At 44.8% G+C, this 71,760-nt stretch overlaps 1 protein-coding gene across 2 annotated transcripts; it reads left to right on the top strand.

Moving 5' to 3' along the window:
* The first annotated feature begins 40,104 nt into the window (after positions 1-40,104).
* Positions 40,105-71,482, top strand: NR4A3 (nuclear receptor subfamily 4 group A member 3). 2 transcript variants are annotated; one of them, XM_080579813.1, is made up of 8 exons: positions 40,105-40,575; positions 42,411-42,581; positions 45,070-45,953; positions 47,948-48,077; positions 49,043-49,215; positions 54,456-54,655; positions 55,874-56,052; positions 65,747-71,482. In XM_080579813.1, the coding sequence occupies exons 3-8, from the start codon at positions 45,072-45,074 to the stop codon at positions 66,007-66,009; spliced, it is 1,827 nt and encodes a 608-aa protein (XP_080435939.1). In that variant the 5' UTR covers positions 40,105-40,575; positions 42,411-42,581; positions 45,070-45,071; the 3' UTR covers positions 66,010-71,482. The 2 variants fall into 2 exon arrangements, with proteins under 2 accessions (XP_080435939.1, XP_080435940.1); XM_080579814.1 differs by lacking the exon at positions 40,105-40,575 and having other exon boundaries at positions 42,441-45,953.
* The last annotated feature ends 278 nt before the right edge of the window (positions 71,483-71,760 follow it).

Here is a 71,760-nt window from a genome sequence, read left to right as displayed (position 1 = left end):
GCACTGCTCACGGCCAGCTCTGCGAACGGGGCCAGTGCTGGGAGTCTGCCGACAGACATTGTCCTGTTTGTTATGTCATCTAACAACAACAACAAGAAAAAGTTTGTTATGTCATCTCACAAAACACTCTTATTCGCTTACATTCCTGCAAAATAAGAGTGCTACAGCTATAGGATAAGGACGAGATGCAGACAATTTTTGCCACTCAGTGTTACCCACCCGTGCATTTAGTGAGATAAAATCCTATGGGGGGGGAAGAGTATAACATAAATTAAAGATATATCGTACAAGTGAGGAAGGTGTCAAAGTTAATATTGTCCAGGTAACTGTTGTTTTTCTGTTGTTTTTCTGTTGAGATCTTTATTTTGCCACTCTAATATTATTGTAGCAGATTAGCTGTGTGCATACTCATAGATGAGCAGCAAGCATTATAAACTGCTGAAGTTATCAGACAGAGAATTTATAACTAAATATATAGAAGTTTAGAGAAAAAAAAATGGAAAGAGTTCTGCTGTGGATTAAAAGAAATCAGACTGCCCCTGCATCCACTGGCAGAACAAATCTGACCTCTTTCCCATACAAAAATAACAGGGGAAATAATTATGGAAATGAAGAGAAATGAACCATGAAAGGGTTACAGAATACAAAATGATCACGCTTCATGTGGCATACGGAAGGCGGCTAGAAATCGAGTGCTTGCTGTTTCTTCAAACACAACAAGTGGAGTTCATTGATGAAAGCCAATAGGAGACACATTTGAAGAAAGAAAAGAAGATGGTTCTTCATATAACAGGTGGAATTTGTTCAAAAGTAAACACTATCAGTACCTAAATAATTACCAGTAAAAAATGTAGACATATTGGATTAAGTTCAGATAAAAGCTACAAAAATAATTAAGGGAAACTAAACTAACAGAAAAGAAGGAAAGAGAAATGAATATATAGTGCCGGCTAAATGACAGCTAAGTTATGATTACATCTACAAGAAATATTTAAAATGTGTAAACTCTACATTGGTTCATTAGCAGAATCATTTAGAAAGATACAGATACATTTAGAAAGATATTGCACAGATATCAAGGAAAAAAACATTAAGTTCCAAACACTGAAGTTCAATGTTAGGGAAAACTTTCATTGGTCTGTGAAATTGAATTAATTGGCATAATAATAGAATAAACACTAGAATCTATATTAACTTGTAAGTGCAGTAGGCAAAACTAGAGAATATTATAACAGGAGGTTTCCAAAGGATTTTCTAATCAGCAATTTGGGGGAAAAAAAATACTTTCTAACCAAGTTGATATTTTTTTCAGGAAATCATAATTTTATTTAAAAATGCCATTCTATTGTTGACATTTCAAACTGCATTTTTTAAGTTGTTTTTTTTTTTTTTTTAATTTTTGGTGAAGCGTACCAAGGGATGTATATATAAGGAATATAGAAAAGTGTATATAGAAAACTAATAACTAAGTCCTCCCAAAAGTTATCTCAAAAAAAAAAAATAGCATCCAGGGTAATCTCCTGAATCTGAAGAGTATACAAATGCAAAGAACTCGAACATCACAAGCATTGCTATTCAGTGTCACTACAGGTTTTGGCAATCTAATGAACTAGAAGGGATGCCTAAGCATTATCTGAGAGGAAAAATGACTTAATAGACTGCAGTCAAGACAAAGAATGAATGAGAAATCCCCGGCCAAGAAATCCAGCAGTCTCCTTCCGTTACAGCAGATAGGAACAGCAGGATCTGGGCCAGAAGTTCGGATCTGTCACTGCATAGCAGCACAAGCTGGACTTAGCACAGCCAGGGCAGCAGCAAAGAGAAATAAACTGGAGCAGAACACGGGTAAAAGTGGAAGCACTCGCTGTAATCCATGAGCTAAATGCAGACAAACTAAGTAGGGAATTATGTGACTTTTTTCCTCAGATTTTTAAATCTGAGGAATTTCCACAGGAAATCATATCTTAGGTGTACCAAGATTATTTCTCCAGCCATATATCGCAAGAATCATTAGTTATGTATTTCTGAAATACGATAAGGAACCTTTGCAGACCATACAGTCATTTAATTAATACGTGAAGTACCAGCTTTTTCCAGTTCAAGAACCAAAATTGTGTGATAAGTTCCTGATGGCCATAGTTCATCCACAGGTCTGTATTTATACCAGTCTCATCTGCATAGACTGTCTAATGTGTTTAGCCTCTATGAAGAATTTGTTAACAGTAAATCAACATTGTCATTATTTAATAATCTGACTGTGTTCTATCCTGCTGAGTGGAAATAGTCAATTCTGGCTTTCAAACATCTTAATTTCAGGTCATTTTATTCGATGGGCAGCATTAGATAAAAAGCATCCAAATTAGAGCAAACATAAAAGTCTAACATGATTTCATTTGGCAAGAGAAATACACACTGACATTTCTTTTGTCATGCAAACACACGCCGAAAACGCGGGGTGAGAGAGAGTTGTATAGTACCGTATTTGTCATACGCACACTAAAAGCCTCAGAGGCAGAGCCACATCGCGAATAACTGGGCTCCTGCACGGTGGGTGAGGGCTTCCCTGAGGAGGCACCCCAGTGGTGCAGGGGTGAAAGGGTACCAGGGATCGGTAAGTGCTGCAGGACAGAAGAAAGGCAGGAGCTGGGCTGAGGCATGCCCCTTCCCATACATACAACAACCTCTGTCACCGCTGGCTGGCTGGGCCCAGACCTCAGTGAAGGAACTTCTGAAATACCAAGTGTTTAAACTGCTGTAATTTGTTCTGTTAGCACAACAAAGAAAGTGTTACAACTACTCTTCACTGCCTCACAAGCAGAATGAGAGGCTGAGAAAATGCAGATCTTCTCTAGACATCTATGGTGAGCAGCAGGACCCTCAAAAGACCAGAGCTTCAAGGTAGATCTTGCTAGAGATTTTCTTCAGAGAGCTCCCCAAGGAGGACCAAAAGGCTCTTAAGTTAATAAATAAATACATACATACATACATACATACATACATCAGGTTGATGAGACTCGAACTTCTTCAAGCCTGGAGCATGAGCAGGTGCATCAGGACCTCCCCCTCCCTCCACAGTCAGCGGAGTTCCTTGACCAGCTTCTGCCAAGGAGCATGGAGGCACACTGGGAAAAGGAAATAACCCAGGAAGACTGCTTGTGAGTTTAACAGTGCTATTTCCACGTGCAGCCATGAAGACATCCGCACTGGTGAAATGCTAGCCTGGTTCCTGGAGCACTGCTGTCCTAGGCCAGCTAGCATTGCACCAGCCAGTGCCCAACGCAGTTTGTTGGCGTGCAGGATCAGAGGGTGCACCAGCACACTGCTGGCTAAACTGTGCTGTCATAACCAAACCTCAGTGCCAAATCCTAAAACTACTTGTGGGAGAACAAATAGTGCATGCTAATTACAGATTATCCATAAGGCCATCATGAGATTTCAACGCAGACTACATTTTCCCTCTGTAAACTCTACTTTAAAAGTCTCTTCACTCAATAACATGACTGCCCACGACAGAGTAAATTAATAAAACGGTACATGTGATCATTTCAACATAAAGTTTGAATGGACATCTTGTTGGCATGAAGGAAGATTTTGGAGAGCAAAATTGGGTCTACTGGGCCTCAGTGGGCTGATAATGCTTCAGTACCCGGGGACAGTCCCAGACACATTGAAGGCTGCAGCCTCGCTGCCCAATGCACAGGGTTAGGAAGGGATTTACAGTGCCATGGGCCAGCAGGCACAAAATAGGAAAGAGTGAAACAGAAGGTTAAATTGACTTCAGCATTTGACTTAATACTGGATTTCTTCCTTCCCTCAGAAAAGCAGAATTCCCTACTCTTTAATCCCTTGCAACATGGTCTTGCAGAATCGCACATTCTTCATTCTTCCTCACAGAGCTTAAGCTAACATGGGTTCATTTCACAGACAGGCAGAAGTCAGCACTGAGTTCCCATCCTGCTGTCAGTAAAAAGGGCAAACGGCTATATTATAGCTATGACCACTAACTACCCACTTCTCTCAGAAAACACGCATTACATTATTTACTCTATGTAGTACATATTACATTTCTATAATGCATTGTTTGTTTGCTTATGTTTTAGGATCTGTCTTCTGAGCCTTCACAAAAATATTTTGCAATAATCTGATACAGATTTGGGGATCAAACATTTCCATTCCACCAGTTAAGCCCAGCTGTGGCTTCTGGAAAGGCAGAACATATTTTGTGAAAAGGCAAGTAGGAAGGTGACACTTTTTCCACTAAAACATTGAAAAATAAAAAATGACCCTACCTTTGGAATCAATGATTATCCTGGAAATCAAAAAGACTGCAAATGTTAAGCACCAATAAAAATTTAATTATTTTGTATATACGTCAAAGCTTATGCAAAGCACGTGCTATTATGTCTAGGCCTTAGAGTCCCACCTGCTTGAATTATGAGGCGGTCAGACACAAAGCTTTTTAAAAAGACGTGTAAAGGTAAATATAAAAATAAGTACAAATTTGTAGTCCTTTAAGTCCCATAAGACATGAAAATGTGACCAGGTATGAAATGATGAGGTGACGTCCCTAAACAATCAGAGAACTGGAAACAATGGCTCAATAAAAGGCAAAACATCCCATTCCTCAGCTGGGGTATTTACAGACTGCTGTAGGAGAAGAGAGTAGAGAGGACGTGCTTCGGTCTCCTACTGCTTCCCAGTCAGGCACATCTTGGATGCTGGGATGGACGTGAGGAGGGACTGCCTGTTCTCTCCCATCACCTACTGCCCTTAGGCTTCTGGTTTCTGAAACCTAGGCCTTTTGGGGGGTTATTTCTTTTAACCGCTTCTAGCCACAGGAATGAAAAAAGTGGCATGTCTCTACCAGAACCTCTCCGGGGGTGGCCTAGATCTAGCTATTGCTTCACTCGCCACTTCTAAGGAAGGGACCGTGTCGTCTCCTCTGGTGGCCAAGAGAAGGTAGAAGGGGCTACTGCTTCAGAGGGCGGCTGTAGTTTCGTGGGAGGTGCATAGGTAGCTTCAGCATCACGGACAAGAGCTCGGCACCCAGTTCTGACCTCAGCCAGTCAGGGGCCACTTCTCCATTTCAGCCTCACCGCGCCCCCAGGCTTAGTGCTATTATGCGGCTTTGCTGGGCAGCGCCGAGATGCTCAGCCCTTTGCAGAACGAAATCCACAGTGACTTAAAATTGAAATCAGGGTTACCAATAACTAAATGGAAATAGTGTTGTTTCCCAGAACACAGCAAATCTTTCACAATGTACTGGGGTGCATGTTTTTCGTCTCCACTGAGCTATGAACAATAGGGAACTCTCCGCTTTTATTAAAAACTTTGAGGGATTATTATTTTAGTTAAGCCTTTAAGAATTCATACCTATCTGGAAAGGGCAGCTTGTGTAATGAACTTCCTGTTTTCATCATAGCTGGATACTGCTTTTTGCTGTTGCCTGTTATTACCCAGTTAATATGAACTGCCTGGAGTTTATTTTTAGCTCACTTGAGCCTATTGTAAGGTCTGTTCAAGAACTTAACTTTCAAACAAGACGATGTAATTACTGCATCTAACACTCACTTTAGGAATACACTCTTAGGTCTTTTCAAACAGCCAAGGTATGAAGTGAAAATAGGTAATGAATAGTGATTGAATACCAGAAACCTGTACAATTCAAAAATTATCTTTTATTTTCAAATTAAAGAAGTCATACTCCATTCCCTTGATCTCCAGTAAACACAGCAGAGAGGAATAAATATTTGCCAAAATGAGCAGGGTATATTTTTATTTGAGAAAAAAATGTACAGTTATCAAAATGTCTTGAGATCTTAAAATCAAGAACTTTGAATTCTTCTGCATCAAACGTTTTTTATGTATATAAAATCACATGTAGCACAAGTGAAAAATCTTTAAGATTGAAATGAGACTGAATGTAAACTCTGCAAATGACACTTTTTTAACAGTCTTTCAACTTCCTACAGAAAAGAAAATAGCAATAATAAAATCACATAGAATCACAGGGCAATTCAGGTTAGAGGGTATCGGAAGGGGTCACCTAGTCCAATGTCCTGCTCAAAGCAGGATGAGCCATGAGGTTACTCAGGGCTTTATCCAGTCTAGTCTCAAAATCCCCCAAGGATGGAGGGTGCACGACCTCCTCCGGACAGCCTGTTCCAACATCTGAGTGACCTCATAGCAGAAAGGTTTCTCCTTGCCCCCACTGCAAAACTCTCTTTTATCAACATCTGCTTGTTGCCTCTTGTTCGACTGAGAAGTGCCAGGCTCCGTCTTCTTGATGAGCTTGTCCCAGCTCAGGGAACGTCACTGTTATGCCCCCCCAGGGCTGTCTCTTCCCCAGGCTGAACAAGCCCTGCTCCGTCAGCCTCCCTCCCCAGGGCAAGTGCTGCAGCCCCCTGGCGATGGCCCAGCACTGAACTCAAGTCTTTCTTGCTTTCGGTCACCCAGAACTGAACACGGTACCCAAACGTGGCCTAACAAGTGCTGAGAAAATGGGAATAATCACTTCCCTTCAGCTGTTGACTGTACTCCTGTCACCACAGTCCAGGACACTGCTGGATCCTGTCCAGCCTGCTGTCCACCAGGTCCTCTGGGTCCTTTCCTCAGAGCTGCCCCCCACCACTCTGTCCCCAGCCTGGGCTCTTTGCACAGGGTCTTTCCTTCCCAGGTGCAGGACTTGGCATTAGTCCTAGGGATAATTCCGTAGATGGTTCTTAAACATGAGCTTAACATTTTCCTCTTCTCTGTTTTGTTCTGCTATTGCAGACTCATCTTACTACAATTTAGCTTAAAGGGGTGGATTACATAAATCAGGATACATTTAAAATCTGATTAGATGAGAAAGAGAGATAAAGAAGTCTGTCTTGTTTGTCACGATGAATGATTTTTTTCACTGTCTTCCATTCCTTATATACTTTTACACTTAATGCTGTAGCTACTTTGGCTTCAGCAGACTCACGAGAATTTACAGAGGCTGTACACCAAAATAAATCAACTATTTGTCTCTTGAGCTAGTCGAATAAACTAACGGTCACAGCACTTGCTATATGTATACATTTTGAATAATTTCAGTATTAAAACTTAACTCTAATAATCCTTATATTGTTTGCTTAAAGCCAACTTGATATTAGTAGTAATAAGTACTCTCCAGGAAAAGTGAACATTACTAGGAAACAGGTATATTAAAAAGGATTTACAGATAAAAGAGGAATTTAAGTTTGACAAGCCTATTAATGGTAGGCTCACTAAGTTTCAATTCATTACAAATATCAGTGAATACAAAGGAATTTTTTGTTTTGTTGCAAACAAAATTTATTTCTGGCCACCTGATGCCTGGGAAATTTCACAAACAATATAATAGTTTTCAAAAAAAAAAGATGTTATAGGTTACAAAAAAGGACACATAGCATAAGATATAAAGATATATAAAGATATAGTTCTCTGTACTTTCAAGGAGGCTTTTGTGCAATTTCAAATGGCCAAGCAGTATTTGCTTGAAATGTTTAAAAACGAAATGCAAAAGATTCAGGACTGAAATTTCAAAGCTAACTATTGCAGGCTGTTGAACAAAGGAAACTTATTTTCTTTTTTGAAGCTTTGATTTTTTTTGCTACGTCACTGACATTGTGATTTTTAAACTGTTTATTGCCTTTTACTTAAAATTCACCCTGGAGATAAAAATAAAAAATAAAAAAAAATCAAGAAACATTGTCATTACAATCCTTTCAAGACAATTTTCAGTGAAAGCTACTTGTGTTTGGTTTGCCATTTGAGTATCTATTCAACATTATGTCTGCTTCCCTTCTCTGCTTCTTTTTACATTTCCCTCGAAACTAATCTGACATCAAAGACCTCATCATCAAAATTACACAGCAGGTATTTGGATGAATTAAAATTTTCACAGTTAGCATATATAATAAATGACAGTTGTGGTGGGCTGACCTTGGGCAGCTGCCAGATGCCCACCCAGCCGCTCTCTCACTCCCCCTCCTCAACAGGACAGGGGAAGAAAATAGGTCAAGATAAAGACAGGGAGATCATTTACAAATTACTGTCATGGGCAAAACAGACTCAGCTTGGGGAAAATTAATTTAATTTGTTACTAATTAAAAATAGAGTAGGATGGTGAGAAACAAGACAAAAAAATAAAAGCACCTCCCCACCACCACCCCCTTACTCCTAGGCTCAACTTCACTCTCATCTCCTCTACCTCCCTGAGCAGCGCAGTGGGATGGGAAATGGGGGCTGTGGTCAGTCCGTAACAGATCCTGTGCCACTCCTTCCTCCTCACACTTTTTCCCTGCCTCAGTGTGGGTCCTTCCCATGAGCCGCTGTCCTTCACAAACTGCTCCTGCGTGGGCTCCTTTCCACGGGCTGCAGCTCCGGCCCGGGGCCTGCTCCTGCGGGGGCTCTCCATGGGCCGCAGCCTCCTCCAGGCCACATCCACCTGCTCCACCGGGGGCTCCTCCACGGGCTGCAGCGTGGAGATCTGCTCCGTGTGGGACCCATGGGCTGCAGGGGGACAGCCTGCTCCACCAGGGGCCTCTGCACAGGCCGCAGGGGAACTGCTGCTGCCTGCCTGGAGCACCTCCTGCCCTCCTGCACTCACCTTGGGGGCTGCAGGGCTGCTCCTCTCATGTTTCTTTTCCTCCCTCCTCACTGTACTGTAGCATTTTTATCCTGTCTTAAATACATGTTTGGCACCGGCACTGGATGGCAACGGTCCACCTCTGGGTGGAAATCTAGAACCACAAAAACACTACTGGTTTTGACATCCCTGTCCTCACCTGTTGCAGCTAGAAATACTACACATCCTGATGTTTTTCCACTGTCTTGGGTTCGAATACTGATGCTCACACACCATCATTAAAGTAGAAAATGAAAAGATAGATGAACTCTGGCATAAACAAGAAATAGGTGAGTGTTTCTGATGTCCCCAGGAAAAGTGGGGAAAAATTGTTATTAATTGTGTTTTAACCTGGACAACACCGGTGCCATGTATTTAGTCTCTGTTGTCCTCAAAATAAATAAAAAATGGCTCTTTTTAAAAGCTTGACCCTGGCAACAAAACATAGCAGACTGGGGTGGATGGTCTTACTACCTTTCTGCAATGAAAGGGAGGGAACAGGAGATTTTTCATCCATGCCCATACCCTAGATTCAGCTTTGTCTAGACCCATCACATTAACCAGACACTTACTCACCTGCAGAAATTCACCTGCACTTACTCACCTGTCTCCTGGGATTATTTTTCTGTAAAGAGAAATTAGGCACATGAAAATTACATGGATGACACTGAAATTGTTTTGGTGTGCTGGTGTTAGCAGATCTTTTTTTAATGCTATCAGATATTTAATGACAACAAGTAATAACTCTAAGTTCCTGTCTCACTGCTTATATTTTAATCATGGATATTAATATTTAGGCCTGGATTGTTCTCAGTTAAATCAGAATAAATTCAGAGAACTTACACTGGCTTTGTAAACTGCTGCTTCAGATTCACAAAAATGTACTAGGAGCAATGGTTTTGTACAGTAACTGTATTATAGATTTCATGTTCTTTAAGTCACAGCATACTACAGGTACATTCAACTTCTTATGAAGTAAAGCATTTAAGAAAATGCTACCGATATATAATATTTGAAAAATACTAGAAACACTTTAAGTGCAAGAAACTGACATCAGAAAAAGTTATTTTTGAGTACTCAGCACCCATCTGTTGCAATTAATGACTTTAAAATGAAAGAGGAAACATTTTAACACAACCTTCGAAACCCGTTTACCTCATTGAGGTCGTTTAGAGCCAAGGATAACCTGCCGTGACAGGTCAAATCACTGAAGCACTGTATTTACAGGATGACTAGACAAGAAGCTCAGGAGAACCGTGCAGAGGTCTATATGAATACTCCTGCAGCAGTGCAGAGGGAATCCCAAGTCATTAAAAAATAAATTTCCTTGGATTTTCTGATGTGTAATATGTTGTACCCAAATATGACACCATATTTCATTAGCCAAAGAAAATACATCCCACACTGGAACTGGATACAATTGAACAGCTTTAGATGTTCAGTAAATTCACAACTATGCATCACAATTCTGGTGCGTCAGACCCCAAACTCCATAAAATTGCAGTATTTATCTCCAAAACCATAACTGTCTAAACATTTACATCAAGTTTCTTCCATAAAACACACATTGAAAGTTTAGAAATGTTGACTGAATCATTTCCTGTGACTCAGTGATCTGCTATTGCATCTGTGCAGAACACCAGGAGAGCTGTTTTTAGCGTGACAATTTTACAATTCAATGGAATGTTAATGGCCTCTTAAATTTCATATAAGACAGCTTCTTATCATGTCCTTAATCTCTTATCAGATGTTATCTCGAGTAAAAAAAATCTCAAGGCCAGATTATAACCATGGAGAGAAGAAGTAAGAAAATTCTCCCATGCAACCGATCTCAGATTGAAGATTAGCAGCAACTGTGTGCCAGCTATTTCCTGTGATTGATCAGATATCTAGAGAATCATTACTCTGTTCCCCTGGTTGTATGCTACCCAGGATACACAGAAGGGGGTGTGTGCTGCTGGAGTTAGAAGCTGTAAACCTATTCCTATTATGAGCCAAAAGGAGTTTATCATGCTCTGAAGCCACCCTTAGAGCAGATCATCGATGTACAGGCTGTTGCAGCTATATCTTCAAAGGGACTGTGCAACACTCAAATCTAACCAGTCTTTAGAGATGAAATGGAGAGAATACCACATCCATCCCTAAATCCCATTGGATATTTTCTGTGGGTCAGAATGGATCCTCAGCTTCTTAAACAGGTAAACAGGTTTCACCTCCCCTCCTACCATACACAGTAATCACAGAAACAATATTGGTGCGTGTCTGTATAAACTCTTATGAAAAGGGAGAAACTGAATACCCACACTGTGCTGGCACATGGACAGAGTAAACGAGAGAGAGAGAGAGATAAAGAAGGACAGAAAGAAGGAAAGAAAGAAAGAAGGAAAGAGAGAAAGAGAGAGAGAAAGAAGGAAGAAAGAGAGAGAAAAAGAAAAAGAAAAAGAAAAAGAAAAAGAAAAAGAAAGAAAAAGAAAGAGAAAGAAAGAAAGAAAGAAAAAGAAAGAAAGAAAGAAAGAAAGAAAGAAAGAAAGAAAGAAAGAAAGAAAGAAAGAAAGAAAGAAAGAAAGAAAGAAAGAAAGAAAAAGAAAAAGAAAAAGAAAAAGAAAAAGAAAAAGAAAAAGAAAAAGAAAAAGAAGAAAAAGAAAAAGAAAAAGAAAAAGAAAAAGAAAAAGAAAAAGAAAAAGAAAAAGAAAAAGAAAAAGAAAAAGAAAAAGAAAAAGAAAAAGAAAAAGAAAAAGAAAAAGAAAAAGAAAAAGAAAGAAAGAAAAGGAAGGAAGGAAGGAAGGAAGGAAGGAAGGAAGGAAGGAAGGAAGGAAGGAAGGAAGGAAGGAAGGAAGGAAGGAAGGAAGGAAGGAAGGAAGGAAGGAAGGAAGGAAGGAAGGAAGGAAGGAAGGAAGGAAGATCCTTTTCCTCGCCCTCCCTTTCTAACACTTCTACTTACTTGAAGTGTAAATTGAAGGTGGCTAAGAAGTAGGTTAATATCTCTAACATGATTTCTTTCACTATACACTCTTCCACTAACACCTTGATAAAGATACTCAGCTTTTAGAATGCACTGTTTGTTTGTTTTAGGAGAAGCTCTTACTATGCGATTGCTTAAAGCAGATAGGAGAGAGCGAACTGTGTGGCTTTTGTTGAGCCTGCATTTTAGAGCAAATATCTTTGAAGCACAGCCTACTGAGAAGAACAGCTTTTCACAGGAAACAGAAGAAAATACTGTGCTTGAGACAAATGGGATTTTCCTCGGGCAAGAAAGATGTAATAAACATCTCAATACAAAATTAGTTAGGAAATATGAAAGGTTGGGGGTTGATCTTTGCTTTTACAAAGACAAAGGGAGAAAATGCCTATACCAAAGGACCAGCAAATTCCTCTACAGCAGATTTCAGATATAACTAAAACATGAAAATGAGCGCTCTGATATATGCCTGCAAACAAACCAACATGACAACAGCGTTTAAGAAATGGCAGAAACGTGGAACCTTTCCATCCTATCGCAGCACACCGACAGACTAAAGCAGTGTAAGTGCTGTAACACACCACGTTCCACATCACCCCTTGTTCTCATGCTCGTCATTTCCATGTGCACCTAATAATAGCATTTCCCATTCTTTCCCCTCCAGCTACTGTTCTGCATGACTCCACCTTCCTCCCCCTGCTCCCTGGTGCCTGGGTCCCAGACTCTGCCGTCCACACCTTCACTGCCACCACCTCATGGAGCTCCCAGTCCTTTCCCAGCCCATGGGTCTGCCTGCCCCAAGTCCTCCTCGCTGCCAGCTGCTGCGATGTCTGCTGAACATTTTCCGGTACCACTGTTTGTAAATAATGACGCTTTAAAGACAAAACCCCAGAGTCTATTCCCGTGCAAAGAGCTACAGCAGGTATGAGTTGGCACGTAGGGGGAAACAAAACCCTGAAATAGCTGCATCGCAGTTGCATGCAAAAGGCAACTGAGAGCCGGCAGTGAGGACATGCGTAGCTGAAGGGCTAACCTTGATGCACGGTATTTGACCCTTAAAGATTCTTTTTTTTTCAATCTTTGTCTTCTTATTCATTACCGGAATAGAAAAAGGCACTTCCTGACAGATGTTCTGAAGCCTAAGTGTAGGTTCCCTTTATTGCTAACACCTGTACCACTAAAACAGGTCTAGCTGTTGGTGGATCTTTTTATTATTTGAGGAAGACAATTTTTAAAAGAACGGAGTACAGAGAAAGTTTAATGCTCCAGATTTTTAAACCTGTTTTCCCAACGTTCCTTTACAGAGATGAGGATATTGAGCAGCAAAGAAAAGTCTACAGCCTTGGGTGAAAGGGGTGGGGTTTTGTTCTGGTCAAATGAATGTTGAAGTTATCAGTCACTCAAGTCAATTTGTCCACTGAGAACAAGAAATCAGACTTACAAAATAATATGATTTGGCCTCTCTTAGCCAAAAAAATACAATTCTCTCTGTCCTTAATTAATTTGTTTGGATTTAGAAGAATGCTCCTATGTTTAACTATTTGTGTATAATCATCATGGGACTGAGGCTAATGTTGTTAGCTGATATTTGACCTGCCTTTTCCTATTTAGTCATTGCTTCTAAGGACCTTCATATTTATGGCCCATGTCTTCTTGCTCTAATCTGAATGCCCAGAGGAACAACTGCATGTACTAAAGCAGTGAAGTTTACTCCCAAGTAAGAAATCTGAGTCCCACATGGCTCATACTCAGTATTTTGTTGCTGTTGGACTCTTAATTATCTATTTTTTGTTAGATTTTGTTACAGAGGAAATCATTCATGTGGGAAAAAAAAAAAAAAAAGAATTAGAAGGCATGAAAGATACCTCATAAAAAGAGAAGACCAAAATCTAAGCCACAAAATTCAGCAAAGTTCAGGGAAATTCAAGCATGTCCAGAGCTAAATATACAGTTTACCTATCAGTTCCTAAAGCAAGGAAAAAAAAAAAAAAAGCATTTACAAAAAATGGATAAGGAAAAATCTTCAATTTAACAGGAAAAAAGTGCTTTAAGTCACATACAGCGACAACTGTAAGTTTGGTAAGTAGATAAGCCAAACTAGTGGTTCCCTGCAGTTGAAAGTATGAGATCTGTCTGCCCCTTTTTTCTTCTGCTTCTCTCTTTCTGTGCCCCAGCTCTCTTCCTCTTCCCTGCTCACAGCCACACCATCTACTGTTACATTTCATGGCTGTAGCATCAGCCTCTTCCATAGCCTGATTCAATCCCATGAAATGTCAGAAAACTATCCAAGACATAAATGGCTTAAATGGTCTGCGATTTCGATGAATTAAATCAGTTCCTGGAGAGATACAAGTGTTAGAGAAAGCACAAAGTACATGATGAGAAGAGAAAGGGAGGGAAGGGTAGAGGACCTCGTCTTTTTGGTAGTAGTGGGCTGGTATGTCTGCTCACTATGTCCCATTTCACCACCCCCTAAAAAGACACTGCATGAGATGTGTTTTTTTCCTACATATTCCACAGCTGGTATGGACCCATAACTGATCTCACATATTTGGTAGCTATCCTGGAATTCCATCAAAATTAGCATATTTACTCAGGAATCAGACTTCCTTCTATGGCCGCAGAGCTCTCCATTATGCTTTTCTTAGTACTTTGGCTTTCACATCTCTTTTCCCCATTATTCAGTGGAGGTGTTTTTAATGACAGGGATGCAAAACCTTCTGTCTAGGGTTCAGCAGCTCTTTTTCTGGTTTTAGAGCAAGAAGAACTATCTGCACTCAGATGGTCCCAAACCATCAACCTACAAAGAAGCCTCTGCCCAATATTCATCCTGGCTTGAAGGTAGAGCAGACACGCAAAATTCTGCAGCTTCCTCCTGGCTCAGAAAGGGTTCTATGCTCAGCTCCATGTTTGCAAAAGAGATCTGGAAAAAATGTTCTTTGTCTGAACGTTATTGTTCCTTGGGGGTGGCAGAGCATGTCCCTTCTGCAAGAGAGAATAGGCTGCAAGGCCCCCCATGGCACACAGCAGCTCCCAGGGAATCTGTGATAGGCCAATACCCCCCCTATGCCTCTAAACCATCCACAGTCCCCGACAGCCACCATGTCAAATGACAATAGTGCAGAATCCCCAAAAGAGTTTCAGCCTTCTGACAATGAATTGAGAACTTTATTAGAATAAGTAGACCAGAATTCCCCTTAAGAAGGCACTCCCAAAGTATGGTCCACAAGGCCAGCCTAAACGCTCTAAGGCTGGCCTGCAAAACTCTATTAAAAACACTGTTTTCAACAGTGTCTCTTTTAAAGGTTTGACAAGGCAGCTCAGTAGCAGTACCAGAGAAAGAATAAAGCTAACATTTCCTCCACCGGTCAGAAACTTTGGAAACTACTACCTCAAACCACATTTTCCCCCGTCCCCCTATTCCTGTCAGGGTTTTTCAGCCCCCTTGTGCCAGGTGTCCTCTCACAGATTTGAAGTTGCAGCAGATCCATCACTGCTTCCCCTTTTCCAGCGAGGTCCCGAATCTTCTGAAGGATCTAGAGCCACCCCCTGGTCAGCTTGGTGACCACCCTACCAAACTGGTCATCTTCACCCTGAGGAAACATCTGCCCTTTCAGTTCTTTGGGGCCTTCACAGAGGTGGACTCCCCCCAAGAGGCCTTTTGCTTGGGTTCCAGCATGACTAACCTTAACCTTCACCGCACACCACAGTCCAGCAAAGTTTACATACTTCAGTCGATGGCAGACACATATGGTCTAGCTCCAGTGACAGTGATGTCAGCAGGTATTGCCCAATGTTTTCCATATTTAGATCTATTGCATCTGGATTGCCTGATTTCGTCTTGCGTAAGATTTCCGTGTTTGCGGAAGGAGACCTGAAAACGCTGGGTTTTGACACCTACGAGCCTCCTATCATTTACACGAGGCCACTTGAAATGAAAGTGGACCTCTCACTTCGGCGGTGGTGTTCCCAGCTGCTGACTGGGCAGCGTGCCGGACTAGAAGATTGCCCTGTAGCCCAGAGGAGCTCACAGTGACTAATTTTGCTTTCAGACTTCTGTCCCGATCTCTCTCACCAGCCTGTCCCCTTGTGACCTGAACGTCGTGTGCTTGAAACCACACTGTATTTTACAATGCCTAGAACGCTGCTACCCAAGAAACTGCACTTTGTCATGGCTATTCCTTCCAGGAAATGAAAGGGAGAAGATGCCTTTCTGAGATCTATTCATCATGGTTTTAGGTGGAAGAAGTATTTCTACAAATTTAGATCAGCCAGTAGCTACAACACGGGTAAGTCACAGAAACTTAGTGCCTTTCAGCAGCTAGTGCTCAAACTGGACTCTACATCTCAGTCTTATTCTAGGCTCTGCTCTCAACCTACCCTTTGCTTATGGATGTCCCCAAAACATATTCCCACACAGGTCATTTATCTTCCTACCACTTCCTACTGTATATTCTACACGCCTCTTATCCTGCAACCAATATGGGGAATTTTCATGTATTTGGTTCATTCACTAAATGAAAAAAATGTGACTGTGGAATTACAAGTGCTGTGTGAGGTAACCAACAGGAAGCGTAGTATCTACAACTCCCGTGGTGTTTATTTTGCCTTTTTTTTTTTTTTGAGGTGGAGATGATGCAATAGACTGCACTTTTTGTGCAATAGCTATGATCAGATTTGGATGCATGTTTGATGCCTGTCTCACAGTTTTACCAATTCTACAATACATGTGATTAAACTCTTTGGAAAACACTAGCTCTGTAAAACTCTCCTGGATGCGCAGTGGGAGAACATACCACCTTCTAAAGTCTCCTCAGTCAATACAGCACTTAAACACTTAAATCTGACCTTAACTAGTCTCCAGGTATCTCTTTTTCAGGAACATAATAAAGTAAAGCTGCTCCTGGAGTTAGTAGTAAGAATTAGCTTTGCTGCTTCTCTGACAATTTAGCCCAGATTAAAGACTTGCTGCCTATGACACTTCCTCACTCATTAGAAACTTGGCCCTAGTGTTCATATAGTATGGTGAGGAATGCACTGGAAGCTTACCAATTTGACTAAAAAAAGGTGGGGACAAATAATGGATTTAGAAGCTAAATAGTTGACTGTGTTTTGAAGTTTCAAAATGTCTTAACAGAGTTTCAGTTTCCTATCCTTTTTCTGTCCTTGGCACTACTATTTTCACTTTTCGTCCTGTCCTTGCACCTCCCCAGGATGAATGACGTCCCTTTGTGGGCATACAGAAAAAAATTGTTGGCAAGAAGCAAAACCAACGTCAAATACTGGACCTATATTATGTGAATTGTCAATACTTTCAAAAAATGTCGTGTTGAAAATTGCTCCATCAGAGACCCCAGACACCCTCAGAACAGCCTCTTTCTGTAGTCCAGAGCAAAAGTCCCGTAAATACTGCTTTGGGGAATATTAGTCACGTTAGTAATGCTCACCAGTGTAGACAACAGCAGATAAGCATAAGCAGTTGTAACTTGTGCTCTAAAGACTGTAGAGAAACATGTACATAATTTGTTTCATCCAGCAGACACTATCACTGTAACCAAAAGTGCAGAAGGATAGGCAGGTGCAAGTCAGGACCCAACTTCTAATATCGTAGAAACTATGCCATGCGTGTGTTTTTCTTCACCTACCAGACCCACAATCACAAATAATAACAATAACAATAACAATAACAATAATAATAATAATAAACACAAACTGCACCTGCTGGCAGCTGCTTATTCCCTCAAAATCCCCTCACCTTGCACAGAGTAGGATACCATAAACCCCATCCACACCTAGCCATATTAATCTCATCATCATAGTATTTCTATTTTTTATCTCACCCGACAAACATGTAAAATTCAGCTTCTTCTTCATTTTATTGTTACCTTTATAACCTTTGATTCATTGCTGAGGAATTAATTCAAATTTGTGACACAAAGACAGCAAAAGTCTTCATGAGGGAATTTCCTTTGAAATGAGATGTTGTGATTCTGAACTAGTCTCTTTATACTGAAATGCTTCTGAAGCCCCCTTCTAGCCCTAACAGATATATTCTTTTCAGCAACAGCTATGCAATATATCTATGTTGTGCCAGTTTTACAAAGTACTCTGAACAGCAAATATGCATATATGTGTTAATGAATCAAATAGTATACAGAAATGCTGTAAATTACACTCATTCTGAAGGGCAGCATGCTCTTAGTCATGAGCCTTGGGATGCCATTTGCTGATGTTAAACAAGTAAACCTACAACAGCATTTAAGCAGACATGAAACTTTCCTTTTCAGAATACTTATGTTCTCTGCAGGCTCCTGTACAGATACTGCAACAAGTCTGCAAGAAACTAAAACTAGCTCAAGTTGTAAAATATTTTCACTTCCTTTTCTGAGTCTCTCTTCGCAAGTTGGAGGCCAGAAATAAAACCAATGCAACATTGACAAAAGATTGACAGCTTTTAAATATTTGTAGCCAAGGTAAAAACAATAATAATAACAATAATAATATTCTATTTATTCTACTACATTTATTATGAGCAGTCTACACTATTCAAAAGATATTCTTATTTAACATTTTAAATTATTTACCTATCAAGAGCAACACTGTTGGGAAATCACATTAATACTTGCCTATATACCTTTTTAAGTCTTGTTTTTTTCTAGCCACAAAACAAATTCAGTAAAGGGTGTGATGTGTTGAGCAAAACTGTTAGATGAACACAGACCTCCTAGCACAGAGATTAAAATTCCTTATTCTAGTAAAACTTACAGCTGAGACACAAAATTGTACTGGTATTAGTTGTGTTCAGGGAAGGGGAAGTTGTATTCTTTTAGTTATACCAATATAAATTGAAGCAGGATGAGTAAGAACAAACTTTTCTGCATATGCATATCCTCTTTCAGATCTAGGTGTGTAGGATGAAATTGCCACCACTTCTGGTGTCTCCTCATAACCCATCCGTTGCAGGTTATCACTTGCAGAGCCCTGCTAGCAAAAGAGCTTGCATGAACACTCCCGTGAGTCCCGCTGGCAAGGTCATCAGCTGTTTTAATCAAACCTTTTAGCTGTGACTGTAGAGGATGAGGTAAGCACACTTACTTCCATTGTAAGATTTATCAGGGCGATACTCTTCAGCAGCAAGGCCGACAATGAAGAGATGATATTCTGACATCCCCAACCAGCCCCGCTATTTGCAAAGTCAGCAGCTGTCACCACAGCCCCAAGCAACTGACTCAGAACAAAACAATGCCTGTCAGAAGCCAGCGTTTAGCCCTGCTCAGCCTGCAACTTATCCACTCTAGGGTGAACTATTAAGGTCTGAAGATACTGATTTATAACTTCGTACGTATACATTGCCTCACGGATGGGGACTCCCCTGCCATTAACATACAGATAACTCACTATTTGCATCACTGATGGAAATCTGACTACCTACTCCAACAGTCATTAGAGTTGAGCTGGTATTCTGCTTTCTTATAAGCACTAAAATGCACACTCACCATCTGTGGAAATGTTCTGAAAAATCAAAGGGCTTCATTGAAAGCTTGAATATTTTGGACCATTATTCTGCAATGGCATTATAGTACCCCAGAATGAAAGTGACATCATATGCAAACAGTTAAGAAATCATTCAGTTGCTTCAACTAGAAGGCAAAACTACCATCACCTTTGGTTTACAAGATTCCCATAACATTATTTAGTCAAAAATTTCTTCTCCAGTCACATGTATAGCTCCATTGCTTGGTGTGAAACATGACTAGCTGATATGGTGTCACTTAAATCCTCTGCTGTGTGACTACATAAATACAAAATCTCTAGCTAACATTAAAGTGTTGGCTTCAGAATTAAAGAAGCTCATTACATGAGTTGCTTAAGTGAGTTGCTCTGATATATTGACTTTACATCTTTGCCTTTGTGTTTTTAACCCAGTGATCCTCCCCCTATTCACGTACTGTCCCAGCATTCATTACTACTGTTGGCAAATCTTAAGTACAACTTTTTAAAATATTCTGGAGTATAATGAGGTGCTACGTTGCAAGGCGCCATACTTGAGTTGAAAGTAGAGCACTTGTATTGGCATATTCTAGTGAGTATGTCTAGAACAAGGAGGTCTTTTGCATAGTTCTGCTGAGGAGAGGAAGAAGCCTGTTTGGCCTGGTTTGGTTTTAAAATGATAACAGTAATGAGGAGCACAACATTGTAAACAAAGCTTTTTCTGGCATATGTACCAAGTCACTGATGCAGGTCAGTTTTCAGATATTTGCTGCAGCCCAACAGCCAATGGTACTCAATTGTAAGTTACTCAAGTAGTTACTCTAAAGTAACTTCTTAGCTCAAAATCATCAGCTAGAAAGGTGCATTTGGGACTGCAGAGAGGACAGAATCTGTTACTTGACACAGAGGCCAAAAACCCGCATCTTCCACCAAAATTTAGATGTGGTCATAAGAAACTGGAAACAGTCCTCATAGCACAGCTTATGTCTACAGTGTCACGGCAATGCACAGAATACTTAATATAACCACCCTGTACACTAAGCTAAAAAATCTTCAATTAATAAATGAATGGAATTTAAAATGTTACATAAGCTGCCAAGCTTTAACAATATATAGGTTTTAGGGTCAACAATTTTATGATTAGAATATCAATATATATGTATAAAAATACATTTCGTTTCATGATAAAACAATTCTATATTTATAAAACTAAATTACCATTCCACTGAAATATTCTTCCTTGCACAGCATCATAAATGTAGTTACCACTCCAGTCAGGCAGGTAAGAATGACTTTCTGAGACTTCTGACAAATTCTTCCCTTCTCTTTCTGGTGCTTCTTCCTCCATGTTCTACATAAGCTGTGATAAAAAGGTGCATATGTGGCACCATTAGTTATTAAAACATGAGACGTTAACTGATGGGAGATACTCCCCAGTGCTTTGCTTTTCAGAATTCAGTCAGGGAGCAGGAATCTCAGACATTGCCTATATTCAATATCCAAACTAAAAGAATTTTTAAACCCTTTACAATTTTCCCAGGGTGGAATTAAAGAACTGAAAGACATTTTCCCATTATACTAATGTATGCATATCCTCAGAGAAAATAAAAGAAGGACTTGACTCAACCTGAAAGTCTTCTATTGCCATTATTAATGCTACAGCATGGTTCTGATTTTCTCCTTTTAATTGGCTATTTGGTGAATCAAAACATTGATTGCTAATGGTTGAATATATTCCATGCATGATCATACAGAAGTCCACACTCTAGTGTTGTATTACAACAGAAACACATATATGTGAAATTTCCTTTGGAGAGATTTGGTTTCAAACAAACAAATTATTGGCAGAGAAAGTTATTTGTTCACTATTTATTTCGTTTTTTTCTTTTTTTTTTTAATCCTTACTTAATTATACTTCAGTATAGCCCTTTAAAAGTTCACTTTTACTTTGAAAACTAGCTCCATGGAAAAAGAAATTAGCTTCTTAATAGCTCCATTTTATTACATTTCAAACCCCGCACCATAACTTGCTACTCCAGCATATGGGTACCCCAGCAAAAAATAAACAAATTACTGCAGCATAATGAATTACTGTTCAGCAGCTGAGCAACGGTAACTGACCGCTTGCGTGCTTTTGGCAAAATCCAACGCATTATTTTAAACACCAGTGAGGATATACATTAGGCTCTCCTCACAACCACAACAAAGCAGCTGTGTTTTTCCAAGACATGAATTTCCCTGTCAGACAGCAATCTAGGCTCTGTATTTCCTCCTGAACTACCAACACAGCCATGTACTAAGCTTCACGTCCCATATTTACTGGAAACTACTGAAGGCCCAGTGGCTTCAGCACCGCCGAAGGCCTAACAGGAACATGATGGGGTACATCGAGGCCTAAAATGTCCTGGAGACTCTTTACTGTGGAGACGGCATAAAAATGGATAACAAATCTCACCTGGTCCTTGCATCTCAGGCTGCAGGGAGAAAGCTCATCCTTTCCCCTCACACAGAGAGAAACCAGTCGATGCAGCACTCTCTGGAGACCTGGTTAAGTACGGAAACAAGGAAACAAGGACACCAGGCTTCGAGAATGACTTTTGGGGGGGGAAGAACAAGTTTTGCTATGAACAGGTGTTTGTTACAGTTAAATACAAGTTTATCTTACAGCAACCTGTGGGCTATGTTGGAGTCACCGCAAAGAACTTTTAAAATTGTATTATCCAGGAAGAAATAGGAGCAGCCAGCACCCCTGGGTTTGCACTGAATGAAACCGACATGGAGAGACACGGCCTCGGCAAGGCCATGGTCCGTGCATGCTGGCTCGCCGTGCACTCGCCTCCTCCTGAGGCAACGTCTGTGGAGGAGAGAGGTTTTCCTACATTTTTTAGTTTTCTTTGTAAATTGACCATCTACCAAGCGAATTTACAGATTCAGTGATAGTGATGAAGGCTGTACAAAACCAAGAAGAGAATAAACTTAGTGGGGGAGCTCCACCTAGCTGGCAAAATTTCTCCTTTTTGGCCCAGTTTATTATATTCGCAGAGAAAGATATTACTTCTCTGTGCACGTTGCTTCCACGCAAAAGCTCGCTGTAGAAACCGCAAAGCCAAGCGGGCATCCTCCAAATGCACAGGGAGGACATCACACTATTGACTCTGCTGCATTGGAGTCCTGAAGCACGAGGTCCCTCCTCCGAGGAGACAGGGATATTTCGGAGGTCCTGTCAAGGAGAGAACTGGGGAGAAACAGTTCTGCTGAGTACATTCCCCCGGCTCATTCCTGCCTTCCTGTGTCCCACTCAGAATGAGATAAAGACACAAAGGAGCAAGCAGACTGAAGAGAGAAGCATTAGAAACATGGATGCCAAGTGCATGTGTCGCATCTCAGAACCTTTGTCCCTGTAGCAAAGGAGTAAGTAAATTCATAGTCCTCTGTGCTTCACAATTTACAAAGAAAGAGTGGCTGAGTTACATGTAAAGGATCAGCAAAGGCAATTTTTACTAAAGAAAATGATTTTACAGTTAAGTTCAGAATGCCGTAAGATTAATAATTATTCCTTGGCAGGCTGATTACCAGGATGAGATCTATGAGAAGGGACTAGGGTCTTTTCTCACAAGCTCTCTAACTTTTGCATTCGTTTGTTGCTTTGGGTGGTGTTTTTTTTACACTATTTTAATGACACTGTAATACACCCATGGTCAGAAGTCATTTTTAGTAAGGATAAAGCAACCTCTAAATTTTTAAGGCCAGTGGAATTTGAATGGCAGGGCAGAAACCTTGAGTTAGCTGAATTCAGTGTTATAACAGGTCAGGACAAAACCCAAAAATGTAAAGGAACTTTTCACCAAATTGAAAAACTAATCATGTCTGTCATTTAACCTTTCACTTTAATCATTTTTTTTTCCTGGAAATGTGAGATCCTACACATGAAAGCAACTTTTTAAAATGGCATGAAGAGGGATCTTAGAAGCCAAAGACTACTAACTCTGACCTCCATACTGACCTAGCCAGTAAAAGATATTACTAAGAGAATTGACTAAATTAAAAAAAAAAAAAAAAAAGCATTTCATCAGTTTTCATAATGACAAAGAATTGATGATTCACAGAGTAATATTTGAACAGAACACCACTTTCTTAACTAGCTCATAACTTCCTTTGCATTGCAGGAAGGAAGACTTAAAACGGATCCGATCAATCCAGCGTAATTAAATTTGATCAAGCAGTTGCTAGCCAGTTTCTAGAAAGAAATCTCTAGCTTATGCTTGATAAATGTGCAGAATGAGCTCCTGGCAAACCCAGCAACATACCTGGGATAAATTGTTAGCTTCCATGCAAAGAACATGTTTGGGATTTTTATTTATTTTACTTGTGTCATTTAAGGAGTCTAAGTAAGTTGTTCCAAGTTCTGGAGACCTCCAAAGCATTGGTGGACTCAGAGATCACAAACCTACAAAGACAGCTCTCACAGGCTTAAATTTGCTCTAGAGGCACTCCTGCAAGCACTGCACGTTCTTCTGGGCCTGCAAACTGAAAGGCTGGAAATTCCTGCTCTAACTGTAAAATGAATGCTTCAAGCCCTCAGCAAAGAAGCAGTTACAGGAAACGTGAGTAACACTGCATTTATGGCAAAAATAATTTCAGTCTAGCAACTTGAAGAAAGAAATTACTCAAAATGGAATAGATATATCTGATTTTTGTATTTTTAGAAGTTAATCACTTGGCATTGTTTATTAATTTTAAAAAGGGATATACTTGCCTGGAACATCTTTGTTCCTTGAATGGATTATTCCCCAAGTTACCCAATTACTGTCCCTTTTTTTATTTTTTTTTGCTGGGATATCAAACGCTGATACTCAGAACTTTGTCGTCGGCAGAAGTTTTAACCACAGAATCTCTATCAACACCTTCAATTTATTCAGGAGATACTTTCCCTGGGGCCACCTTCTTGATATTTTCTAAGAGATGCTGAGCAGACCAACACTAGAAAACATGTATTTCAGCATCATCTCACTCGCTTTTTATTGTGTTGTTTTTTGTTTTTAAATAAGTGGAAAGCAGAGAGTTTGAAGACTTAATAAACAACAACATTCTATGTTTCTTTTTTATTATCAGACTGAGGTCCAACAAATGGACCTGCCCCTCTGTAAGTACATGTATTCACAACATTGTCCTATTTGTTATGTTTTTCCCTGAGTCCCTAGGTTCACAAATATGGAAATTTCAGTAAAAACATCTAAAATTTCTCTTTCCTGTCTTGCTTTTAAAAGGCTTCAGGGATGAAAATAAGTACTCTCCAGCCTAAGATTCACTTTCCTGGTGGTTATGACCTGCTGCTCTTCCACAGACTGGCCAAGGAGCCACACAGGTGTAGTTTGTAGGCAACTTCTGTGAAGTGACCAGGGGAACCAGTGAGAGCGCTCAGGCTGCAGGATCACCAGCACACAAGCAGTACCCATCTCCTTCATCTTCTCTGCCTCCACTTTAGATGGCACCACCTCCTATGTCTCTTAGAAACTGCTATCTGGCTGAAGAAAAATGCCACTAAAACAAACACAGGGAAAGAAAAAGAAAAAGAAAAAAAAGAAAAAAGAAAAAAAAAAAAGAGGCTTTGCAGTTAGGTATGTGAAACTGAAAAACCTTCTTTGACATTACTAAGATGCACCAGAGACTACACACCCTCAGACAACCCCACGTATTGTCTCTCACCAGCCTACTGAAAGGTCATAAACATTTTGATATCATAATCACCCAGCAAATCAACGTGTGCAGGGCAACAGAACAGGCCATGGTTTTCTGTATGTGTGCTTTTTTTTTTTTAATGTTGAATTTCAGTTACTTTCATCTTCTTACATTCAGAAACAAAGCCTTTCTTCCCTCACAACTGCTACATGCACACTCCACGTGCTCTGAACAAGACGTTTTGTCTGCTGTGAACCACAGGGCTGCCCATCGCAGGGACTGCTCCTGACACCGGTGCTTGGGACATATGACAAGCTCCACACGTCAGGCCATAACTTCACTGATGCTGCTGTCCTGTCCCTGGTCAACGCTGACTACTTTGGGAAAGGTACAACACCATCCCCCTTGGGCTGTAGGCAATTGAAGGTCTTCCTGAACCAGATGCAGCATCACCACCTTTGTGTTTAGTAATGAGTGGTGGACCAGTAATCTCTCAGATCATTGCTTTAACGTATTTACTCAAACTGCCTGTATCAATGAGTGCCACAGTGTAATTATTTGCCTTTTTTTTTTCCTTTAAAAATATATCCTCTTGCTTGTTTTTAAGCTTGCATCCTGAAGACTTCATTTTTGTGATGTATTACCAAAAAAGAAGCCTTTGTGTGCCATGTCCTCCCCACCACCACTCATGACTCTGCAGAGAGCTATCACATTCAATCCCTCTCCCCTGAATTGTTATTTAAGATGAAAAAGTTTTCTGTCCTTATATGAAAAACCTTGCACTGATCCTTGTTCCTGTTCTCAGCTTTTTTCCTAATTCTGCTATATCTTCCTTTTGATGAGGTGGCCCACAACGCATGCAGTTTCCAAAATCTCCATGGATCCAGGTAAGAGCCTGATGGGTTTTTCTTCTTATTTGTGCTCTTCTTTCCACCCCTTCCTAACATTGTTGTACTTGCCTTTTTGACCTCCATTGAGTATCAAGCTGACATTTTCACAGAACTATTCACAATGAGTCCAGAATCCTTCCTGAGTGATAATAGGTAATTTAGAGCGCATCACTGTGTATGTATAATTAGTTGTTTTTCTCCGTGTGCATTATTTTGCATTTATCAATCCCGAATTTCATCTGCCATTTTCTCACTCAGTCACGCAGAATCGCAACATCTTCCGCACTGCTTTTCAGCCAGCTTTAGCTTCGATGTCTCTGGGAGCTTTATCATTCCCTCCGTTCTCCTCAGATTGCTTTTAAACTTTAGAGTACAGAGACAGCTGCACTGCGTCAGATCAGTGATCTCCCTAACCAGGTACTCGGTGCAGTATTGACCAAAAAAAGATGCTTAGGCAACAGTGCCAGAACACATCGCTGGAAGACTCTTTCCATTCTCATCCCCTCCCGAGTTTTCACTCTGTTTTTATACTCTTGATGGCTCTCTTCTCTTTATACTCTTTTTCTTCATATTCTTTATTTGTACTCTCGATGGCTCCCTTTTCCACACACTTGTTTACCCTCCCTTTGGACACAGGCAAACTTCTAGTATTTGTGATGTCCTTGAGCAAGGAATTTCACAGCTTAGCTACTCTTGGTGCATAGAGCCACCTCCTCTTGTTCCAAACCTGATGCCCACTAGCTCCCTCTGGAACAGCAAACGCTTGGTCTCCAGTCACCCTCTAATGACACCCGTGATTTGGTGGACTTTGTCATCATTTTTGAAGACAGAGCCAATTGGTAGCCATTTCAGAGCAGACTAACAGGTTCTTTAGGTTCAAGCCAAAAATTTAACAGCGGAGCTAAAGGACTACAATTGCCAGAGGGGCCTCGATATTCTCCAATGCTTTTCTGGAAAAAAAAACCACAATATATATATATAGGGTATTTTCTCCCTGGTATTTAATCTACTTACTCTCATTCAAATGAGATCTACACTGGATCAGGGAGGTTCTTGTCCCAAGAACATTTGCAACACTTAATAAATTTTACTGTTGCACTTCAACAATCCACAGCACATCTGTGAAAGGAAGTATATTAAGAATTAAAGGAGGAATGCAGAAAAATTAAGATGAAGTTAAATATTTTTTAAATCGGTCTTCTGTGTTGCTTTCCACTTAGCTTTCTATTGTCTTCTTTGACTGGGATTCGCCTTCACTCAAAAAGCATTTCTGTTACTGGCCAGGAGACTGAGAGTTTTGAGTATGGGAGCCACAAGGAAGACTACTAAGAGCTGCATAGGAATAGCAGAAAAAAAATACGCTATTTTTTCTATATTTCCATATACATTGTTATACTCGGAGTTCTTTTTAAAAAGAAACTGAGATCATCCCTGTCCACGCCTTAGGGATTTATTTTTTTCTGGTCAGTGTGGAACGTCTAGATCGAAGCAAGTGAATTTCACGCTTAATTCCGAGGACAGCGAGGTTTACAGGCGTTCTGATGTGTTCCAGGAATGAATCCCTCAGTTGTGGGCTAACTGCAGAAGCAGTTTGTCTCTCCCATTCATTTCCCATTTTGCCAACAATGCCATTGTTCCCCTGGAATGCAGCTGTCATGAGCGGTCGTGACTGCAGAAGGTGCTCCCTAGGGCAGCTTGGGCCATTTCCATCGAGCATTGTGAAGTCTAAGACCAAAACCAAAACCTTGAACTTGTCTTGGTGCTCAGCGGGGTTACAGTGCAACGAGCAGGGCTTCGGGGTGATATGCTTTCAGCAGCCTGTGTTACGACGGAGATAAATTGCTTCATTTTGCGTCAGCTTTGCAAATCTTTACCATATGAGTGGCTACTAAAAGTCAGTAGCCAGCTAACGCACCAGGATTCACCGCTTCTAAAGGCACTGTGAAACTGGGGGGCAGGGAGCGGTCCAGTATTTATACAAGCGAGAGGCACAATCTGAACTCAGGAAACTGTTTAAATATAAATAAATCTGTACAATTATATATCCATGACTCCACTGAATCCCACACATTGTTCACACAAGAATTTATTTTAGCTTAATACTTAACATAAAAAACGTCTTTCTTCGGTTTTAAGAAACAATTAGGACAGTTTTCAAATAGAAAACATTTATGGTTCGTGTGAAAGCATACAGGCAAGCTCACGACTTCATATCTGCACGGTCACTATACAGACTGATTTCTGCAAAGGGGATCGAGGCATCACTCAGAGAAGCGCAGGTTAACACAACCAGTTCTCGTCTGGATTGCAGAGTTTGCTTTCACAGAACTCACAATCAAGCAAAGCCTTTATTCTGGAGTTACAGGACTTCAGTGTCACGTTTCCCATATTCTGTTTTTTCAAAATGAAATCTCCCGATGCTCATTCTCCAGCTTCTATGACCTGTAGAGGATCTTCTGTGATATTACCGAGACTTCTTCCACCTTCCGCTCCTCCTGGTTCATCAGTCCTACCAAGTTCTATCACCAGTCATTTCCAAAGCACTGACCTTGTCCAGCCACCCTACCCAACCATCCTCCACCTGCACCAGTAACTGCCCAGTGCCCAAACAACCACAGCCAGGAACGACCCCCGGCTTCCTCAAACACACATTTTCTAGTTTTTCCCCGTTATTGACAGAAGAGGCTCTTCTTTCAAAACTTTTTGAAACAAAAACGTACTCCAGATGGCTGCACTGGTTATTTCTACCTTTCTTTACCTCTGTAGCTCTTCTTCCACGACTAAAGCGCAAGCACTGGTAATTAAGCGCAGCACGTGCATTTTAAACATCGAGTTTGAAAGAGAGCAATAAAACTCCCCAAGTAAGTTGCTGTCAAAAAAAAAAGTTACTGAACAGATACAGTATCAAATCCCTCCGACACACAGGGTGACGAGGGCTAACACGCCAGTAACCGCCTCCCCCTAGCACTAAGACCACGTTGCCTTTTCTCACGTACTTTCAGTTTTGCTTGCACAACAGTCGTAGAAAGACAAACCCCTCCTCTCACCTTGAAGGAAGAGGAAAAGGAAGGAAGTCCCCAGTCTTTCCTGGCTACTTGCCACTTTGTGTAGAGAGGCCTTAGGAATATTACAGGAAGACACTTTTTTTTTCCCTAAAAGAAGATGTGGAAAGATCACGTCACAGGCTTCTCTCTCCAACACAAAAATCTTGGCTCAAGGAAGACTGAGCCAAACTACTGACCAGATAAAGGGAGTGGGGGGTGAGATCTGCTCCCAGCTGGGAGACCATCACACGGAAAGGCATGGACAGATCTCATCGTACACAAGTAGCTGTCTCTATCACGTGCCAGATCCCTGAACACAGACTGCAAAACTACTTTCTAATTTCTATTCATGACTGAAGTCAGTCCTGAATGATAGAATCAATGGCAAAAGAGCGCATAATTAAAGCCAAATGTCAAAAAAATGTTTAGAAAAAGGCTGAATGGAGTAAAAGAAAAGACTGCATGCTTCAGATGTTAACCAGCAACTGCAGGTTTCATTAGCACTTCTTCCACAGATCACCAGCTTGTCAAGACAAAGATGTTATTAAAACCCTACAAAGCTAACGTGAAATCACTCCTGACTTCACTTTTAATGCAGAAACGAACTAAACTAGTTAAGTAGGGAAATGTGATGTGGGAAAGTCCAGAGCAGGCCCCTCGTGGAAGGAAGGAGACCTAAAACAGAGACTCTAGAGGTACCAGGCAGAAGAGAGATTAGAGTGAAAAGAAGAACAGAAGGCACAGAAAACAAGAAGAGCACGGTTTTTTTAGTGTTACCACAGGCATACGCTGCAACCAAAGGCTGACATTAACAAACCACATTATCTTGTGCTTACGATGTCAGACTCGAACCATGAAGCCGGCGCATTTTTGCCGCTGATGAAAAAAGAAAAACAAGGGAACCAGGAAAACAATGCCAATTAAAACTTCTTCAGAACAAGGAACCAGTGCGCGCTGTACTGCTACAACCACACTCAAGAGCTGTACCAAGCAAAACTTTTTACTAATTTAAATACTAAAGTGGATTTTGGTGCAATCGTGCACGTTGTTATATTCCATCCAAACATGTTTTTCTAACTTACTTTTTTCATCTCAAATGAAACATTTCTGGAAAAGAAGCAACAGTAATTTGCTTAAGGTAAACAAAGTTGCTCTTACAAATACACACCGCAGAAGTAATAGAACACGCCAAGCTTTTCTTCTTTTTAAAGTACATCTGACACACCTAATTCTGTAAACCAGATTGGAATGACTTCGCTAACTAAAATGTTCCTGTCTACCTGAAGCTACAGAGCAAACTGTTCAAGAAAGATATTCCTAAAGTATGACTTTTTTTTTTTGGTACAAGTTCTCAAAGAACGTACGATATTGTCACACTAATATCAGATTTTCTTACTATCAAGTGTAGTTGCAAAAATTTATTTATTTTTACTGTTTGCCTTTTGAAATTACAGAAACTGTATTGATGAGCCTGATCACAGGCAGCATCACCATAGAGGACGTTTACTCCCAGCGCCAAGAATTAAGAATTATCTGAGCCTGGGGAGACAATATAAAGGAAACCAGCGTTTGTTGCCCAGGGAGGTTGTGGAGTCTCCTTCTCTGGAGATATTCAAGGCCCGTCCGGACGCCTACCTGGGCAGTCTGCTCTGGCAGGGGGGTCGGACCCGATGATCTCTGGAGGTCCCTTCCAACCCCTTCAATTCTGTGATTCTGTTTTGCTTCTCTAGCACACCCCAAAAAGCCATGATGGCTCCATGTCCTGTTCATCCTTGTCTGCTTTCCCCAAAGCTCTGTCCTTGTTCTGTTCTAACTTGCCTTCTACTCCAGCTCACTACACTGGCAGAATCACTGCCCACGTATTTAAACTGAAGGAAGGAAAAAAGGAAGTGACTAGGTTGAGCACCACCGAGATCGCCTCCAAGTTCCCACCTTTCTCATCCTCTTTAATCCAAGGCTTTGGGAGCCAGCAGTGAGAAGTGACTCTGTCTTGAAGTCAGCTCTCGCCAGACTACAGCCAAGTACCCCGACTGCTCTTCCCTTGGGATAGCAGCTCGCCACACACGTATGTGCTCTTGCTATCAAAAACCTCTTAAGAGCCAACTAGCAAAACGCTTGAACCCTACTGGGAACCTTCAGGCACCAACTGACATTAACAGAAACCATAAGATAAGCGTAACAAAAGCTTGCTGACAGCATTTTTGTTTGAATACATCTGAAGAGCCCAACTTGCCCACCAGTGGCATTGCATGAGAGCTCTCCCTGAAGCTCTCTTTGAAACATCACGGGGCAGAAATATTAAGTAAACTTTTCCTGGAAAGACAGTGCTGTGACTTGACTTCACCACAGTCAGAGGGTGAGGTTAGTTTGAGGGCTCATTCATAACTAGACTCTTTCATCCTTTTCAGCGGCCTCTAGACAGCTGCCAACGGTGGGGAGTTCATACTTTGAGGAGGATTAGATAGAGACCAAGATACCGGCTGCCCTGCTGGCGGCATTGCGGGTAATCTGTCCTACTGCAAGAGCGGGAAGTGTCAGAAATCAGTCACAGGCAACCTGGCTGCCCCTAGTTTCAGCTCACCTGTGTAGCCACGCACGCTGTCTAGCCAAATAGTCCAGCAAACTACAGACCTTGCAGATAAAGCGACTGTAGAGCCGTGGAGTTTCTCTCCAAGCACGCAATTTCTGAAGAAGCAAACCATTCTCCTTGAGAACTGAAGGAGGCGGCACCTCCAGCTCTGAACTCCTGGAGCGCTGACAGTCTCCGCATGAAGTCCCAACAAACTGTGTGCATCAGAAACGGACACTTCTCCCAAACAAACTGCGAGATTAGGTAACGCTTCAACACGTCTGAGAACTCTGCTAGCTCCAATACGCCTATAAAGCTGGCACTCCAGGCACAGCGATCAGAGATTAGACAGGACAAGCATCGCCCTTCAACCCGCTGCTACTTGCAAGCCTTTCACTTTACCTGCAACGACGGAAGTGGATTTGTCTACCAGGGCTGAAAAACACACACAAAACTCCCCAAATGTGCACGACTCAGTGGAACCCTGCAAGCGCTGAAATTACTGATTCTCTTAACAGAAGCTACCTTTAAATTCCACTGATATAAACGAACAAGTGTAAAACCAAGCACTTTTTACCTTATAATTTAAGTTATCCAATCAAATTTTACATGTTGACCTACAAAATTAAGCCCCACGTATGACAAATGTTATATGAAGAAGTATCTGCTTTTTCCATTGACTTTGTTATTCCTCTGCAAACGCTCTTTGGAAGACACACCAAGACTGCAAGCAATGAAAGGCATGAGGTTGTCCACAGCTGCGACGCTCCCTTGCCCAGAAAGCTTACAATCAGAAATACGGGACGCTTCAATTGCCACCCCATTCCGCAACGCTTCAAGTGCTGGAATTGGATTCCTTTTCCCAGCATTGTTTTTCCGCGGGCTGGTTTGGCCGGCCAGGCAGCCGTCTCTCTGAACCTCGCTCCACGTGTGCAGGACGCAGCTGGGATGCCCACACGTGTGCGAGCCAAAGATGCGGTCCGCAACTCGGCTCTCACCTACAGAGGTTACCGCTGCGATCAGGCTCAGAGGGGACAGGCTCAGGCCCTACGCTGACCTGAAAGCTCTCCTACCCCGCCTTAACCGCGGAGGCACCACAAACCCTCAGGAAAGCCGTCCCCCTGCCCGAAGCGACACACGGGGCGGTAACCCTGGCAGGGGCGAGGCAGCAAACGGCTGGGGCGGGGGACGAGCCGCCCCTCCGGCCGGCGCAGCTGCCCGCAGGACGCCCCGCGGCCCTGAGGGGGCCTCGCGCGGGCTGACGACAGCGGGACCGCTCCCGGAGGCGCGCCTCCGTTTCCACAGGGGGACAGGAGATGGGGAGGGGGGGGGGCTGACGGGGCCGGGGGGCTCCCCCCCTCCGCGGGCAGGCCGCGGTGTGTGCCCCCGGGGCACGGCGGCAGGAGGAGGAGGAGGAGGAGGAGGAGAGGAAGGCCCATGCCGCGGGGCAGGCCGCGGGCAGGCCGCCGTCGCCATGGCAACGCGGGCAGGCCGCTCTCCTCCCGGGGGAGCGCCGCGCGGCCGGCAGCCAGGCCGCCGGAAGTTTATTTATAGCTTGGCCGGATACGCGCTGACGTCACGGAGCGCGCCCGCCCCCGTGCGTCAGCGTAAGGGCGGACGTAATGGGAACGTGACACACGCACGGCGCGAGCTATTTATAGCCCTAAGGCGGGGGGGGGGGCGGAGGGCTCCGGGCCGTTTGTTTGCCCGCCGCACGCGCTGGGGGCGGGGCCGCGCGCGCGCTGCGTAGGCGCGGTCACGTGAGCGGGCGCCCACCCCCCCCCCCGCCCTCCGGCCACGCCCCCGCGGGGGAAGCCGCGCGGCGCCGGCGGCGCGTGACGGGCGCGCGCTGCGGGGGGGGAGGGGAGGGGATTCCCCCCCCCCCCCCCTCCTCCGCGCGGGAAACCCCCCCCGGGGGGGGAGGGGAAGGGGGGCGGGGGGGCGAGGGGTCGGCACCGGGGAATAAACGGAGCGAAACCCGCCGGAAGGGGTCGCGGGGTCGGCGGGGGGTGTCGCGGCGGGACGGGTGAAGTCGTGGTTGTGTCGCGACAGGAGGGGTGAAGTCGTCGTTATGTCGCGACAGGAGGGGTAGGGTTATTGACTTATCGCGACAGAAGGGATAAAGCCATTGGCTTATCACAGTAAAAGGAATTAAGTTGTTTTATCGCGATAAAGGGATTGAGGTGGTGGTTTTATCGCAATAAAAGGAATAAAGTTGTTATTTTATAACAATAAAAGGAAAGAAGTTACTGTTTTATCGCAATAAAAGGGATGAGGTTGTTGTTTTATCGCCATAAAAGGGATAAGGTTGTTGTTTTATCCCCATAAAAGCATTAGCGGGGGTGGAACGGGGATACTGGGAGCGATTCCTCAATCAATATGGGCGGCACGGGGCTTCTGCCTCCCCATCCCCAACGCACTTCCTGCAAAAGCACCGAGCCCGTCCCGGTAAAGCACAGAAGACGACTCCGGCGCTAGTTCTCACGGCGTTCCCTCCGGCTCGGGCAGAGCAGCCAGGTCCCCGCCAGCCGGAGCTGGGCAGCGCGGTGCTCCTCGAGGCAGCCCTTGCGGGGACGTCCACGCGTTCGCCCTTCCAGGGGCCCCGCAGGAGGACGGATCCCTCCTCCGGGTGCCCCGCGAGCGGCGACGGTGGCGGTTCGGAGCCGCGTTCGGGTGGCTCTGCCTTCAGTAGCTGACATCCTCCCTCGCCTTTCCCCCCAAGGCCTCTCCTGCTCTTTCTCCTCCTCCTCAGCAGGCGAGGAGCTGCCCAGCTTTGCCTCCCTTGCTGGGTCCGGCAGCCAGCGCGCCTGTGCTCGGCGCACTTTGCTCCTTTTGTGTGTCGGGTTTGCTTTGGCACCGCTCCAGCTCCCTCCCGCCCGTCCGCAGAGGGCACGTGTGGCGTGGCTCCAGGTACGGCGCTTCCAGCCTGCCCTCGGTTAGCACAGCCACCGGCACTCAGGTCTGGGCTCCGCAATCGCCTTCACAACCCCAAAACCCGGCTTCTGAGCTCGCCGCTGGAGCTGGAGCCGTAAGCTCGAGCACCTACACCATGGGCAGCGGCAATAATAATACAACTTGACGGCCCGTTGCCTTGGCAGCTGGAGTCTGCCCCATCCTCACCCAAAACCCTCAATCCCATCCCAGCCGAGGAACCGCTGAGCGATCCCGCTTGGAGACGGGCAGCCCCGATCAGCAGGGCAGTGAGAAGACAGAGAGACGGACAGGGACGTGCTAGGAAGGAAAGAAACGGCAGGCCAAGGTGGAAGGGGCAACCAACGCAACGTCGTGCATAGGTAAATGGAAGTTCAGAGGGCGTCACCGGATCGTTGCCGTAACAGCAACGCTCTCTGAAGAAGCCTAAATGGTTATCTGGTATAAATTATTTTGTTTGTGGTGAATGTTGTATTTGTGGTAAGTGATAAAGAGACTCCTCCTTGGGATGGCAGGTTGGCAATTCAGTCGAGAACAAACTATAGAAATAAAGGGCTCAGAAGGAAGCCATGGGGAAGGAACTTACATAATAAATAATGGTAATTTTTATCATTTTCCCAATTTTAAGGTAGACTGTAAAAAAATACTAATTTTTTAGTATTTTTGTTAGGGAGGGAGAGGTTATAAACCAGCCCCGTGGCCTTGATCGCTCATTAAAACCCGTGTCTGTATTAATAAATGTTACTCTTTCAAGATCTTTGCTCAGGATAAGATGGGCTCGAGCTTTTTTTTTTTCTCCCTCTCTCTTTTTTCTCAAAGCGAAGACAATCAAAGAAGATTGTCCTTTTGAAGGAACCAAGGCCAAAGCTAAATGGAGCTCTTGTGTCTCCCCGATAAATCCGGTTTAAAGCTGCCTCGTTATTACATAATTAATGCACTCAAATTAAGATCCCTCTGAATGTTTCTTCATCTCCTTATTTAATAATCTGCCGTGCTTGCATGCCTGAACCTTGTCTGGTCCCGGCTTCTCCCGTTCCTCATCAGCTCTTACGTGGGCAGGAGGAATTGCATTCCCGACAGCCCCTCGGCTTAGCGCGATCACGGCTCGGTCTGTGGGTTCGTCTGGAAGGGGAGCCGTTCCTTCCCTCTCTACTTTTAATTCTGGATCTCGGCAAGCGAGGAAGAATCGCCTATTGTCTCCGCAAGCCAGGCAGAGCGAGCAGACTGAGTCAGCCCGGGAACATTCGAGCCTCCCCATCTGTGGCACCGCCGAATTCCAGGGCGATTCCACCAGTTGGTGGAGCTTCTGTCTGGGAAAACAGAGCCATTGTGAACAAAGCATACTGCGCATACTTCTAGCGTTCATGAAAGACTTGGTTGGAAGCGTTTGAATCTTTCTCAAAATTTCTTCCTCTGGGGCAGAAATTTCCCATGCGTGGCCTCGATCCAGTGGGTCGTCACTTGGAAAATCTGAGCGCGCACCATCTGACCGTTTCTTTGACTAGTTGGGAAAAGAAAATAAAAACTTTTGACCGTGAGTGTACGATGGCAGGCTAGATTAGGCTGGGGCTTAATTTAACCAAGACCAGGGCTTAATTTTGGCAAGGGGCAGCCTGCCAAACACAACACCAGAGGCTGAGCTAGGCCTTCCCTCTTCCCCACCGTGACCTCTGCATGACAAGGGCACCTTTCTCTCCCACTGGGAGAAGCAGAGAAAGCTGGATGAGCTCCTCCCTCTGTTTGGAAACACAGCGGTGGTGAGCTGGGGGTCCCGGGTACCTGTTGTAGCATCTCGCCCGCCTCACACAAACTCTCTGACCCGATCAGGGAAGGAAGCAGAGTCGGAGCTGTTGTTCCAGGCTGTCCAGATGTGGCTAGGTGTCGTGTTGACTAGGGTCACATCCTGTTTTCAAGACTCTGCTCACCTCAGCCAACGCCAGAACCTCGTGTGTTTATTCTCCGGATGGCAGGGTGCCTCTGAAGGGTAGGATTCCGGCCCAGACCTGAATCCAACGCAGGCTTTAGGTGACCAAGTCAAAAACGGACCTGTTTTTTTTCAGTGCTGCGTCCCCTAAAAAGAATTCAGAAACCCAAATTAATCATCAAACTCTTTGCGTGCCCGTAGGGAGAGAAAAGGGTACAAACCTGAATACGTGCCACAATTGGATGGGGCCAAGCCCCAAATCCCCCTGCTCTGGAGCAAGGGTACATAGCTCGGTGTACTTCTTGCCGGTGCAGTCTTGGGGTGTCAGAAGCCTTTCTGGAGACGGTTACCTACAGGGTCCTTCAAAGGCACTGCTGGAAAAAGATGGGTGCTGCCTTCTGTTGGACCCAATAGAGCACTCCCTAGAAAACAGAAGATCTGGGATTTAATTCCTTTCACTGCTTAAAGACCCGAACCCACGTCTCCTTATTCAGGAGAATGACCTGAGCACCAGGTTACTGGCTATCCAGGAGGGTACGGAGGGGAAGGGGAGCCTTTGCTTTAGAAATCACACTCGACAGCAGGGATTAATCAGGTGAGCATGCAAGTTCAGGTAAGGCCACGGCAGCATTTTTGAGCCGCAAGCACTTAATGTAAAACACGCACACCGTCCTTGGAGCAGGAGTGGGTACGCAGAACTCCTCTGCTCCGGCAGACAGCCCCGAGCGGCAGCCTGAGCGCGGTTTCACCACTTCAAACGGAGGGGTGAGATGCCACCCAGCTCGGCGCAGGGATCACAGCAGGCTCCTGGGAGGTGGGGAATGTGGGCTGACGCTCCCCGTCCCCACCCTTGCCCCCCTGCCAGAGGAGAGCTGGGTGCCCTGTCTCCTGTGCACGCGCTGAGCCCACCGAGCCGTGTGTAATTAGGGGGCACCGACCGAGTCCTGTTTTGGGGTTTTCCTAGGAGGCAGCATCCAGGCAGAGAACTTTGCAGCCTCAGGACTGTCCCGGACTGCTCACGCTCTGGTCTCGCAGAAGACAACTGCAAGCTGCGATGAGGAGCTTGCCATCAAGTTATCTGAGCATATTTAGGGATGGGTCAGTGGGAACTGGAGGTGACCCCCTCGGCTTCTCCATGTTGTTTGGTCCAACAGCCTTCCAGCTCTGACCTCGCATGGCAAATGACCACCTTCCCCAAACCCAAAGCAGTAAGGGCGAGCTTTATTTCTCCCCCAGGTTCTCGGGGGCTTCCTCCCCTCATCCTTTTCCTTGTCACCCGTGAAGCCCCCACAGCGACATCCCTGTGGGCCTCCCTTCCACGCCAGTGGAGCAAGGCCATGTCTACGCAAGGGCTGCACAACTCACTGCCTGGCCTCCCCGTCCCCTTCCCTCGCCCTCTGCCCCCGTGTTTATGCTCAGCTCCACTCATGAAGGACTTCTAGCTCCTTCCTAAGTATGCGTGGTGGCTGCCCTCCCTGCTAACAACAGGCTGGTTAATGACAGGCCCTGCTCTCCACGGAGGAGACGGGTGGTGGGGGAAATGTGTGGCGGACAAGCCGCTGGCCCCATGCACAGAGCTGGCAGCTTTGGGGCCGTTTCCCCCAAACACCCGGCGTTTTGTGCAGCAGTGCTTTGCGACGGGAGGACCTGGTGCTTTGGGAGACGGTTGGACCTGGTGCTTTGGGAGACGGTTGGACATGGTGCTTAGGGACACGGTTTAGTGGGTGACACTGGTGGCAGGGGGGTGGTTGGGGATGATCTTGGAGGTCTTTAACAACTTGAACGACTTCTGTGATTTACGCAGCACGTTGAGGGTTGTCTCGGAGGCTGGCTTGGGGTTGGTTTGGGGTGGGTGAATTTTACTCTCGCAGGCCCCTCGGAAGACGCCGTTTTCGCTCCGCGGGGGCCGGCAGGAGCCCGGGGAAGCCCCACACGGGGAAGGGGCCGCGGGTCCCCTCCTCTCCCCCCCCGCCCCGTCCCCGCCGCTTTCCGCGCTGCCGGCACGGCGCTGCGGGCCCTTTCCCAGCAGCGTCGCGGCGGAGACGACGACGAACGACTGAGGAGGAGGAGGAGGAGGAGGAGGAGAAATGACAGCATGGAAAGCGGCGTATTTTTACCAGGGCGGAAAGTGCCACCCTCCCCTCTCCCCTCCCCTCCCCTGCCCTCGGCCGCCCACGCCGGGAGCGGCATCAAAGGGAATCTCCCCGCGGCTGCGGCGGGGCAGGGCCGGGAGCCGCCACCCCCCCGTCCCGTCACCCCGTCCCCCCCCAGCCGCCATTTCGCGGCTCCCCGCTGCGCTCCGTTGCGTCAGGCAGGGCTGTCCCCGTGGCGGGGCATCCCCACGCGTGACCCCGCCGGGCACCGACCCCACGCGTGGGGGGGAACCCCCTCGGGCCCCTTACACCGGGGGGGGGGGGGGGGGAGGCCCCGTGACAGCGGGCCGGGCTATAAATACCCGCCCGCGTCTATATTTGGCGCGGCCGGCCCGCCAACCGGCGACACAAAAATAGCCGCGCTGCGCCCGCCCGCACCGCAACGCCGCTCGGCGGGCCCCGGCCCCGCGGGCTAAATTTAGCCGCGCCGCTTGCGTCAACGACGCGGCCGCCGTGCGTCAGCCCGCTCGGCCCCGCCCACCGGGCGCCCGGCCCGCCGCGTCCCGCGCGGGGATTGGCTGAGGCGGCGGGGGGGGCGGGCGCCCCGCCGTGACGCGCGGGCGCTGATTGGCCCCGGCGGGGGCTGGCGGCGGGCGCGGGGGAAGCGGCGCCGCGCGGGGAGCCCGCGGCCGGAGGGATCCCCGCGGGGGGGGGGGGGGGGGGGGGGGCACGGCCGGGGGCTGCCCCCCGGCCCTCCCGGACCGCCCCCGTGGGACTGCGGGGCCCGGCGGCTGCCGGCGTGCTGCGGACGGGCGGGCAGAGCGAGGTGTCCGTCCGTCCGTCCGTCCGTCCGGGAGGTGCGGCGCCCCCCCGGGCTGGTCGCGGGTCCTGCGGGTGGGATGTTCCGGGAGGAGAAGGGGGGAAATAAGTGGATAAAAGTGAAGGGAGAAGGGGGAGGGGAGGGGAAAGTTGGGGGAAGGGGAAAAAGGAAGTAAAAGGGGGAAAAGAGAAAGTAAAGAAAAAGGAAAAAAAAAAGAGAATGGAAGGAAAAAAGGAAAAGGGGGAAAATAAAGAATAAAAGGAAAAGGAAAATAAAAGGGAAAAGGAAAATAAAAGGGAAAAGGAAAATAAAAGGAAACAGCAAAAAAGTAAAAGAAAGAAAAATGAAAAAGAAAAAGAAATGAAAAGGGAAAAAAATAAAAAAATGAAAGATGGAAAAAATGAAAAGGGAATAAAGAAAAAAGAAAAGTAAAAGGGGGGAAGAGAATAAGAGGAAAAAAGAAAAAGGAAAATAAAAGGGAAAAGAAAAAGAAAGAAGAATGAAAAAGAAAAAGAAATGAAAAAGGGAAAAAAAATGGGGAAAAAAGGGAATAAAGAAAAAAGAAATGAAAAGGGAAAAAGGAAAAGAAAAAAAATGAAAAAGGAAAAAAGGGAAAAGAAAGAAAAAAAGAAAAAAAAAGGAAAGGGAAAGGAAAAAAAAAGAAAAAAAAATAAAGGAAATAAAAGTGAAAAAGCGGAGGAAAAGGAAGCAGTCTCCGGTGATCCCTCCCGAAGGCGCCCCGCGCCGAGCGGCCAAAGCTCCCGTCCCCCGCCAGCCCTCCGGCGCGGAGCCGGCGCTCCCGCAGCACGGCACCCGCCCCGCGCCGCCCGCTGCCGAGCAGCCGTGACGGCGGGCGCGGTGACAGCGGCAGCGAAACGGCGGCGGGAAGGCGTTTGAGCGGCGCCGGCGGCCCCCGGCGCCCCGTCCCGCGGCGGAGCGGCCCCGCAGCGCCGTCCCCGCCGAGTCCCGGCGCGGCGCCGTCCCCTCACGCCGGGCTCACCCCCGGCCCGCCCGGGCTCGGCGCGGCGGCGCACGGGGCGGGGAGGTGGGGGGGGGGGGGGGGGGGGGGGTCAGCAGCGTCAGGCTCCCATGGCGTCACGATTGACGTTTCGCATTCCAGCCGCTCTATGGAGAGGCCGCTAGGGCTGCTCTCACATAAATGACGTTCGGAGGCACGGAGCGGGAGAGCAGCGCGGAGAGGCGCCTCCGTCCTCTCTCTGCCCCGCCGCACGCGCCCCGCACCGCAGCCCCCGGGCGCCCCGCGGCCGCAGCCGCCGCCCGGCAGCCCCTGACGGCTCCGCTCTGCCTCGCCTCGCCTCGCCCGGCGGGGACCGGCTGCCGGGGCTCCCCGTTTTTCCATGACTCGGGATAACGCGTCCTCCTCCTCCTCCGGAGCCTCTTCCACCGCCGCCGCCGCAGCCTCCGCCGAGCCCCGCGGTGCTCCCGTCGCCGCCCGGCCGCTGGACAGCGCCCGCTCGCCCCGGTGAGGAAGCGGCCGCCGGGGACCCCGATGTAAAGACGGAACCGACACAGCAAGCGAGTACGTATGGGCACCGCCGGCACCCCGCGGGCACCGCCGGACAACTTTCGGGGACGGGGAAGCGCCGCCGCCGCCGCGACCGCCCCAAACTTTCGCCTCCCCCCCCCCCCCCCAACCCCAGCTCCGCCGCAGCCGGGATGCTCCGGGTGTCCCCGTCCCGGTGTCCCCCCGGTGTCCCCCGGCACCGGCTCGTCCCGGGCCGGGCTGGCGGCCGAGCCGCCGGTACCGAGGGCTTTCTGCTGGTTGTTGTCATGGAAATGATGCTGCCGCCGGCGGCGGCGGCGAGTTCACGGCGGGGATGAATGGCACTCGCTCGGCTCCTTCCTACAGCACAACTTGTCGCTGCTGCCGCTGCCGCTGCTGTCGCCTCGCAGGGTCGCGAGGGTCCCACCTGGGGCGCTGAGCCCCGGACCCCCCCCGGCGGCACCGCCACCGGAGAGCCCCGGCACCGGCACCCCGGAGGCTACCGGGCCCCGCAACGTGCGCGCCGGGGCACCGGGCGCCTCGGTCGCCGGTCGGTGCTGGGAGCGAGCCGGCGAGGCGCTCTGTCGCGATATGGTGCCGCGGAAGGCTGTCGGGACAGCGCTATCGCGATAGCCGGCGCGCCGCGGGCGGAGGTGCGGCTCACCTGGGTGGAGCTGGCGTTTGGGCTTGGTTGTGTGGTTTTCATTTTTCTTTTATTGTTAATTTTTTGAGACCACGCGAGGAAATTTCCCAGGGTAAGCGCGGAAAGAGCTGATTCCTGCAGGGGGTCCGGCTGCGTGGGGCTCGGTGGTTTTTTCTTTTTTTTCTTTTTTTTTTTTTCTTTTTTTTTTTTTTTCCTTCTCCAGGAAAAAAAAAGAAATCCCCCCAAACCCCGCAAACTTTGGGAACGCGTCGCTAACTTTTTCCCCGGCCCGCTTCGCTCCGCTTACATTCCTCGCCCCGTTCCCCTCTCCTCCGTGGAGACTGTCGTGCGGCGGAGCCCGGCCCCGCTAAAACAATGGACCGAGCCCGAGCAGGAGAGGGTTTTCTCCGGAGCTTTCTTTCGGGAACTCGCCGGAGCCCCGTGGATTTTGGGGAGCGAGCGTGTGCGGCTCCGGGGGGGGTGATGCGCAAAGCCGGGAGCGCACCGGCGCTGGGAGCGGAGCTCGAAACTTTTAATTCAATGGAGCTTCCCTCCCCCCCCCCCCGCCTTGGCGGTCCCTGCCGGGTAAATGAAGGTTTCGAAACTCGCCTGGAGAAGTCCCGGTCACAATGGGAGCGTTTCACGCTTTTCCTCCTCGCGTTACGGGGTGGGGAGGGGTGGCACTCGGGGCTGAATGCGGGGCGCACGGAGGAAGAAAAGAGCTGTGACAAGGCGGGGGGGGGGGGGGGGCTTATTTCCTCCTAATTTACAGCCCTCGCGGCTCTGAGCTCCTGGCTCCGGCGGCTGCTCTCCGGAGGGGTGCTGCGTGCTTAAAAGCTCACCGAGTGTCTCTAGGAAACCGGCGGCTCGGGGAGGCGGGGGGGGCGCATCCCGAGCCCCGGGGCCGGAGGGGGGGGACGCAGAGAAGGAGATGGGAGCCGGGGAGGCACCGAGCAGCCCGGCAGGCGGGCAGGGAGCAAAGGCGAGGAAGGGGAAAGCTGGGGAGAAAAACGGGGGGGGGGGGGAATAAAAAAAAAAAAAAAAAAAAAGAGCAGGAGTCGCAGCCCCCGCCGCAGAGGGCGGAGGGGCCGGAGCATCCCACGGGGAGCCGCCGGGGCACGGCACCCCCGGCCGGGGGGGTGCTCCCCCTGCCCACCCCGGGGCCAAGCTCCCCCCCCCCCCCCCCCCCCCAAGAGCCGGCTTCTGACTCTCTCCTTTCCCCTCGCAGCGCCCGGGTCGGAAGAGCGCCCCCCGCCGAGGCCAGCCTCCCAAGCAGCCTCCGCAGAGAGGTCCCAGCCGGCACGGAGCCCCCCCCCCCCGCCGCCGCCGCCGCCGCCGCCGCCGCCCGGTGCCGCCCGCCCCACCAGCCCCACCATTCAGCGCGCAAGATACCCGCCAGGTAAGCAGCCGCCGAGGAAGAGGAGAGGTGCGAGGTCCCCTGCTCCCTCCCCGGGCTCCCCTCTTTAAGGGGGGATCGCCCCCGGGCGCCGCGGAAGGAGCGGAGCGGCAGCCGCCGGGTGGGATGCGGGGGGCTGCGGGAGGAGCGCTGGCTCGGCGCATCCCTCACGCCGAGCTCCCTCTCGCAAGGATGCCGCTAATAGGACGAGAAGAAGAACTCCGAATATTCCTGCCCTGGTTTTTCACCCCTTCCGCCGGGCTTCGATGACATACCGCCCATCGGCGAACCTCCTGTTATCGTTTTGTTTTTTTTTTTTTTTTTCTAATCGTTATTTTTATTTTTTCCTAACATTGTTGGGTCAAGAAGAGAAAATCCCAGGTTATTTACTTTGCGGGGTGATTAATATCGGTGCCCCGAGTGGAAAAGTAGGGGTTAGGATTAGTCAGAGGAAGGTGCTGGCAGAGGGCGAAGTAGGAGGAGTTGCGCAGAGCGCACCAGACCTTTACGTTGGGGATATTTTTTCTGTCCTCAGGTCACGCTTATTTTAGACTTAGGCTTTCTCAGCCCACTTTGAGCAGAATTCAGGGCCCTAACCCTGCCATGCTCTCCTTAACTCTCCTGCTAAGGAGATAAAAAACCAAAACCCCAAACCTGTAGCGATCTGTTTCCCTGAATCCCTGCTCATTTTCTGAGCTCGCAAGAAGCCTTTTTTCCTTCATGGGGCTGCATATCAGCGCGTCCACTTGTGACATTATCTGCCCGCTCGTTCAGTTGTGTTCCTCAGTGGAAGCGCGTGGAAGGAATTGCTTTCCCTTTCTATTCGATTAAGCACCGATCAGTGCATTTTAGCAGGCAGTCCTTAAGCTAAACAAATGATAGTAATAGGGCTTGGCATGAAATGTGTGTGCATGGAACGGCACGGATGCAGGTATTGACAGGAAAAAGAGACCTTTGTGGGAAGATACATAAATAAGATCGGGAGGCAAGGCTTGTGGAAGTGTTGAAGTGTTGTCCTGCTATCTTTTTTTCTTTAAATACGTGGATTTGCAAGCAGAAAGGTCTTCGCAATTTCAGAAAACAGCACTATTTTTTCTCCCACTTTCTGATGTTTTCTCGAAAAGAAGGAAGATCTGAATACTCTGTGACAACACGGTAATTGAAATCTGGTGCTTGGTTTACATTTATCTGCAAAGCAGGCAGGGAAGAATGGAAAGTTGATCTGACACCTATTATTTGGATCCTTGCATGGCAGGTTCAAGTGAATATTTAAAAGTTATAAGTGAAGGGAGTTCTTAAAATACAGGAAAACCCCATTATTTTTAATACAGCTTTTTTTTTTTTTTAATATGAATTCTCTACCGAGTACTTTAGGAATATAAATTACCACAATTAAGAAGAGGTGAACTGCACTGATTTTTGATATACACTTTCTCCGTATTTGTTTTTCTGATCTCTTTACGAGAGTATTTGCGCTAATTGATGCATTTTATTCCTCTGCTGCAGAACCAAAGCACATCATGCACCTTTAGTCTGGGTTGCAAATACTGGGCTAGAGTCTCACGTTGTTTGGCCAGGTGAACCTCAGGTGGATTGCAGCATTGGCTCCATTATTTCTTGAGAGCAACCAAGGAAATAGTGGATTAGTAGGAAATGTAAAAGGAAAAAAGGTCTTTGCAGGCACTGTGTTGCTGAAACCCTCCCGGCTACCAGTGAACCACATTAACTTTTAAGACTAATGGACAAAAACAATTACATTGTCGCTTTCTTATAGAAACAGAAATGCCCCTTACTTTTTCTCTTACATTTTTGCAAATTTAGGGATATGTTTTACCGCTCGCTTTTTTTAGGAGAATGTTCCACTACAGATAAGCCTCAAAAGTAGCAGCTAGACACCAGCCCTGAGTTATTAGCTGACCAGAAATATGCTTTGAAGGCCCAGAGCCAAGTAAGCAAAATTGATGTTTGCAAGTCTTAAGTAGCAAATACTGTGATTTGAGCTGTTCCTCTGACACCCACTGTAGATGCTGTTCCTTTTAAACTATCAGTTTTAATATTATGCATTTGGTAATCTAGTTTACCCTTCATGAAAATTTTATGGCATGGTCGCATGCATGCAGAGATAGATTTATAGCCATAAACCGTTCCCATTCTGCTTATCTAATTCTCATTGACACCTATGCATATTAAGCAGCGGATCTAGGGCAGGCTGGAGATGTCTCCTCTCACTGACACTGGTATAAATTCGAGTGGCCCCAGCGAGCGGAAGAGAGCTCCCTAATACCTAATGCTCAGTCGATCCCTGATACATGTTCCTCGCCAACGGCTTGAGCTTAATTTGTGTTTCCCATGTCCAGGCGAGAGTGGGAGTCGGGTGTCTGACCGAGCCCCACGAAATGTGGGAAAGCTCGTCGGAAAGAGGTTGGCGAGGGTCTGGACTGTGGCCTCAGCACGTGGGGCTTGGTGTTAACGTTCCCCTTTGCCCTTGCAGATATGCCCTGTGTGCAAGCGCAGTATAGCCCTTCACCGCCCGGTTCGAATTATGCAGCTCAGACCTACGCGTATGGCTCGGAGTACAGCTCGGAGATCATGAACCCTGACTATGCCAAGCTGACCATGGACCTGAGCAGTACCGAGATCACTGCCACCGCCACCACCTCCCTTCCCAGCTTCAGCACCTTCATGGAGGGTTACTCCGGCAGCTACGAGCTCAAGCCTTCCTGCCTCTACCAAATGCAATCCGCCTCCTCCAGCCAGAGGCCCCTCATCAAGATGGAAGACGCCCGGCTTTCCACCTACCAGCCCTCGCTGCCGCCCTCCACGGACGAGGGGATGCCCAGCACCTCCATGTACTTCAAGCAGTCGCCGCCCTCCACGCCCACCACGCCGGGCTTCCCCCCGCACCAGAGCCTGTGGGACGAGCCCCCGCTGCAGCCCACCCAGACCTGCCTGCCTCCCGGCCACCTGATGGAGGCCGCCCCCATGAAGACTGTGCCTCCGCGCTTCCCCCTCTTCCACTTCAAGCACTCCCCCCCGCACACGCCGGCGGCGGCCGCCCACATGTGCTACGACCCGGCATCCTTGAGCCTCCCCCTGGGCCCCGACAGGCCGGCGGCCGGGCAGGCCCCCATGGAGAGCCACTCGTACGGCCTTCCCCTGGCCAAAAGACCAGCCACCTTAGCCTTCTCCCCGCTCGGCCTCAACGCGGCCACCTCCAGCCTGATGGGGGAGGCCAGCGGCGGCGGCAGCGGCCTCCCCTCCCCGCCCAGCAGGAGTTCCTCGTCCGGGGAGGGCACGTGCGCCGTCTGCGGGGACAACGCCGCCTGCCAGCACTACGGCGTGCGGACGTGCGAGGGCTGCAAGGGCTTTTTCAAGGTGAGAGCTCCGCCAGGACGCGGGTCTCGCTCCCCGCCCTGCGTCCTCCATCTTCCCCTTCCCTCCCACCCGACCCCGCTGGGCGGCCGCAGGCTCCTGGCCTCTGCCCCGTCAGCGCCACGATGTCGTGTGCCAGGGCTCAGAGCTCCTCCGAACCTCGCTGGAAACGAGATGCGTCAGAAAGTCCTGTCTCATTTTTCGGCAGGCGGTGGTGGTGCCATTCCTCGCACCCAGGCTGCTCCAGCCAGGAGGGCTGTGAGCGCAGCCCCGGGGGGAGACTTCAGGAGTGGAGCAAAACCAAATATTTAACTTTTATTTGGTTGTTGCCTCATCACTGCTCATCAGTTTAGGTAGAGAGCGAGCTCTCGCCCATTGAAAGCACCTAGCCGAGCAGTGGCAACACACCATGCCGTGTCCCCGTGTAGCTTAGGAGGCTGCGAAGGCAGTCAGCAGCACTGACCCTTTTACATGAGGCAGCTTCTGAGCATGTGCTTATACTTTTAAGACCGGAATTCTTTCTTTCTGCTTTTAGATTAGGGCACTTCATAATCGCAACAAATCCAGCTTGGAGTTCAGGACTTTTTTTTTTTTTTTTCAGAAACAGCCTTAAGTGAAACACTTGGTGTAGACTTTTTTTTTTTTTGGGGGGGGGGGCAGTCTAGGTAGTAGGTTCAAGATTTGTTAAATTTGGGGCTGGTTTGGTACATTTCTTTCTGCACAGATAGTAGTCGTGCCCCTGTTCTGGTAAAAGATTTCCTAAGTACGATGGGAACAAAAATAGTCCAAAAATAGATGTAGGGGAGGGCCCACAGCGTGTTTTTTTTTTATTGTACATAGAACTGCTAATATTACTTCGTTATAATCCTTTGGCAACATGCTAAAATACACATCTCCTGTACAACTCGCTTGTTATTTAAAAATAATTAGAAAACGGACCACAAACAGCCTGGAAATAGCAGCTCTGCTGGGCCTGATCCTACCCCCATGGAAATTAATAGCATATCCTTCACTGGGAGCTGTGGCTAGAGCTTATTCTGCAAAATGATTTTCTCAAGTGAAACAGTTTTCAGTTCTAAAGTGCAATGTGCACTGTTTGCTGTGTCCCTTGTACTTACTGCATTGAAGCTGTTGTTTGAAATACAACAGAAATATAAAATAGCATTTTCCCATTAATTTAATTGCAGGCAAAGATTTAATACCAAATGTTGAACTGATAAATTTGATCCTCTCCTGATGGCTTTCCTATTAATTTCTTTTTGTGCTAAGTTATTTATTGATGTATTTGATTTTAAATATGGAAATGCATAATATATTTTTGCAACAATTTCTATTATATTCTTTCAAGGCTCGCCGGGATTTTACTAATTTTAATTTTTCCTTATAGTTTTTAAACCACTTTAAGAGCTAATTACATGTCTGTAGCTACAGTATCCCTCTGTCTATTTTCTTTTTCCCAAGCCAGGTTAGTTTTCCCAGAATATTTAACTAAATATGTTTTGTAGGGGGTTCTGGTATTTTTATTTTTCTCCCCGATGATTTTAATGGCTAACCAAACCAGTTATTGTGGTATTTGACTAACAATAGCGATAGCAAGAGAAGTACATCGCAGATCATTTTGATTTTATTTTAATAAGGTCAGCAATAATCAAGGGAATGAACCAAGTAGAAAATTGTTCCCAAAGGGATATTAAAAGCGGAGATAATCTAATCCCCAAAGGTAGATGCGATGACCTGGTAATTTCAGATATGATTTTATCATTCAAAGTTGCCTGTCTCCAGAGACTTGCTTCAGAACAATCCTAGATGATTTTCATTGTCAGTAGCTAACACTAATAAAATTGTTTTTCCTGCAGGCTAGTGTGTTAGGAAATTAATTTTATCTAATTATATGAATTGCACTGTCGCTTTTCATGTTGTAATTAAAATACATTTTGTCAGGTTCTAAGTTGTTCACGAAACTATCGGTTTACTATTTCTCTGTTGCCTTTTCTCAGAGAACAGTGCAGAAAAACGCAAAATATGTTTGTCTGGCAAATAAAAACTGTCCAGTGGACAAGAGACGTCGTAACAGATGTCAGTACTGCCGGTTTCAGAAGTGTCTCAGCGTCGGCATGGTTAAAGAAGGTAAGGACTATTGCTATTATTATCCCAAATGGTGGAACGTTGCATTTAATGAGTACGTGTGAGTGTGTGTGTGTGGACATGGATGTCTGTACTATGAATATTGCAGTGGTGGGGTTCCTAACTTGCCCCTGAACGTGTGCATTTGTGTAATAAGGTATTGATTTATTTTTTTTCTTGTCACCAAAGTTAGTGGGTTTATCATATTTAGACTTTCTGGGACCCCAGAGTTCAAGAACAGCAAGGTCACGAGAGGATAATTTGACTCTGGCCAAAATGTCTCCTTTACGAACGTTGAATGTCGTTCAGTAGTGCTGTTGGCTTCCACATATTACCTCACGGGGGGCTGCATGTCATTGTCGGGTGTGCATTTTTGCATACAGGCTTGTCTCATTCCCACAAGCTGATTGTAAATTTGCAATTAATTTAAATGGAAACAGGATCAACTCATTAGTCCCAATTCTGCAAATATTTAAGTACGTGAGTAATGCTGTATGAGCAGTCCCATTGCAAATACTGACATGGATAATACAGCCTATATGATGTGAACGTATTTTTCAGCTGCTTTGAGAAAGCTAAAATTACTTCGAAAGAAAAACCCTGCCATATAGGAGGTGCACTGGCAGTAGTAACACTCACGTTTCACGTTCGGTTTTCTTTCAGCAGTAGAGCCGTGTGTGTGCGCGCACATATAGGGGCACACAAGCGTGCTGCAAACAAAGCACAAGCGCTAGGAACACAGCTGGGCTTCAACTAAGCAGTCAGGCTGCTGCTTACGACCAGAGGTCTGATGCCGTTCTGGTACCGTTTGTGTTTCACTGCGATCAAAGGCATCGGTAGCACGTGCTGAAATTGGAGAATGCTCTTGTTTTTGCTGGGCTGGCCATCGCGAGGGAAGCAGGTGCTCAGCCTGATCTGTCGTCTGCTGGTACCAGTCCTCACAGCTGATTCCCCTCTTTTTTACGCAGTCGTCCGCACGGACAGCCTGAAAGGGAGAAGAGGTCGGCTGCCTTCCAAACCAAAGAGCCCCTTGCAGCAAGAACCTTCTCAGCCCTCCCCGCCTTCTCCTCCCATCAGCATGATGAACGCCCTCGTCCGAGCTTTAACCGACTCCACGCCCAGGGAGCTTGACTATTCAAGAGTATGTCTCGCTTTTCTTTGTTTGTTTTCTGCATGGAAATGAGTCATGAACCGCATTCCTACTTACCAGCCAGTTTGCTAAAATGAAAATAAATGTGAAATTGGGGTGAGAGTAAAAGTTTGCCCAGCCAGCTGTGCCTATTCATGGTAGGTGGATAATGATGGGAAAGGAGGTGAGCTGGAAATCAGTGTTAGCGGCTGTTCATTGTCAGGGTCTCGAACACAAGGTTATCTGCTGTATACTCACATGGGGGAGTGAAAGCTACAATGCACGGGCAAACAGAGCGCTCTTCTCGCAAAAGGCTGTGCCAGAACACCAGCCACTACAAAACAATCGATTAATCTACCAAACTCAGTACTGTCCATATGGCTGGCATCTTAAGTTTCAAGTTACAAATGCTAAAATCAAACAGAACTTTCCCGGTATGCTGTAAGGGTTGCATAAAGTAACATTTGATGGATTTATATTGAAATCAACAGGAATTTTGCCATTATTTAAACGGGGACAGGGTCTGGCTTAGGATACCCCAGCATGAATATTTGTTAAGCAAAATTCACATTTGTGAAACAGACCGTTAGATCACAATTCTAAAAGATTAATTCAGCAAAGCTTTACCACATATATATTTTTGTGACCTTGTTCTTTATTGTATAGTATTTGCCATTTAAATATTGATGGAATATTTTGAAAGCTTTATAAAACTGTTCTGTAGTTATTAAAATGTAGTATTGAAATAGCTTGTGAAATACACTTCTAGGTAGGTTGATACATGAAAAGAAAAAAATACAGCTAAGGAAAAACAAGATCAAATTCCTCCCTCATAATGAAATATGATGAAGTCTCAGACTGTGAAAAATACAGCTGTATTCAGACAACATTTACATTGGCCATTTATCACTTGTTGCTAAGTAATATTTGATACTAAAACATATTTTATTGTAATCATGTAAAAATATATTATTCTATTTTAGAATATGCTTGCATATATAATTTAGCAATTATAAGCATGCTGTAGCTTCTTTTCTTCAAGCTACTGTATACAATTGCATGTATACAACTCCACAATTTTATAGATTACTATTATGAATCTAGTTGTTTAGTGTCTGACAGCCTTCTCGGGGAGAATACTCTGGCCATACTTACACGTATTTTAACTTACCCGGAAGGTCTCAGGGGGTCATTCTGCAAACACTGTGCACTTTGGCAGGAATCTACCGGGTTCCACAGAGTTACACGAGTACGACAGCCCAGTCCATGACAGCAGTATCCAGCCTCGTGTACTTGCTTATAGGTGTAAAATTACAGAATTAAATGAAAACTCTGATTTTTTTTTATTTGACTTCTGTCTCTGACCTACAGTAGCTATTCCTCTTCTAATGAAAACAGCCCATAGATCTCACTGCTAAACAATCCTGCTGGTCTTCACAGGAAGCATAGCATTGACAGCAGATTAATTTAGTTTTGGTGGCTAAAAGACCATGTATGATTGTGTGTTAGGACCTACTGGTATCTAAGTTTTTCTTTACATAAGAATGTATTAGTCTGTTATGCTTGGCAGTACTGATAATACAAAAATAAGCTAAAAATTAATAGATTCGTATGTTTTTCATAAACTTTATACTTTTTTAAAAAGTTAAGGGAGATCAGGAAAGACTACCGTGTCAAAACTGAGATTAACTAAACGAAGTATGCAGGAATCCCACTGTAATGCTAAAAAATCACTGTGAAGGATCCTGTGCCAGTAACGACCGGCTTGCGGCACGCTCGGTTAGGCTGTGACCCTGCCGTGCACCACAAACGGGTAGATCTGGAAACCTGGCTTGGCGTCAGTCCTAACACTTCCATAGCCACGACCTTAATGTTTAGCATGGTCTTCATGTTTGCAAGCCGTAACGTCGTCTGGCCTGTCGCAAAAATACTAGTAAGAGTTTCAGAGGGGAACGTGTAGCCCTTCCCTCCAAAAAAGCGCAACAACCTACGCCAAAAGTATAAAATTAAATTACACAACCTACAAATTTTAAAGCAAAACACAGTGGAACCGGTTTTGTTGAGAACATCGCTACTTCTCCTTTCAGCACTGGTTTTAACTTACCAGCCCACAGCAATGGTATATTTAGGTACTTGGTTTCAAAAAGCAATTGCTAGGAAGAGAATTTGGTTTATGAACTCTTTAAAGGCCAAGGGCCGTAGTCAGGTCTCACACCTGTTTTACTGGTACAATTCCATGAGTTTAGACTTCTCAGTAAGCGAGAGGAGAAGCAGACCCTGTACCTTGCCGTCCTTCTTCAGGCAAAACAGCCACTGACTTAAATAGAAATGTTGCCTTTTTGGAGGGGGAGCACAGCATTTAGCCAATAATCCCACCCCAAGCCCTGGCCAAAAATGAAGCAAAAATCCGTGCTTCTGACACAGGAAGGGGAGACGCATGGAAAAGGAAGCATGGCTTCTGGTTGTCGGATTGTAAATATGCAGAGCCAACCTTGTTAGACTTTTGCAGCTACGGCAGTCCACGAAGGTGTCGAAAAGCAGGCAAAGGGTAGGGCTGCATCGTGCTATCGAGCTCCCCAACGCCAGGCTTTTAGATGTGCCATGTAAATTAACGTTGCTCGCTACACACGCATCTCCCCCTTGTGTAAGTCGGGCATCCCTTAACTCCTGACGGCAGCGGGGCAGAGCTTTCCCCGCTGGCTCTCCCCGGCGGTGCCTCCAGCCTCCTCTGGCTGTGCAGGACCCAACCCCTCCGCTCCGCGGCCTCTTGACAGAGGCCAGGCTTACCAGCTGTCTTGGTCAGAAGTTAGGTCAAATATCACCTCTCCTCAATGAAATAACCACGGGGTGGGGGGGGGAAGAAAAAGATTTGGGGCACGGAAAAGAACCGTACATATGGTTTGTGCTTCCTTACATACTCATAAGACTGTTGAATGTAAATAATATTTTATTTCAGCTACTCTTTGTAGCAAGCAGTGACATACTCCTGCGGTTCAAAACTATAGGGCTCCCTATAATTTTTTACCTGTCTTCTAAAAATGCTCTCATGGGCTAAACTGTAACAACAAATACAGGTTAAATTTTTTTTGGTGCATTCAATCTAATTAAGTGGCCCAGTGGGGTATGTAGTACTGTAACATTCAGTTATGTGACACGGTAGCATTCAGCTTCATTAGACAATGTTAAAACTTTGTCTTACTTTTGCCAAAGGAATGCTTTGTGAATACCGAGAGCAATTTAATACCTGGCATAATTACGTCAACTTGTGATGAGTTGTATTTTGGGTGAATGTAGGGTAGTATCTTTCTTCTTTTCCTTCTCTTTTCCCTCCTTTTCACTGATCAGAGGATTGAGAACGTGCCTTGCCTTAACACTGCCTGTAGGCAAGGCAGGAATTTCCATCAGCCTATATTTTCCATTTTCCTGTATAGAAAGGAGTCACAGCTCAGCTCCTGCACAGCAGAGCAGGTCTCCCAGAGTCTTGAGGAGCTGAAGGCCATGAATGGGAGAAGCCCACCTCCTCACACTCACTGCTTTGGCTTCATATAATGGAGGGGGTGCAAGGTGTCTGAAGTAGCACTCAGTCTTTTCCTACCTACTAACCACCCTGGTGCATCTTGCTGCAGTCCAGTGCCAGGAGTATTATTTTGCACTGCCTGAGCCTTCCTCATCTGCTTCGTTCAGGGGGAGGACTGGACAAATAAGCCTCTTGCAGCATACAAATTTTCTACTGCTGTTCCCCATCCTGTCCGTTTTTGGCCTCCTCTTGCTTCGCTGCCATCCTTCAGAGCAGCTGGGGCAGAGTTTGGCTCCTCGTGAACTTTAGCAGAGGGATCACACATTGCATTTGCTGAGCTCACCGTACAAAAGTCATGTAGGTAGTGAGCAGAAGGGGGTCATTCAGGGCTAGCACCGATACCCCAGGCGTGGCCAGAGGTGTCCAGGACTTGTGACATCTTTGCTGTGGTTCAACAATCAGACTGTGAAACCGCGTCCTTCATCCCTTACCTGCCAACAGCAACCACCTCCAGCGAGGACAGGCGGTGAATAGGACACCTGCCCACGAGGTTCTGCTTGCTGTTCCCCCTCTCTGTCCTGCACAGAGGTGACTTTTGGGTTGCAGTAAGCAGCCTGGGTGATACCTGCAGCCAAAGTGCCGTGCCTGTAGTAAGGTCCTCCCAGGCTCCCACTGCCCTGTTACCGACCAAGAAGAGATGTGGGTCTTTCTGCCTCCCCTCTGGCTTGGGATGCTAGCAAAACCTTTAGGCTGATGGACTCAGGCCCTAACTGCGTGTGGAAAGTAGTTTCCAGAGGGTGTGCAGCGATGGAGACCACCCCAGCTTTTCCTGGCTGAGTCCCAGAGGCAGCGTTTGTGCAAAGTCTCTCCCAGAAATAACCCACGCGATGTCTGATGGGGAAGCTGCTGTTTCAATAAATTCCGAACTGTTCAGCTCCCGCACTTTCCAAGTGCAGAATCAGACCAAGCCATGAAAACCCGTTATATTTTCTGCCGGAGAGAGCAGTGCCGGGGAAGTGACAGGGATCCAGCGGGGAGGAAGCAGGAGACAGCAGGGAGGGAGCTGTCAGGGGGTCGTGGGGAAGTTGGGCGAGCTGAGGCTGTCGAGCAGTTGTCTGGAAGAGTTATGGCCGCATCAGCAGGATAATAGGTTCTCCTGAACCTGAAACGCTTCCATTTGCAGGATAAGAGGTGATATGGGGCAGCTGGTTTACTTTCAACCAATTCTGTATTCAAATGAAGCGACGCTGCACGTGTCAGATAAAAGATGATTTATCTTGCATGTCTCTATCACTGTCAGATAAAATGCAATTTGAGAGGTTGGGGAAGAAATCTGCATTTTGGACGTACTGAGACAAATTCATCAATGGGAAAATTGTTTAATTGTAGTAAGTTAAATAGTATTCCTCCTCTATTGTGATCAAAATTATCCTACCCACCAGACTGCTGTTTGTGTTTACTCATTGCATATAGGCACTTGTAAAATGCGATAATATTTTACTTAGAAATTTTAAGCGATTTCTCTAAGTCTGGAAATATTTTTGCAGTATGCATCTGAATAGCAGAACGCCTCTAGGTAGGCAGACAGGTAGCTAGACTGAGACCTGCTTAATCTGCCTTTGGTAATAATGCCAGCTTTGCCACAGAAGGAAATGTTGTTGGGCAGGTAACACTGCCTGTTTCTCCGAGTGCCCTGTAATGCGTGTAACGTTGCTTTCTGTGGCTTTCATTTTAGTACTGTTCCACTGATCAGGCTGCTGCAGGCACAGATGCAGAACATGTACAACAGTTCTATAATCTTCTGACTGCCTCCATTGACATATCTAGAGGCTGGGCAGAAAAAATTCCAGGATTTACTGACCTCCCAAAAGAAGATCAGACATTACTCATAGAATCAGCTTTTTTGGAGCTGTTTGTACTAAGACTCTCCATCAGGTAACTATTTATTTCGTTTCCTCTTAAGCTGATGTGAAAAATCATCCGTCTAAATGCTTTTAAGGAATAAATGTAAATATGGTGATACCTTTGAACATTGTCAATTTAAAACAAACAAAAAAAAAACATCAGCAATGTCTGCATCCGCAGGATATGGTGTTTAATTTGTTTTACGCTGCAGAAAAGAAAAAAAAAGACAGTGATTTAAAAAGAGAGCATAGTTCTCACTAATGTGCTTCTTTTTATTTGATATACCACATCCTCTTCTTCCCTAGTAATCAAAATTGATCCTCGGGTACAATTTGAGAAAGTTTGCTTCATGCTCATCAGCACAAACTATAGAAAAGCACTTTTAGTATAAAACCTTTTCCTCCCCCCCCCCCTTTTTTTTTTGTGCATGCACATCTTTGTAGTCTGTTTTTGAAAGGGATAAAGAAGCTTTAAAATCTTGTTCAGATTGTTTTTCTTCTTAATACCAAGTCATTCAGCAGAGTGAGGTGCTATTTGTCAGTCTGGCACTAGTTAAGACGTTTTACCAAAGACACTTTCAGGGACTGGGGAAATTCCAAGCTGGTGATTTGAATTATGCCCTTGTTTCTTTAGGTTGAAAATGACCTTTGCATGCAGCTTTTAACAGGGATATTGGCAGCGGAGGGTGGGGAGGAGAGGAGAGCTTGGCTGTAATACCGCTCTTACACACAGGTTTTCACATAAAAGGGTCTATTATGTTATGTGTTGTGCATTATTACACGCGCTTTCCATTGTTTTTTCTTTATCAGTTTTAATAATATGAAAAATGCAGATGAGACTAAATAAGTGCTGAGAGTTGCAGAATCTCTTCTTTCTTCAGTTTTTATTAGTTTTGTGTTTCAAAACGCATGCACGTACTATTCCTGTGGCTCAAACATACAGTATTTAATGTAAAATGTCTTCTCTGTTTATGCCTTTGGGCAAGACCAAAATCTTAACTAATTAGACAGCCTACACCACATGCTACAGCTAACCTCAGGCTTATAACTCTATGAAGTAAGCAATCATAGAAGCTTGTTTGTTGTACTTTTGCCCCAGGGGAGAAGCATATTGTCAAACGTGAATGCCCACATATGTCTCAGGATAATATGCCTTGGATTTTAAATGACAGACACTTCAATACTGGTTATGCATGTTGCTGTAAAGTAGAGGATGCATTTATAATTTTTTCAATTGTTTTTATTTGAGGTCTGATACTGCTGAGGATAAGTTTGTATTCTGCAATGGACTTGTGCTTCATAGACTTCAGTGCCTTCGTGGATTTGGGGAGTGGCTCGACTCAATTAAAGACTTTTCCTTAAACTTAAAGAGCCTTAACCTTGATATCCCAGCCTTAGCAAGTTTATCAGCTCTAACTATGATTACAGGTAAGTGCTCCTTTGTTGATAGAAAGCTTCAGACTCCTATCACTTTACTTTGATGTAGATTCAAGCAATTTCAGTTAACTTAGCAATATTACAGGTAAAGTGAGTGTGATTTTTAAGCATTGTAATGACCATACTGAAATCGTGGACTGTAACATTAGACCATTAGACACACCTATTAAAACATAATCTAACTCTCTATTTCTTCATGGTTTCATTGTTTTCTTGGAATAGTCTCTAAAATGCAAAGTGCTTCCAAGCAAACTGAGTAGCTCCCACAAAAGCATTTGAAGTACTTGCTGAATTCCCAGAAAAGCCCAGTGAAATGACTAGAGCTAAGTCTTTTGCATAGGCATACTAATACTGGGGTGGCTCGAGAGCTCGAAGCCATACAGGTCGTATAACTCACCTCTCAGCAAGGCAGCTAGACCAGAAAGAGTGCTTCATGAGGGCAGGCAGGCTGATTTGGGGAGCCAAGGTACGATAGGTATTCCGTGTACTGCTTTTTTTGAGAGAGAAAATTGGAGAATAGTAAGAGAAAAGTCCCTTCTGCAGTTTTACAAAAGCTTTTGCGTGTGCGTGTGACCATATCACCCCTTCTGCCTGATGGGGTGAACAGCAGGAAACGAATGTAAGAACCTGCCAAATCTGGCTGGGAAGTACAAGCCAGGGGAACATAATGTTATGAAGTGTAAATTTTCTCATTCCTGAAACAACAAAGCCCCTTGAAGCGCATGCTGCGTACTTTGGGCTTTTGGTAGCTTAAGAGGCATGGCTGGCAGAAGCGGGAAGGGTTGGGAGAGAGGGTGCCTGACGAGCCATGGGAACACAGCAGAAGTCAGAGCAGCAGTCATCTCCGCTGACAGCCTCGCGCTCACTTCAGGACAGGGGCTATCAGAAAGGTACTGCAACCGTGTTGTCCGTGCGTGCCGGTGCTTCAGCATGCCTTGAGCTCAGTCTGCCCAGGGATCCTAGGAGCTCCGCTGGGATGGATATTGATTTCCTCCTGCATTTCAGGCAGCCACCGGTTTGCAGGCTGTAGCCTCAGCAAAATCAGCTGCAGTCTTCATTTTACCTAGGATGAGTTGATGCTTGGGAAACACTGAGATGAAATGCTCAGTGGCAAATCAAAAAAAAAAAAAAAAACCACGCTATAAATTGGCCAATTCCCACTGACATTTGTGGTGCCAAGATTTTGGCTTCAGGGTTTAGACGGTACAGTTCCCTCCTGCATTTGAGTGAGGGGTTAGTTTCTACATGGAGTAACATTAACTCTTTGCTTCTTAACAGAAGTATTCTCAGTTTTTAATTGATTTACGTTATTTTTTTCTGCAGTTTAGAAGCAATAAATTAAGGCCCAGATTCTTTTTTCTTTGATAAAACTCTTAAGTCCAGAATAACTCATTGGGGTTACTTTGTTGTACATGAAACATTTACAAAATGAACAAAATGTTACATTGAGAAAGAACTTTCCCAGCTGATTTTTGACTTCCATGTATAAACATCCACACACAAGCATACAGATATGCTTACATATATGTAATATAATTGCATATATATAAGTATACATGTGTGTGCATACATACCTATAAACGAAAACAGTATAGATGCACACATATGTATTTCTATACCTATAAATCAAGGACAGTTGCTGTTTCTCTCCATATATATTTACACAGAGGCGTATATGCTCACATGTATATAGCACTTGTCACTGATTTAGGTTATTTGCTATATAGTAGGTTTTTTTGTTTTGTTTTGTTTTTTGATAGGCACAGCTCTATGGAGCTTGTTTCTGGTTATCTTCCTGAAGACTGAAAGGATATAGGTAGATAAATAGGATCCCCTACAAACTCTCCATGTGAATGTAGTAAAAGCGATTCTATAGGAAGAAAAGTTTTTCTCCTTACAAAGCCATGTCTTACTTTGTGTTCAGTTAGACATTCTTTGGTTTCCCTTACAGAAAGAGTCAAGGTTGTCCAGTGGCTGGCTCAGATCGCCCTACAGCATTTAACATAAATATCTCTTAATCAATAAAGCCCCACATTTCATCCTTTCCTTGATAACAGCTCTTTCAGGAGTTTGCTGTTTTGTACTAGTCTCCCCAAAGTTTCTAATCAAATGGAAATAATTGTTGCTTTTAAAAGGAAAGCATTTCTGTCCATAAAAGCTTTAAGGTTTTTTGTGTTTGCCAAGCTTTTCTTGATTTTCTCCCCTGTATGAGATGTTGCTTAAAATTAATGTAGTTTTCTATTTATGCATTTATTTCACCATAGCAGTGTATCTCTGCTGATTTGCTCTTGAGGTCAGAGTATGCCTTCATGCAGTCCAAGGCTCCCGTGTCTATTGATTTATATTCACAGGTTTCAGATCTCCAAGGGCACTTAGCTGACCTAGGGCCTCAGCTGGAAATTTGGCCACCTGAAAATGGATGGCATGGCATAAAGATGAACAACATTAATTTTTTTAAAAAAAATGAGAGAGGAAATGAGGTAACTATAGCTAAGAGAGCATCACAGCCCAAAAAGCTGGGGCAGTGGTTCTTTTGAGAATTTCTCAATGATAGTATATTGGAAATATTCATAATCAGGAAAATCTTGAGATTTGCCTCTGATATTGCATCCCATGAGAAATGGCTTCCTGTCCTCTCGACAGTTTGAATATGACAAGTCACGTGCTGGTTTTCATATAGTCCCACCAAAAGGAAAAAGAATGAAGATGTACTTTGGAAATCTGATTTCTGTTGAACATTTGCAAGTAGCTGTTTTGAGGCATGGCTTAGATTTAGGTGGATGTTTTGTGTGCCATTCGTTGTCCTACGGAGAAGGTGCTCTTCTCTCCTGTAATGGATTGTTAGAGGCAGTAGGTAGTTAGGAAACCCTGGTTCAAATCCTTTTCATGAGTCAGAGCAAGAGAGAATGACCTTTTCCAGGAACATAGGATATCCGACTATTGAGTGTCACTGTCTTTTGTGTTAAGGCCGTTTGACATGTTTTTTGGGCCACAGAGTGGCCGTTGTGTATGATGATTTGGGGACAAGCTGGTGCTCAGAGAGACACCCAAGTCTCAGTGTCTGGTCTGATTCCAACAGGAAGGGAATCTGACCACGAATCTCCCATGTCCCAGATGAATATTAATGTCATTGGGCTGCAAGATATGAAGAAGCAGGAAAGCTGTTTTGTGAATTTAGTTGTTGGCTTTTATTAGAAACACGGCAAAACAAAATGTTGGCTTGAGCAAAATTTTCTTCATTATTACACAAATCGTTCCAGTTCTTATTTTACATTAGCCACTTTTTCATTACTTGATTGCTCAACCAAAAAAAAAAGAGAAAAAATGAACAACCCGGTGATGTGCAACAGTCAGAGCTGGTTTTAATACTGTACGGCATCTGAGGTAGCACCAAATTCACAAATTCTTTCTCCTAGTACAAAAAATGTCCCTGTGAATGATGACCTGTTTGTTCTGCTTGATTTCCTGAGTGCTCTCCATAGCTCAAACAAGGACGTGCTCTCAGGAAACAGAACCTCTTGTATGCTAGTCATCGAAAGTATTGGTGAAGGAGGAAACTAAGAGAAGTCCCTGCTCTTTCATAGGTCCTCTGTCTGTTCTGTGAGGGTGACTGGGAGAACTAACATCCCTCTCCCAGTGAAGGAAGAGGGAATAACTGTTAAAACTTGTGTTGGGGGCTAAACAACATCCCACTGTTCCCAGCGTCCCAAGATACCGAGGGCTGTTCTCTCATTTCGGGGTGTCAAATCAGCTCCCCACTAACAGTTACGGTAGTTTCAAAGCCCTTTAACTAACCCTACTGACTTGCTTGGAGCTGCGAGGCTCCACGTCCTATCTCTACTGCAGCTGCAGGTCACAGCACAGGAGCATGATTGTAGGCATATATGACCATTCATTCTGCTCAGTAATCTTGAAGAGAACAGCAGGAGACCTACCGAGTATGACAATACTCGCTAATTCACTGCTTGCTTTGAGTAGAGCTAGAGGTACGCACAGCATAAGATAAACAGGAAAAGATTTTGTAAATCTGCATCCATTAGCAAGTCCATACATTTGTACTTTTTCTGTTTATTTCATGGGTCCTGGGAATTTCCAGTCAGTTTTGCAGAAAGAAAAGTGCCATGCTGGAGTGCTGCTGAATGTTCAATTCCTTTCAGATAGGACGCAAGCTTGAAAGAGCACCCAGAATGAAAGAAATGTCTGGTTTATTGTGGGCAGCTTGCAAACAGTTAAAAGTCTTCAATGTCAAAGCACATCTTTTTTTCTTTAAGGTACTCCTTTAGGATCTTCCTCTCTCTGTCTCTCTTCTCCTTTTTTACTTCCCTCAGTTGGTTAAGAAGGGCTGGACACAACTTCCTCCAGAGCACATTAGCAGTGCTCTGAGCATCAGCCAGAAGAAAGTAATTAGAAAACGCCACAAGACACTCACCCCACATCCCCATGAAAGCAAGAATTGAGTTCTGTCCTGTTCTTTTTCTTGTGGGTCACCTGTTCTGTTGGGACGTAGGATCTAATGAGCTAAAGAGGAGTGTCAGCAGGGAAAGAAAACTCTGTTCGCCTTGGGGCAGGTTCTGTCGTTAGTTCCAGTGGTAGATGCCCGTGATGGCATCTATCAGTTGGGTGTATTGCGTAGATCACACATGTCCTGTGCAACCGCTCCATGCTGGACTTCCTCTAACTCCTACAGTGTTGATGGTGAAGCTCTGCAGAATAGACCAGATATGAGCTCAGGCTATCTTTTAAAATACTCCTCTAGCCTCACCAATGACCATTGATAATGTCAAAATATAAGGACTGAGGCTACAGCAAAGATCATCTAAAGGGCGCGCTCCAGCTTAGTTTCAAATTTCCGCCTGCTCTAAAACTGCTCGTGTTTTCTTTCTCTCTCTTGTTGCTTCTCTCTTCCTCTCTGCCTCTTCCTTTCTCCCTCCACATCCAAATATTATTGTTTTGCACACTTGACACTCTCAGTGGGATGCTGCTGAGTACAGAGCATTCTAGCCCTAATTCAGCCAAGCTCTTTCAGCATATGTTTTATTTTAAGTATTTTACAGACCAGCCCAGAGCCACTGTATATACTGGGCTTATTCACACTCTTAATGCTTTGTTAGGCTGGCACTAGAACATTGAAGAATATTGTGAGGTTTCAATTAATTATGAGTTTTGTTTGCCTTCCTGCTGTTGGGCTTTCCGTTCCAGTTTACTAACACGGTTTTTAGCACCATCAGTCATACCAAGAAATAGTAATGAGTCCAGGCTGGCTAAAAAGGGTCCGGCTGCTGCAGTTCCCTCCTGAACATGGATTTGTCCAACTTGCCTGCGGAAGGGAGGCTCACCTACTCTTCGGCAGCAGATACCCTTCAGTCCTGTTGCCAGGATCCTCCGGAGTGGGTGCTTCATGTGCTGGGTCTACACACGAGCAGGTGGCAGACTGGAGGAGTGTAGGAGAGCCGGTTATAAAAAAATCCCTCCAGATTGCATTGTCTGCCTTCCCCCCTCCACTTTGACGAGGGAAATACTGTCAGCAGCTGAAGTGAAGTGCTCACTCCTCCTTCTCCCCTCCCACCATTTTGCTGAGGCAAGAACTCTTTCCTCCTGCAGCAACTGGTGGCCTGTCTCACGGTGCGGTCTTCGTAAAGGAGGGAGCAAACTGTGATGTTTTCTGTGATCATTCAGCTCACCTGGCTTTAGGTACCTTGCAGAGAGGAATACGGGGCACCTTCTGAAGATGATTCACCCACCTAAAATCTGAACCACCTTCTAAAACACCCATCCTTCCACTGATGGTAGAAGGAGCTCAGGTAGTCCATGCTCCCTGCTTGGGCACCCTTGTGAAGTGCCTGAAAGTTGGGCAGGATGAGCATGGGCCGGGCTGCAAGAGAAGAGGATGCTCCTGGCTCTGTCAGGTTGCAGCCTTGCTGTCCAACCGAGAACATGCAAGGTGATCAGAAAGCTGTAGGCAACTGAGCCTTGCGTTTCTTTGAGTTATAGAAGGGGAAGAGGATTGTGAAGGGGGAAGAGAAAATCAGATAATTATATTGAAACCGAGACAATCAAGAGGCCTATTTTAAGTCTGCACCATTAATCTGCTGCATATCTGATGGGACTGTTTCTGACACCTCAGAATTAATGAAAGCTAAAACTAACCCACCCTAACGCAGGGCACGGAGCCTAAGGGTCTCTGAGATCCTCAAGATCTTAGGAATAATCGCACTCTTCAAGAGCATTTTTCATAAAGGTAGCACTGAATCTGCCTAGCCCTGGTGTAATATACCCCATGACGGAGACTGGGGAAAGAAGGACTAGCACAGCTGGTGACAGCTTTCCCTGCTCTTTTACTCTCTTCCTATCAAGTTTTGGCTGATCAGCATAATTATAGCACAGAGCCACATTGAGATTCCTGGAAATTGTGTGTGGGAAAAGGGGAAAGGTGTAAAAAACTTGCCGTGTTCAGTTTGCCAGAATGAGCTGCTAAGTTTGCAGAGCTTTAGAGGCAAGACTTCCGATGAATCATTTTGACAGGCTTATGGAGAGCATCTTTGCCATAAATCACCGTTTTTCTTGCAAAAATCAATGATATCCTAAAACACAAGGCTGAGAAATCCTATATTCACTTTACCCAGGCCTTTTTAATTGTCCTTATAAGAAAGTCTGAATACAATAATATTTACACACCTCCTCGATCAGTTAGAGAAAATCTATTAGTTTTGACTAGCTGTCCTTCTTGGGATAAATCTTGGCCTTATCAGTCATGTGTGGATAAGAACATCCTGTGGAAGACAGGGAATGATTATGAGGCCACTGATTTCAGAAACAGGGCACCTACTTACCACAGGTGCCTCACTCTGCTCCCATACAGTTAAGTGAGAAAGACAGAGGGTCTTTCTTTGCCCGAAAGACACTGGTCATGTGGAAAAGGCAAAAAAAAATGTAGCAATTTGAACCCTAACTATTAGATTTAAATCTTTGATGTGAATTAGACCCAAGAATCCTCAAGTCTACCCAAGAGAGGTAATGGTCAGATTGTGATGGTAATGCCAGGGCAAAATACCCTTTACTAGCAAAGGGGGCTTCCACATCAATGGCTTGGACTTTATGGGTCCTCAAGGGATGCCTTAAGGATTGGAGACTGAAAACTCCTTCTTCCCGTGAGGCAGTTCCAGTTGTGAGAAATTACACTTGTAGTGATTTGCAAGTAGCAAAGTCTATTTTGTGGGTGATTCATGCAGGAGAGGACAATATGGTTTATCAGAGACTGCTTTCATGTTGTAGTACCAGAGAGCATGTTGGGGACGTAGTATGTCTTAATCCAGAATTTCCTTGATTTTGTTATTTAAAGTAAGTCTGCTAATATTACAGTCATCGCACATACTGTATTTTGCATTGGCTTGCTTCATGGCTAGATGTCAAAGACACAATTTGTTCACGAAACCTTCTGAACTTGTCAATGTAAGACAAAGGCTGTTTAATTCTGGCTTGGAATGTTAACAACATTGCTGTGTGCTCAAGAGCCAGAGATAATTTTCCGTACTCTGCTATAACGCACAAATCCACTGAGGCATTGGTTTAAAAATGTAGTCTGCTATTTTGAAGTCAGTTTTGGATCCATTCTAGTATTTCAGCTCTGTAGATCTATAAAGATATCTTTGCTAACATAGCCAGGAAGCAACCTCAAAACGGATTAAATATGGAAACTCTTCAAAGGCCGCAAGATTAACTTGATGTCCTGCAGTTTCTCTCAGTAGGCTGGTGGTTTGAAAAAAAATACAGCTTTTCAGATTTATATAAAATATTTATCCTCCAAGATTTTTAATGGCAGAATCTGCCTAAGTATTTACTCCCAGTGACCTGTGTAGTTAAGGTTTACGTAATTACACTATACACCATTTACTGGAAAGGCTTTAAATATTCATTGACTCCTCATGTTTTAATGTAAACAAGGCACTTAGAATACACAGGGTTTTTTAATTCCTTCAAGGTGAAAAAGATGTCTGAAGTAGATGTTACTGCTTGGATGAATGTTGCTTTGAAGCAACAGGGAATGGTGATGGTACTTAACTGGTTCAGAGATTTAATGGCCAGAGATTTACATGGTTGCAGCCTGATTCTGATCCCAAAGTAGTATTCTTCAGGAGCTCGCTCTGCATAAGTCAGTAAAGTCGCAAAATTGTAAAACAGGTGAAAATCGGTGGAAAATCAAACCTTTCCACTTCTGACTGCCTTCACTGAATTGCATCTGTTTTATAGGGTTGTCAGGAACACCTAGCCAGAACCGTTGGTAAGGGGAGGCAGCGAGGAGCCTATATGCACACACCAGGGCAAGGCACTGCTGCGCCTGCTTCTGGGAGTAAAGAAAACTGTACTCATTTCAGGGTTTATCAGGGGGATGGACAGAGAATGTATCTACTGCCAGCTCCTCCTGGAGTGAAGAGGAAGGACCAGGACTTGTGGCAGTGGGCATGACATGGCCCGTGGCTGCCAGGGTTGAGGGAGAGGGCTAGGGCAGGCAGACAACTTCAGATGCATCAAACATAGGAGATGCCAAAATTGCTCACTGCTTGTCCGCTGCCGCCACTGTTTTTTTCCATGTCTAATTGCTTAAAATTAATTTCACCTGCATTTTCTTAGATTAACTTACCCAGTATAATGCTGTTTCATGTGTAAATGGCCAGGACTTTGCTCTGAAGCCACTTCTTTCTTATCTGTGAATTTCCAAATCAAAGAAAAAATCAAAATGTCTCAAAACTGAGATTATTCTTCTGAAATGTTATATTAATTCATCCACTGAATCTCGATAGCAAACAACACAAAACTACAAACAACACAAAATTATCTCTCTCGTGTACCAATAAAGAGCCTGCTTTGAATGAATCACAAATCTGATTCATTGTACCTAAGCTTAAAGAATTGTGGATGTGTTTAGCAGCGTTGTAGCATTTTAAAAGGCTGTTCAAAGGGGGACAAGCCCCAGATCCCCTTCCTTTTAGGAGTGTTGGGGTTTTTTGTGATGGATAACATAGCAGCCTTTTCACTTTAGCCATTGCTCACTCAAAGCAAAATAGTTAACTTCCAGGCTTCTTTTATCTCGAGCCTTTTAAAGATGAATAAACTAAAAAGCAGGAGCTGATCAAAATAACAAAGGATGGCGAGGTGCCTTTAGTTTCTTATAAGAGTGTCTGCAAATTCCTGGTGGAATTCTGGGCCCGGCGCTGATGGAGCTGGCTAAGGATATCGATCGCCACTTGAATTCACTGAATAAATAATGGTTGCCATAGTTATTGAGCATTCACAACTGGTGGGGAAGCACGGAAATCTCCAAAACACCTCCTGTGATAGTTTTGCTGCAAAATCACCCAATTAATTCTGTCTCATATCATGGAAATTATGCGAGAGATGCAGGATGCTCGGGCTCCTGGTACTAGAATTTCAATCATAGTTGAGCATCTCTGCTACCCACTGCAGCCAAAAAGAAACGGGGGCTTATTGTCTCCTATTTCGTGCGACAAAAAGGTTAAGTGACATTGTATAACCCCAGCTGTTCTAAGAAATGATATACTTTTTAAAGCACGTTTTACTTTGGGTACCAGAGCACGTACTTGGTTGCGCCGAAGAAAATGAATCCATTCCACTTGAAGGAGGGATGCTGACGTGTTTGTGTTTGTTTTCTTGTGCCCTCGCTTTGCAGAACGACATGGCTTAAAAGAACCAAAGAAAGTGGAAGAGCTATGCAACAAGATCACAAGCAGTTTGAAAGACCACTTAACATTCAGTTGCCAAAACAAGGGACAGCCGCTCGAGTCCGCAGAGCCTAAGGTACTGGGTGTTCTTGCTGACTTGCGCTCTCTCTGCACACTGGGACTGCAGCGCATCTTTTACCTGAAACTGGAAGATTTGGTGCCAGCCCCTTCCATTATCGACAGGCTGTTTCTGGACACCCTACCCTTCTGAGTCCAGCCACCCTCCTGAAAGGCAAATGCCCACCAGAGCAGGCAAATGGATCGTGACTTACAGCTAACATTTCTGCCCTCACTTAACAGAAAAGCAGCTCCAGCTCTAAAATGAGGTCTTTTCTGGCGCTTTGACCTTACAACCTGAGGCCTAAAACTTACTGGCTTACTGTTTGGGGGTTGTGTTCTTTTTTTTTTTTTTTTCTTTTTTTTCTTTTTTTTTTTTCCTGTTGTTGTTGTTGTTGGGTTTTTTTTTGTGTGTGATTTGGGTTTTTTAAATGGCTAATATGGCACTTTTGGACAATGCTATCCCAGCAGCAGTAAAAGGTTAACATGACTGTTTCAAACCTGTTGTTTAACACCTCATGGGACATGAGGAATAAAATGGTAGAAGCTGTGTGTTTGCAAACAAGAACAGCAAATAGTTGTTTGCCAGGGTAGTATGTGTTTTGTGACGATACCTTTAGCATACTTCCTGCATCAAGGGCACATACATCAGCACAATCGAAACAAAAAATTCACTTTTTTAGCAAAGTACATTCAATTGAACATTTCATATAAATCCAATATAGCAAAATGACAATGGCTGTTAGCTCCCATGTTCAAGTGCAATTTTTTAAAGTGCTGTCTTACTAAGTCTTGTTTATTAACTAATTTATTTTAATATGAAAATAAATGGAAGAAACCAAGTGAGAAAATTACGTGCACTAACTTACCATGACAGAGTTTTCCAAACTTGATTCCATGTAGCGTGACTTACTGACAAATGTCTGTGGAAGACACAGGAACGACTGCAGCTCAGTTGTTCCCTAGACAAGGACATCCGAGTAAGTAGTGGCTGGAGCATACAGGGTCAGCATCAGGGATAGTTCACTTTTAGACTTCAACGTTTGTAACCGGTTAGTAAACAGACGCACGATGGTTTTAAAGAACAAGCAAGTCTTGTAAAATAGTATGAATGTAAGTGCTAGGAAGGATATAGTGGGCTGCGTTTAAACATTCCGTGTTCGTACTCCTTTTTGTATGTTTATACTGTTGATGCCATATTAATATGAAATAATTTGTTGCATAGTGTCTTTATTTGTATAAATGTTTGTATGCATGGTATATTGTATTGGCTTTGCCTGTATTTATTGCAATGACTGCCAGCTCATGGGAGCCCTGTTACACAGGATAACAAAATGGGGTGTTCACACTGACTCAGATACACCAGTTGGAAAACTATATACATATATATAATGTGTATATATATATATGTATATACCTATATTTGTGTGTGTGTGCGTGTGTGCGTGAGCGTGCGTGTCTTTTTATTAACCATTTGTATATAAAATATCTGTCAAATCACAAGCAGAGTTATTTTACAGTTTATTTGCAGTGACTTCTAAGGCAGTACTGTTTAGCACTTTGATATTAAAATCTTGCTCATGTTTTGCTAAATTCAAATAATATTTAAAAACTTTAGTTCTAAAAAACTTTATATGCACTGTATTAAGTCAAAATTTTGTTGGTCATTTTGCTAAGGAAATTTTTGAATGTCAACCTGATGTCACTGTATCTTTTGTTAGCTTTAAACATTCTAGCTTTTGTCTTTTTTTAAACTATGCTGTTTATATGGAAATTAAATTATACAATCAAACAGATGCCAAATGAATTGCCTAATTGCTGCAAAGGATAACCCAGATATCGAGTCACTGTATGGTTTTCAAATAGTAATCTGGTATTTTATCACTTACTATGTTTGGATGTGCTTTTATGAAAAAATTATTCTTATATCAAGATTTATAGTAGTGTCAATAGGGAAACAGACTTCTAATCACTATAGTTAATATTTCCGGTTTACCTGCAGATAATATTTGGAAAAGTATTGCTTTTTGTATTGACTTTTAAGCTTATGTGCAAACATAATAGCATAATTAAATATCAGAGAAGCTAATGTTTCTTGTAGGTTGCTGTAACAAGCCTGACCAGCAAGACAAATATATTTTGACTGAACTTGCTTTTGTATATACTATATATATATATATATATACATATATATATATACACACACTCACACACATGTGCGCATACAAAAACATACAGACGCAGAATCCGAAAGTATGTTTACTTCTGTCTCCTTGTGTAAGACACAAGGTCCTTTGAGAAATCCTTCTACCTAGGGACAAAGCCTGCAAGGTGCTGAGCACCAGCTGAGGGCTCGCAAGCTCTTCCCTCGCGAGCGGGCCCTTCCAATGCATTTTCACGCCGATCAGCATAGTGCAGTGAAATTGCTTTTTCGTTGAGCGAGGTTTATTTATTCAGTGGGATGTGAGTGGAGGTAGCAGGTCCGGAGCCCCACGTGAGATTTCATGTAGCCGGTGTGCTTCAGTCTTCCATAGATAGTCTTAACTGTGATGCTCTCCCAAATCCCATCATCTATGGAGCCGTCCTTCATTTCAACTTCAGTGCACAGACGCATTGTAGAGTACAACCAGTGACAGGTCACGGTGGTAAAAGGAAGAATTAATGCAGAATAAATCTACTACTTTCCTTAGAGCTCTCTCAGAGTGATCATGCCTTTGTCTAGGCAGAATTCAGGAATATATCAGGTGTTAAGGGAGAGTGCCTTGCTTTTGTTTCAGACAACAGTGTTTCAAGAGTTTCTTCACTCCGCTAACTGCAGTACTTTCTCCTTTTTTCCTTTTTTTTTTTTTTCTTTTTTTGTGGTGTTAACCTGTGGGTTGAAAGAAATGCTCTTGTACATATACAATGTAAATTAAAATTATTAAATTGAATAACATTTTTTTCAGAGGCCCCATGTGTGTTGAATAAGTATGCTTAATTCTGTTAAAATCTGATGTGAATTTTTTATCATTTATAAAACATTAAAAAATTGTCGACTTGAGTCGTAAAAGTGGAAAAATTGGTGAAGCATGCTTAAGAACACTGGCAGTTTAATGGCTAGTCCTTAGATTAAAAGAGCTTTTATATGAATACAATAAGACCTGCAGTATCTGGTTACTCGGTCTCGATTAGATCCTGAGAGCTGGACCACGGCTGTCGCAGAGGCTGAACTACCCCAGGAGCAGAGAATAGGGACCCCCTTCTCCTCACTGTACTGCTCCTCCCTGTCAGGAAGAGGTTGTTAATTAACTTGCAAATGATGACAGCCACAAGGGAGGGAGGGGAGAGCTGTAGAGCTGGTCATCCCACACAGCACGTGTGTCTGGCTAGAAAGAGGACAGAGCTCTGATCCCATTTTCTGCCCTGGTAAGACGATGGTCTCCTGTGGGCACCTGCAGCACTTTCTTTGTATGTGCGGCCAGCTCCTTTCCTTCCCATGCCCTCGATTTGTAGGAGGGATGACATCCCCTAGCAGACAGAACTATTTAACCATAAATGCGTTTTCTAAGCACTTCTGAGGGCATCTGCCACTATTCTGCTGTCTCCATAAATACTAATGCCTCCAGCACACCTCCGCAAGAGCTGCTCTGCAGGAACTGCTCGGCTGGAGGCTGCACCGAGTGCTGTGCTGTGCAGGACCTGCAGCTTCTTCTTGGGAAGTGCGGCAAGGCAAAAGGATGCACAAACTCTTCCAAAGTATTGATTGCTGCTTCTTATTTTTTCTTTCTTTTTTTTTTTAATAGCTTTTTTTTTTAAAAAAAAAAAGTAAACTCCCTAATGAGAATGTCAATGAGTTTTGCTTAATAGTCCCGTTAGGTAAAACGCAGATCTTGTGACAAACCCACACCAGGGTCTGAATGTTAACCCTACAAGACTAAGCTTACCCCCACTAAATTTGCGTGTATTTGAACTTGTAGTCACTTCGGGGATGGTAAGTTGTGTCCCTAGACGTGAGCCCAGAAATGCATCCCGATCTAGATCACCTGCGCTTGCAACCTTACATGTGCCTTACGTGCTTGTGCTCCTAAACCACACCAGTGGCAGTGTCCTTGATGTGATGCCCGATTGTTGAATCCAGCCTCGGAAGCGTGGGCTGAGTCGGGGACATGATAGTGGAGTCACCTCACCTAGCAGTGACCATCCTTGAACAGTAGGCCGACACCAAGGCGCCCCAAAATGAGCAACTTTAATTAGAGGTGAGTCAAATCTCTTTCTACAGCTTTCCTACTGTTACTTGTCACATTCAAGTTCACTTATCCAATACAAAAAGCTAAAATTTCCGTTGTGATGCAGCGAGGGGAGAGAAAGAGGTTTAATTGTAGAAAATTAAGCATGTCTGACAAAAGCGGCAACTCCCTCTATGGATGCTATGAAACACGTTGTTTGATTAATCATTTGTATTATAGCAACACCTAGAGGCCGCAGCGGAGATCAGGACCCCACTTGGTAGCTACCCTAATTCACACCTACAGTACTCACCCAGAGAAGCTCTGGTCCAAGCAGGCAAAGCAGAAAGAAGAGCAACCCAGGAAAAAAAGGAGTAGAGTGCCATGCCCAAGGGCAGGTAGCACTTCGCTCCCAGAGCTGGGAATAAAAACTTCTACTTACCAAGTTAGTGAGTGCCCTTATTTTGATTTCCTTTTCTTTCCTTGGGCAATTTACACTTCCACTGTGTCAAATTTTATACATACACGGGTAAAGCCTTAAAAAATGCAAAATAACTCATGTTGTACTCAAACTGATCTTGTCTGCCCTATGTATATGAGTGGTGGTGGCCTGTCAATCCATGGGACTGCTCAAAACCCTGCTCAATCCAATGTTTGGAAGCTGTGATACAAGCTAGATAGTATTTGGAAAAGAGCTATCTAGATGATCTTTATTAAATTAATGAAATTGATCATTAGGAATACAACAAGATATGGATTAAACAATAATTATTAATGGATAATAAAGATTAACTTTTTAAAATGCCTAACTATTGATGCAGTAATTGAATAAATGGGGAGTCAATTAATCAACTTCTTAAAGTTGATGACATATTTGTGAACTGTATCCCTGGCCTATGTTTCTGAGACTTAAAAATAGAGTTATTTGTCAAATACAAGAAAAAGAAACTCATTTACCCTGTGGAAATGCTTTTAGCATTGTTTCTTTTGTTTGCTTTTTAAAGACACCTTTATTTTTATATTCACAGTATGAGATATTCTGGCTGCACTGGGTTACAGAAGAAATTTGACTGTGTGAAGTTGTGACATGGTTGTGTAAATTAGATGAGATTCTGACTTGAATTCACAGAAGCAAGGATTTTCCTTAAAGAGAAGGGTGGGATTCCAGCTGTAATTAGATATTATGTATGTACCATGATACGTATGTATGTATAATGGGACTACTCTAATGTCAAGTACAAGATTCTGAAGTCATGCAAGGGACAAGACCATGAGAAATGCCATTTTTTTAAAATTGTTAAATATTTTAGATTGTTTATCAATTTTCCTTAAAAGAACACAGAACTCTGGGCTTGTTTATGTGGAACTTTATCTCAAATAAATAAATAAATAAATAAGCTAAGTGAAATTTAAAGCAAAAAATGTGTTTAAGTAGTTGAAATATCTGGAATAGCATGAAGTCTTTAAACTGCTAAGTAATGTGCTGTAAAAAAAAAAAAAAAAAAAAAATCTCCTTCCACAATAACTTGCACTGTGGTCTGAGGTTCTTCCCTGGGATGAAGTACTGCAGTAGAAGGAAAGTGAATCACAGAGATAGTTTGATACCAGAGAAACTTTCAAAGCTATCCAAAAGAAAACAGAAATTAATTTACCTTTCATGGGGCCTCACTATTTATCTTGCTGTGTTTCCTAATTAATTG

This window comes from Anser brachyrhynchus, assembly GCF_964034855.1.
Source record: "Anser brachyrhynchus genome assembly, chromosome: 2".
In the NCBI taxonomy this organism is placed as follows: Eukaryota; Metazoa; Chordata; class Aves; order Anseriformes; family Anatidae; genus Anser; species Anser brachyrhynchus.
Note: the sequence above shows the minus strand (reverse complement) of the source record. Positions and strands in the feature narration are given on the sequence as shown.

What these genes read in the sequence shown, in the direction of transcription:
- NR4A3 (XM_080579813.1), top strand. Translation starts at nt 45,072, where the DNA reads ATGCCCTGTGTGCAAGCGCAGTATAGCCCTTCACCGCCCGGTTCGAAT. An exon ending in GCTGCAAGGGCTTTTTCAAG is followed by an intron (nt 45,954 to 47,947) that starts GTGAGAGCTCCG and finishes GCCTTTTCTCAG; the next exon opens with AGAACAGTGCAGAAAAACGC. An exon ending in CGTCGGCATGGTTAAAGAAG is followed by an intron (nt 48,078 to 49,042) that starts GTAAGGACTATT and finishes TTTTTTACGCAG; the next exon opens with TCGTCCGCACGGACAGCCTG.